Raw genomic sequence first — 72,089 nt, 5'->3', positions numbered from 1 at the left:
AGAAAGGACTGCCTAAATCTTTAAACTTTTCATGTAACTGTTGACTAATTTGTGAGCTAAGAAAGCATTTTAATGTCTAAATATATTATTTACTATGACCTTTATACCTCAATTATCAGTCTTATCAATAGCAATATTGCTATTTACTTTTGCAATTTATTCTAAACTGAGTTGTAATGCTTATATTTTTATCTCAAAAACACCTTATAATAAAATATAATTATTCCATTTACCCTCCTTCTAAACCTATGTGGGTGTATTTTCAGTGCCTAAATAGTGATTTCCATTTTGAATGCCAACGTTTAAGTATTAACAAATATTTATGAAAATATATTGCTTCTTCATGTTGTGTAGAGTCATTGTTCTGAAAAAGAATGAAGTTTTGGTTATAAATAGAATTTTGAAAAGCCTTAAAGTTGGGGTCTATTTGCTACCTATACTATTTAGGTATTGTTATACAGTCAGGAAGTAAAGAAAAGCTTCTTTCAGACTTCTATTTGTCTAAAATATGAAAAGAAAACGTTGGTAATAAGTATAAAAAAACTTACACAAAAGAAAACATGGACCATTTATGGGAATCCCAGTGTATAGAGATTCTGTTTCTTTTCTGTTTTCTTCAAGAATGCGTGCAAATGGAGCTGTAGGCGAATTGCTTACAGCCCAAATATATATAACACAGAGTACAACTTTCACAGAATTTTGCATATAACATAGAGAACAGTTCCTTCATGAAAATATATTGTGCATTCCATTAAATGTGATTCCACTGTATAAAATCCTCTGATTTAATTTTTATTTTCATATATGTTATCTATGAATGAGAAATAAAAAAAATGCAGTGCCTCATGCTATACCAACTTTCTTTAAATATTTAATTTCTATATTGTATTATAGGCACATTAGTTTGATTTGAGAAAGGAGAAAATCAAAAAGCACTGTTTAAATAAATGTATGGCATTACAAACCAGAAACCATTTCTAGACCTTCTGAGCAGACAATATTGACAAGAAGTTTCAATGATAACCTTGCAAGTTATACTTTTGGGAGTACTTTTCGAAATAGTTATTACCTGTGAGGTTGTGGACAAAATACTTTTCAGAAGTTTAGTTTTTCTTGTTATAAAGTGGAGTAGATGAAAAAAACTTGTATATGGCTCAAATGGGAGAATGCATATGAAAATACTTGGCAATTCCAAGGCCTCAAATACAATGACATAAACCCTTTAATTAGTAACACTAAGAAACACTATCATACAATTAATAAGATGACATAGGTAGTTTCTAAAATGGAAAAATTAAACAAGGGTCATTAAAATGTTTGTTTTTTATCAATATTAAGTAAGATTGAACTTAATATTTGAATCCAACACATTGCTATAGGTCTTACTAATTTATCAGATGATTGGTATAAAGTACTATGCATATTAGGTTGTATTCTGTACTTAAAGAAGATAAGACAGGATATTTGAAAGATGTAAAATCAATCCCAAACGTCATAAATTAGACAAAAGTTATCATCAAAGCTGTGGTTGTAATAATAACATGTTTTTACAGTACTTTATGGTTTACAAAACACTAAGACACAAATTGTGTTACAAGTGTTATGTATACTCTTATGACAATTCAAGTTTTAATTCTTTATTCATTTAAAAATACTTATTTCTGGGCACTTGAGATACAGCAGCAAATAAAATATGTAAAGCCCTGTCTTCATGGAACTGGAAGTTCCCAAAATAAAATCAACAGGTTCCCTTTTAATCAACAAAAATAATTATTGTCTGAAACTTAATGCCTCTTTCATACATTTTTTCAAACATACATATATTATATATGTACATGTAGATGCTAGTTTTTTTGTGTTCTATACATGTTATCATATACTGGTTTTATTCACTTAACAAAACATTGTTGACATTCTTTCAAATATTTATATACAAATTTACCTTATCTTTTTTATAACTTGATTATATTCTATTGCAACTATGCCATATTTTATCATCACATTTCTATTTTTTATTTATTATTATTTTTTTAATGGAGTGACATCAATAAATCAGGATACATATATTCAAAGATAACAAGTCCAGGTTATCTTGTCTTTCAATTTGTTGCATACCCATCACCCAAAGTCAGATTGTCCTCTGTCACCTTCTATCTAGTTTTCTTTGTGCCCCTCCCTCTCCCCCTTTCCCTCTCCCTTTCCCCCCTCCCCCCGTACCCACCACACTCTTATCAATGTCTCTTAGTTTCACTTTTATGTCCCACCTACGTATGGAATAATGCAGTTCCTGGTTTTTTTCTGATTTACTTATTTCACTTCGTATAATGTTATCAAGATCCCACCATTTTGCTGTAAATGATCCGATGTCATCATTTCTTATGGCTGAGTAGTATTCCATAGTGTATATGTGCCACATCTTCTTTATCCAGTCATCTATTGACGGGCTTTTTGGTTGTTTCCATGTCCTGGCCACTGCATCACATTTCTTTATGGATAGATTTTAAAGGCACATAAAGTGCTTTCTACTATTGCAACAAAAAACATGGAAATAAATGGAAGTAAATACATTGTTCACATCTCTTTCATAAAGATAACTTTTATTGCTTTAGATAAATTTTCCAATATGGAACTAAAAAAGGATGTGAATTCATAATTTTAAAAATTATTGATGAATTGCATTTCAAAAATGTTGTAAAGGTATATTTAATACCAAATAGTTATGCAATATGTGAGCCATTAATACCTTTAGATAATATATCTAAAGACTAGACAAATAATATTCTTTATTTTCTTATATTATATGATTTTAAAATTGTCTTTAATTTACCTGCAATTACTGTATAAATAGTGTGTAGATAGGTTTATTTTTATTTTCTGCCAATAGGTAACCAGTCATTCTCAAATACTTTAATACTCCACAATTTTCTATATATTTTTAATAATTATGTAAATATTCTTTTTTTCACCTGGTCTATGAGATTTTGATATGATTTTGTTCAATTATTCTCATCCTGTGTCTAGTTAAATGTTAGTCTTTTTTTAAAAAAAATTTTTAATTAATTTTACTAGGGTCACATCAATAAATCAGGGTACATATGTTCAAAGAAAACATGTCCAGGTTATCTTGTCAATCAATTATGTTGCATACCCATCACCCAAAGTCAGATTGTCCTCCGTCACCTTCTATCTAGTTTTCTTTGTGCCCTTCCCATTCCCACTTTTCCTCTCCTTCCCCCTCCCGTAACCACTACACTCTTATCAATGTGTCTTAGTCTCGTTTTTTGTCCCACCTACGTATGGAATAATACAGTTCCTGGTTTTTTCTGATTTACTTATTTCACTTCGTATAATGTTATCAAGATCCCACCATTTTGTTGTAAATGATCTGATGTCATCATTTCTTATGGCTGAGTATTATTCTATAGTGTATATGTGCCACATCTTCTTTATCCAGTCTTCTATTGAAGGGCTTTTTGGTTGTTTCCATGTCTTGGCCACTGTGAACAATGCTGCAATGAACATGGGGCTGCATGTGTCTTTACATATCAATATTTCTGAGTTTTGGGGTATATACTCAGTAGAGGGATTGCTGGGTCATAAGGTAGTTCTATTTTCAGTTTTTTGAGGAACCACCATACTTTCTTCTATAATGGTTGTACTACTTCTAAAACAAATAAAAGATAACACTTTAATGATTGCAATTTCAAGTGTCATGGCCAATAGCAGAGGGAAATTATATTTTAGGTCCAAAGATTACAATACCTATTTTTCAACCACAAAGGAAGTGCTTTCTTTTCACCTTCTTGTTAAACAGCTGGTCTTGGGATTGAGAGGATTCATTTTGAAGTTCATGCAAGTGATACTCCAATGCTAACAGAAGAATATAGAAATATGTCTTAAGAAGCAGAACCATAAGATCTCTCTCTTAATTTCCTACATCTCCTAAAACTTCTAAATATATCTTTTATAAAAACTGAAAAATAATGTTTTCTAAGTAGAAAGACTTGTTTAGCAAGACTTACAAAAATAGAAAAGAAAATATTTCAACTTTGTTGGTAAGTTTCTCACATTGTGTATACAAAAACAGTGATGAAAGTTTTCTTCACATTGTGGTGTCTGCGAAACAGCTACATTGTTCTAAATTCTACTTTCTAGCACTTCTCTTTTATCAACAACAAAAATTAGCAATTGATGGCACTTTTGGCTCTTATGGTGTAGAATATAATGTGTCAGGAAAAATTAGACTCATTTAAAGAAAAGCTTATGGTGAAAATGTATTTTATAAGTACTATTAAAGAGAGAACCAAACAAACCACAGCACTTAACAAGAAAAAGCTTTGCCAAGTAGAATGTCACAGTCAAGTAGTAGAGGCTTATATCTGCATTTGAGAATTTGTTTTAACTGTAAGTACATTGAGCCTATTTTGAGGAAACCTTTAGACAAACTAAATCATATGAATTTTACAATTTAACACATGAATATGCTTCCTCTTATATGGTAGAATGCTAAAATATATTTAATTTTCTACTTTTAGAAGAACAATATGCAAAAATTTGTAAAGCATTTATTTATCCGAGTTCACTTACAGCCACAACTTTTTAAAATATTTGTAAGTATTCTCTATTTTGGCTTAGGATGTTTTAGTGTAACAATATTATGCTATACAGAAAAAGATTCCGGAGAGGGCAGAGTAATTTTTCCCAGAATTCTTTTTTTTTTGTAGGAATTGTTACTCGTAATTTTAAAAAACTACCCTTAGAAGAGACTTTATGAAATTCCTAAGGCTAATATTTTTAAGAAGAAATTTTTTAAAGAACTGTAAGAAAATTTATTTCTCAAAAGGTAAGGCCCTGGCCGGTTGGCTCAGCGGTAGAGCGTCGGCCTAGCGTGCGGAGGACCCGGGTTCGATTCCCGGCCAGGGCACATAGGAGAAGCACCCATTTGCTTCTCCACCCCTCCACCGCGCCTTCCTCTCTGTCTCTCTCTTCCCCTCCCGCAGCCAAGGCTCCATTGGAGCAAAGATGGCCCGGGCGCTGGGGATGGCTCTGTGGCCTCTGCCCCAGGCGCTAGAGTGGCTCTGGTCGCAACATGGCGACACCCAGGAGGGTTGCAACATGGCGACGCCCAGGATGGGCAGAGCGTCGCCCCCTGGTGGGCGTGCCGGGTGGATCCCGGTCGAGCGCATGCGGGAGTCTGTCTGACTGTCTCTCCCTGTTTCCAGCTTCAGAAAAATGCAAAAAAAAAAAAAAAAAAAAAAAGGTAAAAAAATAAGTAAAAGTAAAAATCAAGTTAAAATTCATGGCATCTTTACTTAAATTTTTCCTGCCTGATACCATTACCAAAACAGCCAATTTTTAGACATTGTACAATTTAAATTTTATTTATAACCCAGCTTGTCATCTTCTAGGTTTAGCTCCAAAAAATATTCCTCAGGTATTTCCGTCTGTCTGTACCTGACCTCTACACTTCAGGTAAATTTTGTTTGTTAATTTAGTTCTAAGATTCCTGCAAACCCCATATAAGGTATTTATCTGCCTTGCTTTAACTCTCTAAAATTATATGTCCATCAATATCTTCAGCAACTTAATCTCACTCCTGCCATTTTCTTTATTTCGTCTATTATAGTAGCAGGTAGGAAATAATCGGGTCACCTCTTTATTAAGTATCAGTTTATTCATTTAGTATCATCAGTTGTTGTCAAGATAAGAAGGGTTATACTCAGTTAAATCATAGATTATAATATTTTTATTCTCCCTCTTCCCTTACAAATAGTGGCATTCTCTTTCAGCTATCACCAGCTTCCAGAAAATGACCCCTTCAGCATGGTTTCTGCTCTAATCATATTCTCATTAGTAAATAATCTTTTTTTTTTTTTAACATATACTAGAGCCAGTGAGGGTTGATTCTGGTTTTTGAACACTGCTTCCTTCTGAAAAATTCTTTACTTGGCCAATGCAGATAAGGTTACCAGATGAAATATAAAACAGAGGGTTACAATTTCACATCAGATTAAAAATGAATAAGATTTTAGTCATGAGTAAATCTTATGAAATATATTAGATATGCTTAGACTAAAAATATTCACTGCTTATCTCAGATTCAAATGTAACAGACACCCTCTATTATTATTCACTGTATATGGCAATAATATTTGCAAAGTATCTGTCTTTATAAAAATCTATCATTGCCTGACCTGTGGTGGCGCAGTGGATAAAGCGTCAACCTGGAAATGCTGAGGTTGCCGGTTCAAAACCCTGGGCTTGCTCGGTCAAGGCACATATGGGAGTTGATGCTTCCAGCTCCTCCCCCCTTCTCTCTCTCTGTCTCTCCTCTCTCTCTCTCTCTGTCTCTCCCTCTCCTCTCTAAAATGAATAAATAAATAAAAATAAAAAAAAAATTAAAAAAAAAATCTATCTATCATTAATTTTATGATTTCCTACCACTTAAAATGAGTATAAATAATCACTATACAAATATTCAGGAAGAGGAAACTTTTCTCAGTGAGGGTGAGTTTACCTGTCATCATAATTACCTTTCTTGATATCCCCTTTCCATATTAGCAACTACTTTAATCATAGGTAAAATAAAAGAAGATGGTTAGAGATTAAGGATGGAAAATTGATACAGTTTAAAAAGTTGCAGTGAAATTACCTTCATTAAAAGTGGAGAATGGCAAAATTATACCTATAAAGATGTCTTAAACCTATTGTGAGATTTTTTTTTCTTCTCTAACAACAAAGACTTTAAAGAAGGCAATGGAGATACAGTTAAAACACCATAGTGTGGGGAGGAAATCTTATGGCCAAATAGCAGGACAAAATTTACCCAGGGTCTAACAAATAGTTAAATACAATAGTTTTATTATGGTGGTTTTAGTAATATGAATAAAGAAATAAATCTTCAGTTTTGTAGCAATTTCAAAGTAATTTTTCAATCATACCTACTTAATTACTTTATGTCATTTTACAATAAAGCTATAAAGGGTCATTAAGTCTGTTTTATAGCCTGACCAGGCAGTGGTGCAGTGGATAGAGCGCTGAACTGGGATATGGAAGACTCAGGTTTGAAACCCCAAGGTCTCCAGCTTGAGCGCAGGGTCACTGGCTTGGGCGTGGGATCATAGACATGACCTCATGGTTGCTGGCTTTAGCCCAAGAAAGGTCCCTGACTTGTAGCCCAAGGTTTCTGGTTTGAGCCCAAGGTCACTGGCTTGAGCAAGGGGTCACTTGCTCTACTGTAGCGCCCCCAACCCCCTCCCATCAATGCATACATTAGAAAGCAGTCAATGAACAACTAAAGGAGCTGCATGGAAGGATTGATTTTTCTAATCTCTCTCCATTCCTCCCTATCCGACTCTCTCTCTGTCTCTGTCACACACAAAAAAGAAAAAAGTCAATTTTATAAATTCAGGAAACTGAAAATTACATTAATTCAGAGATTTGCAACCTTTCTCATCTCATGCCACACATAAACTAATTACTAAAATTCTTTGGAACACCAAAAAATATTTTTACTTTTGTGCTAATATAACAAAAAATAGGAATACTTTTGATGCATTAATACCGCACAGCTACTGGGTTGGCTGTTGTCATTTTTTATTTGATATTCTAAAGGGGAAAAGGTTGGTACAAGTATTACATGTTCTAAAAATTCTTACAGAATACCAGTGTGCCTCTTGCTGCACACCAGTATGCTGCAGCATGTTAGGTTAATTGATTTAACCAAGAGAATTGGAAGGACATATCAGGCACAATTTTTAATATAGTATTTTTATTTTGATAACTAATAGGTATGTCTTATTTAGATCACTGTATATCTTATTCCATAGCATTCTTAAGAACTTGCTTGAGGAATTTTCCCTATAATCTCATCAGCCTTTCCATAGTTGTTCCAAATACTGTAAATAATCTCAGTAGACACAGTTTGCTTACCCTTCAAATGCAGTTTTAAGAAAAATTCCTTGGTCCCCTTCTTACAGTGTTTCATACCTACTTAAGCAACCCCTACACAGAAATTCTTTAATAGCCAATTATCTTACTTAGGTTTTGTTTTTTCTACCCAAATATAACATAGATATGTCAAAACACAGTCATAATTTTGTAGTAAATTCTAAACTTAATGGAATTGTAGATAGGAATATTGAAAATATTCTGTGACTAATATAAAAACCCATATACAAAATCATGTTTATTTTAACATTTTGGAACTTGAAATGTATTAGGAAAGAGAAGATGATAAGTAAACCCTACAGAGTCAGGAACACAAATAAAGGGATAAGCTACAGAGGACCAGTACAAAACCATCTCCTGTAACTATACCTAAAAGACCAGAAGATATATTTAAATAAATATATATATGTATATATTTAAATTGTTGTATGTACACTTTGATAAATAAATTAACTATAAGTATGCTTTACACATTTTTTTTTGTTCTTGTACCATGGGCTCAGCTTTTATTTTATAACGTGAGATTATACTAAATGACAGGTAAAATAACCACTGCAGTCATTTTAAAATAGTATCATCACTGAAAGGACACAACTAGCAACTACAAAGATTATCTTTATGGAAAAAAAATCAAACCAGATTAACAGCACGCTATATAGAATAGTGCCTAAATGCAACCACACTCTCTTAGGGTAAATTCTAAAAAATAGGATGAAATGCATAAAGTTAAAAAATATTTACTTTGTACAAGAACAGATAATTACAGTCAAAGGGGAAAAAAATCTTTTTTTTTTCTTTTTAAGATGTGTCCTCCTCTTCTTGAACTCTCTTAGAGTTTAGCTTGTAATCGTTATTTAAAATTATGAAGCATTCTTTCTATTCAATGTAGAACTGAAAGTCCTAGGCAGAGCAATTAAGCAAAAAAACAAAAAACAAAACTAAAATACATCCAATTTGGTAAGGAAGAAGTGAAATTATATCTGTTCACAGATTTAATAATCTTATATGTAGAAAACTCAAAAGATTCCACAAAAACAAATAGCAGAATGAATAAATTCAGCAAAATTGGAAGATGAAAAATCAATATACAAAAGTCTATACCAGGGGTCCCCAAACTAGTGAACAAAAAGCTATATTATATGTTAACTATATTTTATGTATCTGCAAAAGTATAATTTTCAGAAATTTGAAAATATAAGTCATATGCAAACATAAAATGAGCATGGGTCAAAAATTGTATTTAACACTTTAGTTAATGAAAGAACCAGTAATATAGCATGACAGATTCAAAGGAGAACATAAGGAAAAGACACACAAAGATTCAGTAGAAATACTAAAATAAATTTGCTAAAATATGCACAATGAGTTTATCTTATAAAACAATAAAAGATAATGTGTGGGGTTTTTTTCCCCTTGGTGGCTATCAAATATATTTTTACTGACTAAAACCCTTTTGTAAAGCTTACAAGAAAAATTACCTGCATTACTCTCAGTTATCGACAAGATAACCTCTAGCTTTTCAAACTAGGAAGTAACTTAGTGAATGGAAAAATCAAAGTTAAAACTTCTCTTACATTAAATAATCACAGGACGACTTGCTAAAAATGCCCACAACATCCAGAAATTTCTTCTGTTCATTTTTAAGTATAAAATAACTCTTTAAATAGTCATTTGTTTAAATTTTATCACATTATAGTTAGTCATTATAAATAAATCATCTTATTTCATATTTTTGTCAATGCATCTATAATATTGATAATTATTGTGGACTGAATGTTTTTCTCCCCTCAAAATTCATGTTGAAACCCTAATCCCCAATGTAATGGTATTTGGAGGTTGGTCCTTTCGGAGATAATTAGGTTTAGATGATGAGTTCATAAGGGTGGAACCCTCATAGTGAAATTAATGAGCTTTTTTAAGAAGAGAAGGAGGTGCCCTGGCCAATTAGCTCAGTCAGCTAAAAGCATTGTGTAGCCTTGTTAGGATAGCTTGGTTGGTTAGAATATCGTCTTGAAGCATAAAAGTTGCCAGTTTGATCTCCGGGCAGGACACATACAGGAATAGACTGATGATTCTGTCTCTGTCTTTGTCTCTCTCTCTCTCTCATTCTTTCTCTCTAAAAATCGATCAATAAAAAAATTTAAAAAGAAAGAACATCTTGGAGACATGACAAGGTTGTGGGTTCGATCCCTGGTCAGGGCACACACGGGAAGCAACCAATGAATGCATTACTTAGTGGGACAGCAAATGAATGCTTTCCTTTCCTCTTCCCTTTCTCTCCCTTCCTCTCTGTCTCTTAAAAAAAAATCTTTGTTGATTGGAGTTTCTTCTCGAAGTGGGAAACATGGAGTTTGCCAGTTCGATTCCCCAGTCAGTGCATATACAGGAGCAGCTTGATGTTCCTGTCTTTCTCTCTGCCTCTAGAAAGAAAGAAAGAAAGAAAGAAAGAAAGAAAGAAAGAAAGAAAGAAAGAAAGAAAGAAAGAAAGAAAGAAAGAAAGAAAGAAAGGAAGGAAGGAAGGAAGGAAGGAAGGAAGGAAGGAAGGAAGGAAGGGAGGAAAGAGAGAAAGAGAGAGAGAGAAAGGAAAGAAGGAAGGAAGGAAGGAAGGAAGGAAGGAAGGAAGAAAGAAAGAAAGAAAGAAAGAAAGAAAGAAAGAAAGAAAGAAAGAAAGAAAGAAAGAAAGAAAAAAGAGAAAGAGACCAGAATCTTCTTTTGCTTCACTATTAGAAGATACAGCAAAAAGGCTGTCCACACAACAGTAATAGTATTCACTAGATAACAAATTGGCTGGCATCTTGATCTCTGACTTCTCAGCTTCCAGAGTTATGAAAAATAAGTGTTTGCTTTGCAAGCCATCCGGTATATTGGCAATTTTTATTGTAGTTCCAGTTGAGAAAAAAAATAATTCAGTTAAAAATCTGTAAATATAAACATTATTATCTATTTATATTCTTATTATGCAAATATTTTATTTTATCGTAGAGTGTGTGGGAACATGCCTTGAAAATGGTTCACTATTTTGAAAGTAATATTTCACAAAAATAGAAATAAACTAAAAAGAAATTAAAACATATTAAGTTAGATTAGTGAACAAAAAGCTAACAACAGGCTGTCTTATTCTCAGTATTGCTGATACTCTCACTAAAGTAGCTTTTCCTTTTGGTGCAGTTTGTTTCAGATCAGGGTACTGATAGTTTTGTGCTTAACTTCAGACTATAACAAGACATCGTCTAGCCATCCTATTATACTATAGCATACATATAACCATCTTATTACACTCTTGCAGAAAATTGTTAAGCTGGATATTTTTCAAATAAACTTGTGGGTACTGGTAGTGTCCATTAGTTTCCATGACTCCCCACAAAATAGCCTTTATAAAAGTTGCCTACTTTAAAGAAACACATCAAAAAGGGAATTATACTTATGAAAATGTGCAATTAAGATAGTGTTTCTTTTTTAATTTTACTTCATAAATATATTTTGACTTTCATCAAAGAGGACTCACAAAATAAGTGTATTAGGAACAAATGTTTGAGGCTTTCAAATAAAAGGCATTAAGTGACATTAAACACAATACATCCATTACACATGATAAGCCTACTTCACAGAAACAGCTAAAAGTATGAAGTTTGAAAAGAACATTTTTATATCCAGAAAGCAAAAGTTATATATATATATATATATATATATATATATATATATATATATATATATATTGAAAGTACTTAGACACACATTAAAGCATGATTTTTCTCATAGATTTGAAAAGTACCTTAAGGGTACATTTTAAACTCTGTACTTAATATTCTGCTCTAATAGATACACTTCTTAATAATCAATGTTAGTATGCAAGATGAAATAAATATAAAATTTTTCGCATTTAATTTTTGCTAGTTATTTGCAACCACACTCTCTTAGGGTAAATTCTAAAAAATAGGACGAAATGCATAAAGTTAAAAAATATTTACTTTGTACAAGAACAGATAATTACAGTCAAAGGGGAAAAAAAACCTTTTTTTTCTTTTTAAGATGTGTCCTCCTCTTCTTGAACTCTCTTAGAGTTTAGCTTGTAATCGTTATTTAAAATTATGAAGCATTCTTTCTATTCAATGTAGAACTGAAAGTCCTAGGCAGAGCAATTAAGCAAAAAAACAAAAAACAAAACTAAAATACATCCAATTTGGTAAGGAAGAAGTGAAATTATATCTGTTCACTCACAGATTTAATAATCTTATATGTAGAAAACTCAAAAGATTCCACAAAAAAAATAGCAGAATGAATAAATTCAGCAAAATTGGAAGATGAAAAATCAATATACAAAAGTCTATACCAGGGGTCCCCAAACTATGACCCGCGGGCCCCCGCCGCACTTCTGGAAGGAGCACCTCTTTCATTGGTGGTCAGTGAGAGGAGCATAGTTCCCATTGAAATACTGGTCAGTTTGTTGATTTAAATTTACTTGTTCTTTATTTTAAGTATTGTATTTGTTCCCGTTTTGTTTTTTTTTACTTTAAAATAAGATATGTGCAGTGTGCATAGGGATTTGTTCATAGTTGTTTTTTTTATAGTCCGGCCCTCCAACGGTCTGAGGGACAGTGAACTGGCCCCCTGTGTAAAAAGTTTGGGGACCCCTGGTCTATACACTCACACTAAGCTGAATTGTCTGGCTTTGAATTGAAGACTGAAGGCTTTCTTCCAGAAAGGAGTGCTGGCAGAGGCCATTTTTCCTATGCTGAGCCTTTACCCCAAAGTGCCAGCAGACAGACACCAGATCTGACTCTTCCTCAACCTGTCTATCACTGTTCACCTTGCCTGAGTAATTCTTAGACTCTTCTCCACTGAATTTACAAGGCCAACCAAGCTGTTTCCAGTGCCCTCTTTAAAAAACAAAAACAGAAAGCAAACAAGGAAACAAAAATAAAAACCCAGCCTCTCTTGGCTTATGTTTCAGACTTCCCTAAACTCTCTCAGATAAATAGAATATGGCCTCAGCATGCTCCATACATTTTTTTCTTCATACCTCTTGCTAAGTGGCCCTAGGCCTGGTACTAGTGGCATCTGGCTTTAGTTTGCAGCTTGGTCTCTCTGAAGCACCTCTTTTCCCAGAAAAAAAATAGCAGCCACTTACAATTTGTTTTATAACCCATGTTGGGTGGTGCTGGGCACAGCATAAGCTAAAGCTGATCTTGGCTTGCACATCTCGGGAGGCTACAAAACCAGAGCCCTGGGTAGCCAGTTTCAGACCACATTGAAGTACCTCCCAACAACCTTCACCAGCAACACACTCAAAGAGTGGACTCATTGGGCACCAGAGCCCTGCTAAAGTACCCCATAGAGCTGGCCTTTGCACAGCAGTTCTTCCACTGTGTTTGAAGCCAGTCTTCTAAACTGATCAACCTGGGAGTACAGCTCTCCCATTGACATGCCAATAGCAATGAACTCTTACCTACAACAGGAAGGTTCACCTAGTCTGCAGAAGGATATACCTGGAGCACCCAGGTCAGGTGGCTGGGGAGACATGCCACTGGACCCTACAGGGCACCTACCACATAAAACCACTGTACTAAGACTGGAAGATGTAGCAGCTCTATCTAATTCATAAAAACAAACACAAAGAGGCAGCAAAAATGAGGAAACAAAAAACATGCTCTAAATAAAATAACAGCAAAAAAAAAAACTCCATAAAAAGAACTAAACAAAATGGAGATAAACAATCTATTAGATGAAGACTTCAAATCACTGGATATAGAAGGTGGCAAGATGGCGCTGGAGTAGGAAGTCATACCAGCTTCCATCTCCCAGAACCAAAATGGATTACAACCTAATATTAAGAACCATCATCTGGAAAAATCAACTTTGGACTAAACTAAAAGGACTCTTTAACCAAGGAACACTGAAAAAGCCACACTGAGACTAGTAGGAAGAGTAGAAATGTGGAGAGGGCTGCCTAGCTCCTGGGAGAGAACAGCAGCCCAGAGAGACTCACGTGGCAGGAAGTGAGTTTGGCAGAGAGAGGAGGGCCCTGGGCCCAAGGAATAAAGCCCAACCTGCAGCCTCAGAGCCTAGAAGAAGTGTATGGACAGTATTTAGCTGTGAAACATGTCAGGATACTGTTATTGAGAAAGAGACAGATTTCTCGGACCCAGGATTCTTCTTAAAGGAACCATGCAGAAAACCTCTTTCACAACCACTAACCTGAGGCTACTGGGGATGAGGAGAGAAGAGAGGACCAGAGCAGCAGGAAGAGAGTGTAGTCTTGGAGGCACAGGCAGAAACACTTTGAGGAACAGCCACCCTAACAACACCTGGACTGAGTCACTCCCCAAATCTGAAGTGAATATTTGCCCTGGAACCAGAAATACCAGCAAAGGGAAGCAGGACACCAGCCAAACAAGGTCTTCCGCAGCACTCAGAGCAGTGTCACTTAGAAGGAGGGAGACTTAAGGAATACAGTATTGAGTCTAGGGTCTGAGGTGCAGTGCCCTCAATCACACTGCTGAGGGCTAACTGGAGGGTGGGGGGCAGCAGGATATGGAAGCGCAGTACCGTCAGTGGGGGCGGAAGCCAGGCTGGCCACGACTGGGGCCCAGCATTAGCTCAGTCTCATCCAGTAGGGGAAGAAAGAGTGCACAAAAGAAGTCTGACCAACTGCATGCCCATCTGCAATCCTGACTGCAGGGGAAAGGTAAAAGCCTGAGATCTGCAGAGACCCACAACTGAGTGCAGACACAAAGCCCCACCAGGCCCATGGAGCCAGGGCTTGTGGCCTGATGCATGAGTGCAACTCTGCCCATCAGGGCAGGGCGGAAGCTCAGGAACAGGTGGAGACATGTAGCTGAGCACAGGTGCACAGAGCCACCCGGCCCTTCGAGCCAGGGCTTGCGGCCAGAATTGCAACTGCAGCTCCACCAGTGGGGGCAGGGCAAAAGCCCAGGAATAGGTGAAGACCCACAGCTGAGTAAAGGTGCTCACAGCTGCCAGGAGTGCTAAAGCTTACAGCCTGGGGCACAGCACACAGCCTAACCCACATTGGTGGGGCAAAAGTTGAGGCTTATAGGCCCCTGTACGTGAACACAGCCACTCCCATGGAGGAGAGGTAGAAACCGCAGCAACAGCTGCAGCCGGTGGGCGCCGGCAATGCCCATATTCAAATGCCCAAGGAAGCAGCAAAGGGGGTGGTAGGCCTGCAGACAGACCACACTTAGGGAACACAGAGGACACATCCATTGGACTACAGTGGGCACACACTTCTTATATACAGACAAAATGAGAAGGCAGAGAAATGCAACCCAATTGAATCAAGAGAAATCCCCAGAAAAAGACTTGAATGAGTCAGATATAACTAAATTACCAGATGCAGAGTTTAAAATAATGATTGTTAGGATGCTCAAAGATCTTAGAACAACAATAGATGATCATAACGAACAACTAAATAAAGAGATAGCATGTATAAAAAGAGACATTGAAATAATAAAAAAGAATCAGTCAGAAATGACAAATACAATATCAGCAATGAAGACCACAATGGAAGGAATTAAAAGTAGGATGGATAAAGCTGAGGATTGAATCAGCGAGTTAGAGGACAAGATAAACAAAGGCACAGAAGCAGAGCAGAAAAAAGAAAAGAGACACAAAAAGTCTGAGGAAACTCTAAGAGATCTCTGTGACAGCATGAAGAGAAATAACATCCACATCATAGGGGTTCCTGAAGAAGAGAAAGAACAAGGGATAGAGACTTTGTTCAATCATATAGTAGCTGAAAACTTCCCTAATTTGATAAAGGAAAAAGTCACAGAAGTTCAAGAAACACAGAGAATTCTATTAAAGAGAAACACAAAGAAATCTACACCAAGACACACCATAATTAAAATACCAAAGCTAAGTGATAAAGTGAAAAGCTGCTAGAGAATAAAAGGCTATCACATACAGAGGAGTCTCCATAAGGATGACATCTGACTTCTCAACAGAAACACTCAAGGCCAGAAGGGAATGGCAAGAAATAGTCAAAGTAATACAGAACAAGAGCCTACAACCAAGACTACTACTGTTTCTGTTGAGAAGTCAGATGTTATCCTTATGGGGGCTCTTTTGTAGGTGATAGCCTTTTGTTCTCTAGCAGCTTTCCACTTTATCACTTAGCTTTGGTATTTTAATTATGATGTGTCTTGGTGTAGATTTCTTAGCATTTTAACTTTCATGGTGGGCCAATTGTGGCACCATTTGGTTGCTCTGCTACTGCCCACCATGAAAGAAGTAATGCCCACTAGTGGGCGAGAGGGACCAGGTTGACCAACATTGCAAAAGTGGGTCGTTTTTATAAAAAGGTTGGCCATCACAAGCATAAAACTCAAAATTTATGGGACACAGCAAAAGCAGTACTGAGAGGGAAGTTCATAGCATTACAGGCATACCTTAAGAAGTTAGAAAAAGCTCAAATAAACAACTTAACCCTGCATCTAAAAGAACTAGAAAAGAAACAGCAAGTAAAGCCCAGAGGTAGTAGAAGGAAGGAAATAATAAAGATCAGAGCGGAAATAAATGACATAGAGGCTAAAGAAACATACAGAGGATCGATGAAACCAGTAGCTTGTTCTTTGAAAAGGTAAACAATATCAATGAACCTTTTAACCAGACTCACCAAGAAAAAGGAGAGAAGACTCAAATAAATAAAATTAGAAATGAAAGTGGAGAAATAACAACTGACACAACAGAAATACAAAGGATTGTAAGAAAATATTATGAAGAACTGTATGCCAAATGTTAAACAACCTAGATCTAGATAAAATGGATAAATTCCTTGAAATATATAATATTTTAAAAATCAATTGGGAAGAATCAGAAGATCTAAACAGATGGACTACAATAAATGAGATTGAAACAGTTATAAAAAAACTCTCAACTAACAAAAGCCCAAGGCCCAATGGCTTCACAAGTAAATTCTACCAAATATTCAAAGAACTAACTCCTATCCTTCTCAAGCTATTTCAAAAAATTCAAGAGGAAGGAAGATGTCCAAGCTCCTTTTATGAGGTGAGCATAATTCTGATTCCAAAACCAGGAAAAAAAACAACACAAAAGAAGAAAATTATAGGCCAATATCCCTGCTGAATCTTGATGCTAAAATCTTCAATAAAATATTAGCAAACTGGATCCAGCAATATATGAAAAAAATCATACATCATGATCAAGTGGGATTTATTCTGGGGAGGCAAGGCTGGTACCATATCCGCAAATCGATCAATGTGATTCATCACATAAACAAAAGGAAGGAAAAAAATCACATGATAATTTCAATAGATGCAGAAAAAATATTTGATAAAATCCAGCACCCATTCATGATCAAAACTCTCAGCAAAGTGGGAATACAAGGAACATACCTCAACATGATAAAGGCCATCTATGACAAACCCATAGCCAACATCATACTCAATGGGCAAAAATTAAAAGCAATCCCCTTAAGATCAGGAACAAGGCAAGGGTGCCCCCCTTTACCACTCTCATTCAACATAGTCCTGGAAGTCTTAGCCACTGCAATCAGAGAAGAAGAAGAAATAAAAGGCATCCAAATTGGAAAAGAAGAAGTAATACTATCATTATTTGCAGATGATGTGATATTGTATATATAAAATCCTAATGTCTCAGTGAAAAAACAACTGAACCTGATAAATGAATTCAGCAAGGTGGCAGGATATAAAATTAATACTCAGAAATGAGAGGCATTTTTATACACCAACAATGAACTGTCTGAAAGAGAAATTAAGGAAACAATCCCCTTCACTATTGCAACCAAAAAAATAAAGTACCTAGGAGTAAATTTAACCAAGGAGGTTAAACATATGTACTTGAAAAATTATAAAACATTGATAAAAAAATCAAGGAAGATACAAACAAGTGAAAGTATATACCATGTTCATGGTTAAGAAGAATAAACATTATTAAAATGTCTATAATACTCAAAGCAATTTATAAATTCAATGTAATACCAATAAAAATACCAATGACATACTTCAATGATATAGAACACATATTCCATAAATTTAAATGGAACCAAAAATAAAGCACAAAACACAAATAGCCACAGCAGTCTTGAAAAGGAAGAATAAAATGGGAGGTATCACACTTCCTAATATCAAGTTATACTACAAGGCCACTGTACTCAAAATATCTTGGTACTGTCATATGAACAGGGATATAGATCAATGGAACAGAACAAAGAACCCAGAAATAAACCCACAACTTTATGGACAACTGATATCTGACAAAGGAGGTAAGAGCATACAATGGGGTAAAGACAGTGTCTTCTACAAATGGTGTTGGGAAAATTGGACAGCTACCTGCAAAGAAAAAGAAACTAGACCACCAACTTACACCATTCACAAAAATAAACTCAAAATGGATAAAAGACTTAAATGTAAGTTATGAAACCATAAGCATCTTAGAAGAAAACATAGGCAGTAAGCTCTTTGACATCTCTTGCAACAATATATTTGCTGACTTATCTCCCTGGGCAAGTGAAATAAAAACAGGATAACAAATGGGATTATATCAAACTAAAAAGCTTTTGCTTAGCTAAAGTCAATAAGAACAGAATAAAAAGACAAACTACACAGTGGGAGAACATATTCAACAATACATCTGATAGGGTGTTAATAACGAAAATTTATAAAGAACTGGTAAAACTCAACACCAGGAAGATAAAGAATCCAATTAAAAAATGGGCACAAGAAATGAGTGGACTTTTCTCCAAGGAGGACATACAGATGGCCAATCGCCATATAAAAAGATGCTCACCATTACTAATCATTAGATAAATGCAAATTAAAACCACAATGAGATATCATCTCACACCAGTCAGAATGGCGCTCATCAACAAAACAACACAGAATAAGTGCTGGCGAGTATGTGGAGAAAAGGAAACCCTCCTACACTGCTGGTGGGAATGCAGACTGGTGCAGCCACTGTGAAAAACAGTATGGAGATTCCTCAAAAAATTAAAAATGAAACTGCCTTTTGACTCATCTATCCCACTTTTAGGAATATATCCTATAAATACTAAATCACTGATTCCAAAGAAGAAATGCACCCCCATGTTTATTGCAGCATTGTTTACATGAACTACAATCTGGAAACAGCCTGTGTGTCCTTCAGTGGACGAGTGGATTAAAAAGCAGTGGTACATATATACAATGGAATACTATGGGTCTATGAAAAAGAAGGAAATCTTACCTTTTGCGACAACATGGATGGACTTGGAAACTATTATGTTAAGTAAAATAAGCCAGGCAGAAAAAGAAAATATCATATGACCTCACTCATTTGAGGAATCCAATGAACAATGTGAGCTGAGGAATGGAATTGAGACAGAGGAGAGATCAAAGGGACCAGAGGGAAAGAGAACAGAGGGAAAAGGAGATGATAGGATGGAATAAAGTTGAAGGGAAGGGGGGAGGGCACTATGGGGAGGGTGGCAAGGGAGATGTTGAGGGGAATACAGGGGAGGGGGGATGCATTCTGGGCAACACTAGAATCTATGGAAACACAATAAATTAAAATCAATAAAAAAGTAAAAAGAAATAGAGAACAAAAAAATTAAAGAATACAATATCATAAATAAAAACACTGGTTCTAAATATGCTCAGTGAACTAGTGAGCACTTCAAAAAAGAGATAGAAAACATACAAAAGGAGATAGAAAACATAAAAGAGAACCATTTGTAAATAAAAAAATATGAGTGACGTCACGGAAATGGCGCCGTGAGCAGCGCATCCGACAGATCTCCCCAAAATCTCAACAAATTTATCAACTAGAAACAGAAAAATTTATCCTCGGAGCATTCCGGAGTTCCACACACACACTGAAAGCAAAAGGACTGTTGCTGAGGAGAGAGTACACCTGTGGTGAGTCAACCCACACGTGCAGCTGCCCGCCCACACTCGGGGACGGCAGCCTGGGCACTGGCGGCCGCCCCAGCATACCCTGAGAAACTGCGCATGAGCCCCGTGCCGCGGTCCCCGGCCACTGGCGTGCTGAGAAACCGCGCGCGCGCCCCGTGCCATGGTCCCTGGACACCGGAGTGCGGAGAAACCCTGCGTGCGCCCGTGCCGCAGTCCCCGTCCACTGGCGTGCTGAGAAACCGCGCGTGCGCGCCCCATGCCGCGGTCCCCGGCCACTGGCATGCCAAGAAACCGCGCGCGCCCCAAGCCAAGTTCCGGGAGGGGCGCCAAGGCTGTCTTTCCTAGTCAGGAGATTCTCTCCGTGGGCGGGGCACCTCACCCAGCCATTCAAGCTAACAATCAAGCACTGGGGGGAGGGGCGCGCAGACAGCCTGAAATACTTTCTGGAGCACAGCTGCGGATCCAATCACTGAAATTAGCTTAACCCACGAAATCTATGCACCCATGGGGCTCTAATTGATAAGATCTCTCCCAGTTCAGCGATCCAAGACAAGAGGCGGGATATTTTTCAGTGCCTTTCGCTAAAGGGGCAGGGGCAACTTCTGATTGACAGAGCCTCCATATTCAGGGATATACCTAACAAGAGGGAATTGGCAGATATTAAGATCCATAAAGCAAACAGCGACTAGTGCTTCTTCTTCCCAGCCAAAACAGGCTACCAAGTGTGGAAAGCCTGGGTTGAGTGGTCCAACTGAATGATAGGCGCTGAACAGTCACCTTGACAACAATTGACTCCCAGACCCACCTGATTACGCTGGAGGCTCTGACTGCCAGAGCCTTACCCAGAGCCTTTCGCTGAGTGAGGATAGAGTGGGGATTTCCCAGCTCTTTGAGCCTCTTACTCCCCAGACAGAAGCAGTGGCAGCCTCATAGCTGGATCACCAGGCTGTTAATTCAGGAAGGGGAGACTAGAAAAGAGACTCCAGGAAAGCAAACTCTCTCATTGTTGGACTTTGCAAACGCCAACAAGCCTTGACTACCAGCGAGACTAAAGCCAATTATATGACATTGCCATAGAATACCATCAACTGCAAATTCCTACCTAAGAGTGACACAGGGGCAGAACCTGGGGTACAGAGTCACCGACCAGGAAGAGGGGGAGAAAAGAAAAAAGGAAGAAGTTAACCTTTCAAAATCAAGAAAAATCCACAGACTTTATAACTTGTTCCACTAATTCTTTGTTGTTGTTTCTTTCCTCTATCTTATTGCCTTTATTATTATTTCTATTTCTTCCACCTAGGTCCTTTTACTCTCTGCCCATCTTATGCTACCCTTTTCTTGAACTACACTACCCATGAGTGTTACATTTTATTTCTTTTCTTCATCCTAACTCTCCTTTAGGGTTACACTCCAAAACCCTTAACTCTCACTCTCTCCCCTTTTGTTTTTTTTTCCTTTCCTTTTTTTCTTCCTTCGTTTCTCTCTTACTCTTATTTTTTCCTTTCTATTCATTTCTTCTTTTCTCCTTTTACTTTTCCTCCCATTTAAGCCTCAATCACGAACAAATTATTTAATTTGGGACTCAAGTTTTTGTGGGGGTTTTTTTTGTTGTTGTTGTTTTTTTTTTCTTCTTCTGCTTTTGTTCTTGGTTTTCCTCTATTTGTTTGTTTTTGTGGCATTTTGGGCACTTTTTACATTGCTTTTTAACTCACTAGCATGCCTCCCAACCCAAAGTCTCCATTGTATTTAGTCTTCGCTCCACTTAATACAACAGATTTTTACTTATTATTTTTATTTTTTTTAATTATTGTTTTTTCTCTCCTTTTTTCTGTTGCCCTCTCATCCCTCTCATTATATCTCTTAGTCGACCATCACTTACAAGCAAATCATTTTATGCTTGTCTAAGATTTTCTCCCCCCCCCTTTTTTTTTGTATTTAGTAGGTCCCTACTCCATTTTTTGCCCCTTGAACTCTTCACCCCAAATCAGGCCCTCCATTATAGGCAGTTTTTGTTCCATTTAGCATAATATAATTCACAGGTCATCACAATATTTCCCTAAGGAGGTGAGAGGAGGGGAAGAGAAGAAAGAAAAAAGGGGGAAATAATAAATTATTACTTTTTTTGTGGAGTGTTTTCCTTTTTTTTCCTTTATATTTTTTATTAATTCCAATTAACACTATCATCAAGACCACCTTCAGATGCCAATAAGAAAAAGGAAATCGAACATTATGGATACAAAAGACAGAGAGGTAACACAAATAGATGTGGAAAAATCTATGGAGAAAAGATTTAACATATTGGAAGCCTTGGAGCCAAATGACAGAGAATTTAAAATAGAAATCTTAAAAATACTCAGAGATATACAAGAAAACACAGAAAGGCAATTTAGGGAAATCAGAAAACAACTCAACGATCACAAAGAATATATTACCAAGGAAATTGAAACTATAAAAACAAATCAAACAGAAATGAAAAACTCAATTCAAGAGCTGAAAAATGAGGTAACAAGCTTAGCTAATAGAACAGCCCAGATAGAAGACAGGATCAGTGAAATAGAAGACAAGCAACTTGAGGCACAACAGAGAGAAGAAGAAAGAGACTCAAAAATAATAAAAAACGAGAAAGCCCTACAGGAATTGTCTGACTCCATCAGAAAGAATAACATAAGAATAATAGGTATATCAGAGGGAGAAGAGAAAGAAAATGGAATGGAGAATATACTCAAACAAATAATAGATGAGAACTTCCCAAGCCTGTAGAAAGAATTAAAGCCTCAAATTCAAGAAGCAAACAGAACACCAAGTTTTCTTAACCACAACAAACCCACTCCAAGGCACATCATAATGAAGATGAAACAAACCAATGACAAAGAAAAAATTCTCAAGGCAGCCAGGGAAAAGAAGAATACAACATATAAAGGAAGGCCTATTAGATTATCATCAGATTTCTCAGCAGAAACTCTACAAGCTAGAAGAGAGTGGACCCCAATATTTAAAGCCCTGAAAGAGAGGAACTTTCAGCCAAGAATACTATACCCATCAAAGCTATCCTTCAAGTACGAAGGAGATATAAAAATATTCACAAATACAGAAAAGATGAGAGAATTTATCATCAGAAAGCCCCCACTCCAGGAAATACTAAAGGGGGTTTTCCAACCAGATTCAAAGAACAAAAGAAAACAACACCACAAGTAACAGCTCCACCAAGAAAACAATAAAACCAAACTTAAACTGTGACAACAAAAGAAAAAAAAGGGGAGAAAGGATGAAGATTAACGTAGCAAAGGACGATGAAGCGCAGAAATACTCACAAGAAAGGGTACTACAATGAATATGGTAGGTACCCTTTTCATTACTTAATGGTAACCACCCTTGAAAAAACCACCACAAAAACACTTGACTTAAAAAAGGTAGCAACAGAAGAAAGAAGTATGGAATACAAACAAACAAAAACAAACGATAGAAAAACAAAAGAGAAGAATCAAACAACATACAAAACTAACAGAAAGCAATTTATAAAATGGCAGTAGGGAACCCACAAGTGTCAATAATTACACTAAATGTAAATGGATTAAACTTACCAATAAGAAGACACAGAGTAGCAGAATGGATTAAAAAAGAAAATCCAACTGTATGCTGCCTACAAGAAACTCATCTAAGCAACAAGGATAAAAACAAATTCAAAGTGAAAGGCTGGAAAACAATACTCCAAACAAACAACACCCAAAAAAAAGCAGGTGTAGCAATACTCATATCTAATAATGCTGACTACAAGACAGAAAAAGTACTCAGAGACAAAAATGGCCATTTCATAATGATTAAGGGGACACTGAATCAAGAAGACATAACAATCCTTAATATATATGCACCAAACCAAGGAGCACCAAAATATATAAGACAGCTACTTATTGACCTTAAAACAAAAACTAACAAAAATACAATCATACTTGGAGACCTCAATACACCACTGACGGCTCTAGATTGGTCATCCAAACAGAGAATCAATAAAGATATAGTGGCCTTAAACGAAATACTAGAACACCTGTATATGATAGACATCTACAGGACACTTCATCCCAAAGCGACAGAGTATACATTTTTCTCTAGTGTACATGGAACATTCTCAAGAATTGATCATATGTTGGGCCACAAAGACAATATCAGCAAATTTAAAAAAATTGAAATTGTGCCAAGCATATTCTCTGATCATAAAGCCTTGAAACTAGAATTCAACTGTAAAAAAGAGGGGGAAAAACCCACAAAATTGTGGAAACTAAACAACATACTTCTAAAAAATGAATGGGTCAAAGAAGAAATAAGTGCAGAGATCAAAAGATATATACAGACAAATGAAAATGAAAATACGACATATCAGAATCTCTGGGATGCAGCAAAAGCAGTAATAAGAGGAAAGTTCATATCACTTCAGGCCTATATGAACAAGCAAGAGAGAGCCAAAGTAAACCACTTAACTTCACACCTTAAGGAACTAGAAAAAGAAGAACAAAGACAACCCAAAACCAGCCGAAGAAAGGAGATAATAAAAATCAGAGCAGAAATAAACAAAATAGAGAACAGAAAAACTATAGAAAAAATCAATAAAACAAGGAGCTGGTTCTTTGAAAAGATCAACAAAATCGACAAACCCTTGGCAAGACTCACCAAGGAAAAAAGACACAGGACTCAAATAAATAAAATCCAAAATGAAAGAGGAGAGATCACCACAGACATCATAGATATACAAAGAATTATTGTAAAATATTATGAAAAACTACATGCCACCAAATACAATAAAATAGAAGAAATGGATAAATTCCTAGAACTATACAACCTTCCTAGACTGAGTCATGAAGAAGCAGAAAGCCTAAACAGACCAATCAGCAGGGAGGAAATAGAAAAAACTATTAAAAACCTCCCCAAAAATAAAAGTCCAGGCCCAGACGGTTATACTAGTGAATTCTATCAAACATTCAAAGAAGACTTGGTTCCTATTCTACTCAAAGTCTTCCAAAAAATTGAAGAAGAAGCAATACTTCCAAACACATTTTATGAGGCCAACATAACCCTCATACCAAAACCTGGCAAAGATGGCACAAAGAAAGAAAACTACAGACCAATATCTCTAATGAATACAGATGCTAAAATACTAAACAAAATACTGGCAAATCGAATACAACAACATATTAAAAAAATAATACATCATGATCAAGTGGGATTCATCCCAGAATCTCAAGGATGGTTCAACATACGTAAAACAGTTAACGTAATACACCATATCAACAAAACAAAGAACAAAAACCACATGATCTTATCAATAGATGCAGAAAAGGCATTCGATAAAATACAACACAACTTTATGTTTAAGACACTCAACAAAATGTGTATAGAAGGACAATATCTCAACATGATAAAGGCCATATATGATAGACCATCAGCCAACATCATATTAAATGGCAGAAAACTGAGGACTTTCCACCTTAAATCAGGAACACGACAGTGGTGTCCACTCTCTCCACTCTTATTTAACGTATTGCTAGAAGTTCTGGCCAGAGCAATCAGACAAGACAAAGAAATAAAAGGCATCCATATCGGAAAAAAAGAAGTAAAGCTATCACTTTTTGCTGATGATATGATCCTATACATCGAAAACCCAAAGGACTCCACAAAAAGATTACTAGAAACAATAAACCAATACAGTAAGGTCGCAGGATACAAAATTAACATACAGAAGTCCATAGCCTTTCTATATGCCAACAATGAAATATTAGAAAATGAACTCAAAAAAATAATCCCCTTCACGATTGCAACAAAAAAAATAAAATACCTAGGAATAAACATAACAAAGAATGTAAAGGACCTATATAAAGAAAACTACAAGGCATTGCTAAGAGAAATAGAAAAAGACACAATGGGATGGAAAAATATTCCTTGTTCTTGGATAGGAAGAATAAATATAATTAAAATGGCCATATTACCCAAAGTAATATATAAATTTAATGCAATTCCCATCAAAATTCCTATGACATTTTTTAAAGAAATGGAACAAAAAATCATCAGATTTATATGGAACTATAAAAAACCCCGAATAGCCAAAGCAATCCTAAGGAAAAAGAATGAAGCTGGGGGCATTACAATACCTGACTTTAAACTATATTATAGGGCCACAATAATCAAAACTGCATGGTATTGGCAGAAAAATAGACACTCAGACCAATGGAACAGAATAGAAATCCCAGAAATAAAACCACATATATATGGTCAAATAATCTTTGATAAAGGGGCCAACAACACAAAATGGAGAAAAGAAAGCCTCTTCAACAAATGGTGTTGGGAAAACTGGAAAGCCACATGCAAAAGAATGAAACTCGACTACAGCCTGTCCCCGTGTACTAAAATTAATTCAAAATGGATCAAAGACCTAAATATAAGGTCTGAAACAATAAAGTACATAGAAGAAGACATAGGTACTAAACTCATGGTTCTGGGTTTTAAAGAACATTTTATGAACTTGACTCCAATGGCAAGAGAAGTGAAGGCAAAGATAAATGAATGGGACTACATCAGAATTAAAAGTTTTTGCTCAGCAAGAGAAACTGATATCAAAATAAACAGACAGCCAACTATATGGGAACTGATATTTTCAAACGACAGCTCAGATAAGGGCCTAATATCCAAAATTTACAAAGAACTCATAAAACTCAACAACAAACAAACAATCCAATAAAAAAATGGGAAGAGGACATGAACAGACACTTCTCCCAGGAAGAAATACAAATGGCCAACAGATATATGAAAAGATGCTCAGCTTCATTAGTTATTAGAGAAATGCAGATCAAGACTACAATGAGATACCACCTCACCCCTGTTAGATTAGCTATTATCAACAAGACGGGTAATAGCAAATGTTGGAGAGGCTGTGGAGAAAAAGGAACCCTCATACACTGTTGGTGGGAATGTAAAGTAGTACAACCACTATGGAGGAAAGTATGGTGGTTCCTCAAAAAACTGCAAATAGAACTACCTTATGACCCAGCAATCCCTCTACTGGGTATATACCCCAAAACCTCAGAATCATTGATACGTAAAGACACATGTAGCCCCATGTTCATAGCAGCACTGTTCACAGTAGCCAAGACATGGAAACAACCAAAAAGCCCTTCAATAGAAGATTGGATAAAGAATATGTGGCACATATACACTATGGAATACTACTCAGCCATAAGAAATGATGACATTAGATCATTTATAGCAAAATGGTGGGATCTTGATAACATTATACGGAGTGAAATAAGTAAATCAGAAAAAAACAAGAACTACATGATTCCATACATTGGTGGAACATAAAAACGAGACTAAGTCACATGGACAAGAGTGTGGTGGTTACCAGGGGTGGGGGGAGGGAGGACGCAGGAGGGAGGGAGGGAGAGATTTAGGCGGAGGGGGAGGGGCACAGAGAAAACCAGATAGAGGGTGACAGAGGACAATCTGACTCTGGGCAAGAGGTATGCAACATAATTTAATGAGAAGATAACCTAGACATGTTTTCTTTGAATATATGTACCCTGAATTATTAATGTCGTCCCATTAACATTAATAAAAATTTATTAAAATAAATTAATTAATTAAAAAAATAAAATAAAAAAATACACTAACTAAAATGAAGAATACGTTACAGAGAAGCAAGAGTAGGAAAGATGAAGAGGATTAAAAAAAAACAAATCTCACTTCAGATCAAAAGAAACACACTGAAAATAAAGAGATGGAAAATGACACTTCTTAAAAATGGAAGCAAAGAAACAAAAAAGCTATAGTAGCAATACTTACACCAAGCAAAATAGACTTTACAACAAAGCTATATAACAAGAAACAAAGAACTACCAATCAATTTTATTTACGGGCATTTATCTGAGGAAACCCAAAACACTAAATTGAAAAGATATACAGTGTGTCCATAAAGTTATGGTGCACTTTTGACTGGTCACAGGAAAGCAACAAAAGATGATAGAAATGTGAAATCTGCACCAAATAAAAGGAAAACTCTCCCAGTTTCATACCCATTCAGGGCAATTTGATGTGGCTCATGCACAGATTTTTTAGGGCTCCTTAGGTAACTATCCCGTATAGCCTCTACAGACTCATCACTGACTGATGGCCTAACAGAATGGAGTTTCTCCACCAAACTGCCAGTTTCCTTCAACTGCTTCTCTCACCGAGTAATGTTATTCCTATGTGGTGGTGCTGTGTTAAAAATGTGCCTATAATCACGTTGCACTTTGGTCACGGATTCGAATTTAGCGAGCCGCAGAACACACTGAACTTTGTACCGTCCACATCTTAACTGGCATGGCCATGGGCTGCTCTGCTGTATACACGGTGTTACTTCATCATCTGCGCATGTGCATATGCTGCCATATCATTCTACAGAAACTAGGAGGGTTTTTCTTTTATTTGGTGCAGATTTCACATTTCTATCATCTTTTGTTGCTTTCCTGTGACCGGTCAAAAGTGCACCATAACTTTACGGACACACTGTATATAAACCTATGTGTTCATCAGCATTATTTAAAATAATCATGATATGGAAGTGCCTATCAATACATAAATGGAAAATGAAGTACTGCATATATAGAATGAAATATGACTGAGCCATAAAAAAGAATGAAACTTTACAATCTGCAACAACATGGATGGACATAGAGGTTATTATATGAAATAAAATAAGTCAGAGAAAGATAAATGCCAGATAATTTCACTTATACATGGAATCTGCAAAACAAAATAGGCAAACAAGCAGAACAGAGACAGACTCATAGATACAAAGAATAAACTGAGGGTTGCCTCAGGGGAGGGAAATTGAGATGTGGGGTATAAAAGGTAAAAAGATTAAACAATACAAATTGGTAGTTTCAAAACAGGCATGGGGATATAAAGTGCACCATAATATTGTAATAACCATATAAAGTGTCAGATAACTTCTAGATTTATTGGAGTTATGACTTTATAAGTTATATAAATGTCTAATTATGATTTGTACACATGTCACTAATATAATATTGTATGTCACCATTAAAGAAAAAATATTAAAAATTAAAAAGAGATGAAAGAACTGTACATTGAAAACTATAAAATGTTACTGAAAAGTCAAACAAGACACCAATAAATGCAAAGACATTCCCTGTTCATAGATTGGAAGACTTAATATTGTTATAATGCCCATACTACTCAAAGCACTCTACAGAGTCAAAGCAATCTCTATCAAAATCTTAAAGGCATATTTTGGTAGCAATAGAAAAAGTCATCTTAAAACCTATATGGTCTCTCAATGGACCACCAGGTAGACAAAACAATATTGAAAAGAAGAATGTTGTAGGTTTTATGCTTTCTGATTTCCAAACTTACTTCTGTGGAAAAGAAAAATTTTTATTCTACCCTCTTATCATCAGTCAATGTTGGCCTGTGTATTAAACTTCTCAAAACATAAAATAACAGGAGAAAAGACAAAGTTTATTAAATGCATGTGGGTATGTATAAAAGAAGTTTCTTGATCAATAAATAAAGACAATGGTTTATATAACTAACATAATAACAGAAAGGAAGGTTGGGAAAGGGATTCAATGGAAAGATCAAATGGTTTCTTTAGAAAAGACAAATGGGAAATTAAAAAGTTTGAGAAACTCTGTTTATATAGGTGTGCACTACCAGGTTTGGTGGTTAGGGGCCGGGGCAGCCAGCAGCAGTGGCTGGAGCTTTGATGTACACACACTTGGCTTTAAGGGCCAACTGTAAATGCCAGGGTAGTGGCAGGGATCAGTTGTAAACCCATACAGAGTAGTGAGGGCCAAAGTAAGCAGAAAGGTCTTGCGTTAACTGTGGGTGAACTGGCAGCTGTGTGGGCCCTGAATGTTGACTGTTATTACTGTGGGTGCTGGTTTTCATCATGTGCACATATCACTGGAAGACAGTGTTGGGATTTGGGCCAGTATCATACAGGTAAACAGCTGGAGGGACTAGCAGCAAGTGATCCCAATGGTGCAAACCACAAACTTAAGTAAGGGCTAGCATCAGACTCACAAGGGGCTGCATGGACCCTGACAGCTTGCATGAACTTCTATGGATACAATGTCTCCACACGGGTGTGTATAGAACAGTGGAGACTGGTGATGGGCAATGGTTTGGAAGTATGCAGGTGGACAACTGGAAGAAGGTTGGTTGCACATAAACCCATTGGTATAAAACAGTGATAGGCCTAATCCAGGCCCACAGGTTGTAAAGGAAGCCTTGATCACCAGCATACATTTTTTGGCTGAAAGTTCTTGACATGGGTGAGCAAGCACATGAAGTTTTGTGTTAGTCATCAGGATAGTGACATGCAAGTGCCCAACTGGAAGGGCTAACAATGATAACACACATGCAGTGGAAGACAACCACGGGGATCTGGTCTGGAGTTTTCCACTTGCTCCACTGCAGAGAACTGGATTGGCTGTAAATTGACAGCTTGGACTTCGCTACAGGTATGGGAAGGGAGTAGTGGAGAGAACTGGGTACCTTGCATCAGCAAATGCAAATACCTGTGAGAGGAAAAAGAATAAAAATCTGTACAGCATCCACAGCAGCTGGGCTGGTCATTGTTTTCTTCAGTGGTGAAAGCTGCTGAGGTTGTCTGCAAGGCAAGTGAGTAGGAAATGTGGTCACTCCCAGGAAGTGGCTAATACTGATGGACTGTGCTTTTCTTTCTTCTTTCTAGCCACCTCTGTATGTCTCAGCTTTGCCAGTCTCTAAATGAGGTGAATTCAAAGTGGGTCCTTTGTGCAGTGTTCAAAACAACTTGGAAAGTGATCACACATCCTAATTTCCCAATTACAGTGAGAGGAATTCTTTCTTACTTGAGTCCTCTTGATGCTGAGCAATGCTGGCCTGGGGGTGGCAAAATGAAGCTCTCCTCCCTTCCTTTTTTGTGCAATTATTCTCAATATTTTTGTTTCATTGTATTGCTGAAGTTTCTCAGCTAGACTATAGAGCTCTTCTAGAGCTGTTTTTGTTGATAGATAGCTATCTAATGTTTGATATTTGAGGGTGGTTGAAGGATGGTCTACCATCTCTGTGACATCATTCTGTTTTTCTAATGGAATTTTATCATTTTTTTCTGAACTTCTGACATTATGATTATCTCTTTAGATTTTATGGTGATTATTTCTTAAACCCACATATATTTGTCTTGTTCTTAGGACTTGATTAAAAAAGAACAACGTTCAAACAGAAATGTCAGGACGACTTCTTCAATTTGAAATATGAAAAAATATTCATAATGGTGAAGAAAGCACAGCTTATAACATTATATTAACAGGCTTCAGTTCTGAAACTTATTCTGGAGAGAAATAATACTTTAGGAGTAAAAAAGTATCAAAATAAACAGGTTTTATGTAAAAATTCCCTGATTTTTAAAGCATATAACTATCATCTACATTGATCTGAGGGCAATTATTTATTGATATAACTATACTGAATCATAAGGGGTATAGGACTAGTTTTCTACTATATATTTTCATGAGACACACTGAAAAGAACTCAATGATAGCTATAATTATAAAATATGAATGTGTTACAAATTACAAATTAAATAGATTATTTCATAAATGTTATTGCCTCAAGGTCAGTCCCTATTTAAACTTAGGGATAATTGGAGTCTACACAAGATTTTTGAAATATAAGGTTACTAATTCTGACCTAAAGTAATGAAACAATATTGTTTCAATTAATGAAATTGCACAAGAACTTTCCCTTTAGTCATCTAATATCACCCTGCAATTGATAAGAAATAAACTGTTTGGTTTTAATATACTGTACTTCTTTCAATCTATAATCTTATAGTGTCTTAACATAAATGCTGTTTCAAACACTGATGCCAGTAGTTAGTTTTATGGTTTAATATTATATGTTGACCTAATACATCAAAGCCATTTGCAGTTCTTATCAAATCCCTAATGAGTCTGTAGTAGTTTTGATAGCATTGTTTATTGTATATGTAGTTTATTTAGTTTTTTGGTGACAAAAACAGAAAGAGAAAAAGAGAGAGGGACAGACAGAAACAGACAGGAAGAGAGAGAGACGAGAAACATCAATTCTTCTTTGTGGTTTCTTAGTTGTTCATTGATTGCTTTCTCATATGTACCTTGACTGGGGGGCTACAGCAGAGTGAATGACCCCTTGCTTAAGCCAGCAAACTTGGGCTCAAGCCAATGACCCTGGGCTTCAAGAGGGGCTACAGCAGAATGAATGACCCCTTGCTCAAGCCAGCAAACTTGGACTCAAGCCAGTGACCATGAGATCATGTCAATGATCCCATGCTCAAGCCAGTGATTCTGCACTCAAGCTGGTGAGCCCGTGTTCAATCCAGATGAGACCTCACTCAAGCCTTGGGGTCTCGAACCTGGGTCCTCTGCATCCCAGTTGGATGCTCTATCCACTGCGTCATCACCTGTTCAGGCTATATCTGTAGTTTAAAATAACACAAGTAACATATAAAAAATAGCAGTCATTAGGCTGTGATAAAGGAGAAAATATAAAGGTATTTCCTATAAAAAAAAGTGGTACTCTTACTGAGAAAAATATTTTTTCTTAGGTCTAGGGTCAGTCATTTAGGTGATATAATTAAAATTTCAATCAAGTTTTGCTTCTACTGAAAATTTTACAAGGTATAAATTAACAATCAAAGGTGTACACCATGATAATTAAAATATTAGACAATATATGGTCTATATTTTTACAGATTCAACACTAACTATTTCTTATGGAATACAAAATATTTCAAACAAATGCAAATGTATTTTTCTGGGATATTGAAAATATAATGGTGTATTGTTAATAATAATTGAATTATTTCTTCATTGTCCATAACTTGTTCATTTTTCCTGACCTTCCTTTCACTAAATAATAATAATATCAAAATTACTTACTTCAGCACCCTACTCTTTGAGATTTGATTTAACTGGGCTATGGTTATACCAATGGATTTGCTATATTATAAAATTCCATAGTTAATTATAATATGCAACAATATTAATAATCACAGATATGTGTTAAATATTTCTCAAGCTGGCTATGCATGATTTGAACCAAATATGTCTTAATTATCTTGACTCTCCTCTTTCATTGTACTCACCTGGCAAAATCTAAAACCTGATTAATGCTCTCAGAGTTTTTTTTGTTGTTCTTCTCTTTGTTTGTTTACTTTTTTTGTATTTTTTCCAAAGTTAAAAGCAGGGAGGCAGTCAGACAGACTCCTCCATGAACCAGCCCGGGATCAACCTGGCATGCCTACTAGGGGGCGATGCTCTGAGGCCAGAGCCATTCTAGTACCTGAGGCAGAGACCATGGAGCCTTCCTCAGTGCTCAGGCCAACTTTACTCCAATGGAGCCTTGCCTACAGGAGGGGAAGAGAGAGATAGAGAGAAAGGAGAAGGGGAAGGGTGGAGAAGCAAATGGACGCTTCTCCTGTTTGCCCTGAACAGGAATCAAACCCAGATTTTCCCATGCCAGGCCAACGCTCTACCACTGAGCCAACTGGCCAATGCCTTGCTCTCAAAGATTTTAAAAACACAATCATCATAAATGGTGACAGAAAGAGACAAGACTTTGGGGTATTGAATACACAACACAATATACAAATGATGTATTATAAAGTTGTATGTTTGCAACTTATATAATCTTATTAAGCAATAATACCTAAATAAATTTAATTTATAAAAACAAAGTTACAAAATTAAAGCCCTAGAGATTTTGATTCATTTAGTCTGGGATGAAATTAAGTTATCTGTCTGCTTAGGTAGTTCCACTGGTAATGATATGCCATCATTTTTGAGAATCATAGCTCATAGAGGAATAATGTGTAGAATTTGAATAACACTAATGCTTATTGAATTTTGAAATAAGGTTAAATACAGCAGTTTAAGGCTCATTCAGTTCAGCACTTTTCAGTTCAATACTTTTCTATCTGGTATTTAATTATTCTGATAGTCTGTTTTCTGACCTTTTAAAATAAAAATAGTAATAATATCTACCTCACATTATTTTTTTGAATGCTAAGTGAATTTATTCAGAATGGAAATAATTAAGAATAAATTCAATAGGTGGTAAGTTTTATGGACAATGAGAAGAAATATATTTTCCAAGAAGGATTCCTTTTGGTTAATTGGGCTAAGTTAATTACCAGAACAGAGCAGCCATTGCTGGGTAGAGGCCTCTCATAAATGCTGCATTTCAAGCAAAAGTTACAGACTGAAATTTTAAGTGGCTGCATTGTGACTTTCTCTTCTGAGTAGATCCTCATAAAGGAGTTTTTGAAATTGTCTTTCAACCAATAGGTTGAGACTGCCTTGATCAGTTGGAACTGTACAGCTATAGCTTTATTTACATCTTTACAGACCAAGTAGAGCAGCTCTATAATGACCAATCAGAATTTAAAATTCAAACCAATCAAGATAATGTTGTTTGAGCCAATCAAACTGTGTAAATTTGGATTTCTCATTTGCATAAAATTGTACCATACAGGACCACAGCCTGAACTTTTTCTGTAAAACTGGCCTTCTCATTTTCTCAGGCGAGAGAACTTTCAAATTCTGACAGAGGTGGCATATTTTTATTTTGCAAATTATTTATGTAGATAAAGTTTCTTTCTTTTCTGTATCTCAGGTTGGGAACTTTAGCTGTCATTACATAGAGGGCAGAGAAAGTTTTTAACAGTTTCCAATTAACATTGATTACTAATTTTACACTAGAGATAATAATTTTTACTTTGTGGAGTTATTATGATGATTTCATTAATGAATTGTGTGCTTAATAGTGACTGATATATGTTCAACAGATGTTTGTTGTCTTAAGGGAATATTATTGTATCATTCTTTTGTGTGTCATTGGTAACATGATTCATGATATTTTATCTTCAGTATTTGTATTCTAAGGACTCATTTCCACTTAGATCTAAGAAACATCTACCAAACTAAGACCACTGAATGATGCATTGCCACTTAACAACAGTGTAACCAATTGAATCTTATTAATTAGTTCTACATACAGTCACTTCTTTCTTGAATTAAAAAGCATCATGCCTTTTCTAGATTAAGCACAATACTAGAATTAAAACAATGATTCTAAATAAAATATTCATCTCTTCAGGTCACATTAAATACATACTGAAAAAGTCAAAGAATAAAACATTTCTTGGGGCCAAAAGAAAAAGAAGAAGTTTAGGAAAATAGCCTTTTAATGACACATAAATGCATAGATCAACTAAGGTTTCCTGGGGAAATATACTTAGTTCCATTCCTTTTTTATAATCTATTAAAGTTTTCAGACTCAGTAAAGTTATATATTAACATAGATTTTTGTTCCACAGAAATAGAAATGATTTCTATATAATGAAAAGGATTATATTTTATGGCCTGATGGACATTAACCAATTTTTATCTAACCCAAATCTTATTCTAATATTATTTATAAATTTCTAGCTTTTCAAATAGTCTTTGAAATATTTTTAATCTTATACTGGTTCTTTAGTTAATCAATGAGTTAAAGAAAATATTTAATATATGTTCATGGCATATTTGTATGATTCATTTTTTTGCCTTTTTAGAAATTATTCTTTAACCATATTTACTTCTTATAAGTATTTTACTGTTGAGTAATAAATCTGTGAGATTCATCCAGTTTCAGAGGAAGGTATTTCTACTTTTTTTCCCATTAATGGAACCTGAAAACAAAAGGTCCTTCTGTTTTTGTTCAAGTCTTATTCAATAGCTCCACATCCTTCTCTTCAATCAAGTGAATAAATCTGGAGTGTTTCCCCGCTTTTTTTGGCTTTTCATCTTAATATTAACCCTTAAAAATAAACCTAGAACTGGAACTATAGTTTTCTAAAAGGCCAAGATATTTAGCATAATAAGAGATTTTTACAATTATACCCTTCAGGTTACTATGCATTGTGTTTTCTAAGTAAGGTTTCTCTTTTTTTTTTTCTTTGTTTTTCTCAATTAATTTAACAGACACTGTCTTTGAATTAAAAAGGAAGGAAAGAGGAAATACTGACATACCAACCATTGTTTTCAAACATTATATCATTTAATGTTTAACATAACCTTTTAAAATCAGCACTGATACCCACATTTTGGGGATGGGAACACTGAGTCTTTGCAAAAGCAACATAATACAGTAGATAAATAGTTTTTCTGTCTCAAAAGATCTGATTTGGTCCTGAAATTAATTATGGCTAGGTCATGGGTTAGAGGTAGGGAGAATAATATTTTAGAAAACTATGGCAGGGTGACCACAAAATTGAAAGAAGATGCTATTAGGGACAAAAGAATTGTTTAAGAAAGATAACAGTGAAGTAGTGAGAGGAAGATACAGATTTAGGAAACTTTAAAGACTTCAACATGACTAGATGAACTACCAAAGAATAAGTGATTATAAATTTCCCTTTGAGAGATGGCTAAATTTGCTAACTGATCTGTGTGCAAACTAATCTAAAGTCCTGCTATGCAAAGGGTGAGCTGGGCCTACAGTATTAACATCACTTGAGATCTTGTTAAAAATGAAAATTTCAAAGATTCATCCTAGGACTATTATAATGGTTTAAAATAAGTTCACAGAGTCATTGACACTCCCTAGTCCTACTTTTATATATGGGCTAATTTGGTGACATGTTTCTAACAAATAAACTGAAATCAGAAGTGATGGTGTATGACTTTAGAGACTAAGTCACAAGAGGCTATAATTTTCTTTTTGCTTTCCTTTGGATTACTTGCTCGGAGGAATGCCCGCTGACCCATCATGAGGGCATTTAAACAACCAATGAAAAAGCTCACTTAGCAAAATACTGAGAATTTATCCCAACAATCATGTAAGTGAAACATCTTGTAAGCATATTCTCTAGTCCAGTGATTCTTTAAAAGACCACAGCTCCAGCTAACAGCTTGACTGCATCCTCATGAGGGACACAAATGATCAACCAAACTATTCTTGAATTCTTGACCTACAGAAATCATGTCAGATAATAAATACTTGCTGCTTTAACCTGCTAAATTTTAAGTTAACTTTTTATGTAGTACTAGATAATATTCACACTGAATTTTAATTTTTATAAGTGGTGACTTCCAAATTTTTTAATGCGTTCTTCATATGATTCTGATACATGCCAAAGTTTAAAAAACACTCATTGAATGCAGACATAATAAAGTCCATTTTCAATAATTTATATCATTCAAAGAATGTCTGTGCCAAGCACGAGGGGAAATTAATTACACATGTTAGAAATGGCAGTGACTATAAATATACTGTTCACAAGAATTAGGAGATATTTTATTGCTTCATATTCATTTTGAAATATCATCTAATTTTTGTGAGCAGTATACTTCCAGAAAAAAACAGAGCCTTTGCTATCAGACATTGAGTGTTTTCTACTTTCAGTGATACAGTAATCCCTAATGTAAATTGAAAAAATAATGCTGAAATATTTCAGCATCCATACTCTAAATAGAATATTATATCTCACACTGTAAATATAAATGCTATAAAGTATATAATATACTATAAATATAAGCTCCAAATGTGACAATATCTATGTATCTATCTCTGTATCTTACTGTCATCTATGTATCTATTATCTATCTAGCTATCTAGCTATCAATCATCTATCTGTCTATCTATTGTCATTGACTATTTCTATTTCATTAGAAAATGGAAATATTTAATATTTAAAAATCATAAAAAGTATAAATTATAGCATAAAGCTTCATGAATGTAACTGCATTAAATAGTAAGAAATTCAAAAAACAAAATCACCATAAACAAGAAAAATTAAAACCATAGAGTAGGAGAAACTATTTGTAAACCATATAACAACAAAAACAATGACTAAAGAGAATACACTAAAATGTTTTACAAATTCACAATGAAAAAATAACACAGTAGTAAAAAAATGCACAATACCATAAAAGAAAAAATAGAAATAAAAACCACAAATAATGAATAAACATATAGTAGTCATGGAAATAAAAAAAATTAAAAACTACATAACAGTTCACATTCACCAGACAGATAAAGTCTGGTAATAGCAAGTATTGTTGAAGAAATGGGGCAATGAAAACTATTAATTATTTCTAATGGGATTATAAATAAAATAATTTGAAAATGTCTTGTAAAAAATATCTATGAATTTAATCCAAAAATAATAATTGTGGGCTATAAACATTTGCAAATGGTCACAAAAGAACATGTACAAAAGTGTTCATGTTGTGCTATTTTTATTAATGTGAAAGTAGAAACCACTTAACTCTCCATCAATCAGAGACTGAGTAAACAATAACTTATTCTTACAGTAAAATAAAATACAAATTTTGCAATGAATAAATTATAGTTATATGTATTAATGCAGATAAATAATATTTTGAGTGAAAATTTGATTGCATAAGAATAATTACTGATATTTATTGATTGCCTTCCATTTCCAGACACTTTTTTAACGACTTTACTTAAAAAAAAAACAACTCATTGACTCCTTAAAACTGTAAGGTTAACACTATTATTAAGCCTAATTACATATGGCAGAATGGTCACATAATTTAAGTAAATTATGCAAAGTTATAAAAATAGTAAGCTCTGAATCAGAGATATATGAGACGATATATGTTTTCTCTATGTAATATATAATATATTACCTCTAATTATATATAATGCTAAAACATACATATAATATAAATAATTTATATAATCTTTAAAATATGGTAAACAATTGCCAGCTATTTATAGTGTCTGGTATAAATTTAACATATATATCAAAATATACCTGTGAATGACACATACCAGCCTCAAGATCATGGTTTTATTATAAAAGAAGGAAGTGCGCAGTGTAAATGTTTATGGAAGGCTTTGAAAGTGTCTTTATTAATTTTTTTAAGGAGAAATTTAAGCAAAAATGGCAAAATCTATTTGAATATGTGAAGTGGTTATAGGAATGATTGTTTTATTATTTTCTCTACTTTTCTGTATGTTTTAAATTTGAGGGAGAAGAGTGAGCCTTCCAGGTTCTTGGAGAACAGTCACTTGTTACATACTGGGATCTTCCATAAAATCATGATCAGGTTTCTCAGCAACAACTTCATTGTCCAGAAAAGAGTAGAATGACACATGATATGTTCAAAGTCCTGAAAGAAAAACAAGGCCAAACAAAAATACTATATTTAGCCAAATTTCCTTCAAAAAAAAAAGGAGAAATAATTTTCCAAATAAACAAAAGTTGAGAGAGTTCATCCTTACTAGACCTACATTACAAGAAGTACTACAGTTAGTCCTAAAAATTGAAAAAAAAAGATGCTAGATAGTAATACAAAAACATACAAAATATAAAACTTGATGGTAAAGGTAAATATATATATATATATATATATATATATATAAAAACACAGAATACCAAAGTACAGTACCTGTGGGACATAAAGTAATTTTAAGTTTTGTATTGAATTTAAATGACAAAGTATAAAAATAACTATATAAAACTATATGAACGGATATATAATATATAAATATGTACGTTGTGATATTAAAAGAAAGGTAACAAAATGTAAAAATAGTTTTTATATCTGATTGGATTTGAGTTATTAGATTAAAATATATTGTTATAACTATAAGATGTTTTATGTAAGTCCCATGATAATCAAAAAGAAATATCTATAGAAAAGATACAAAAAATGATATAGAAATTAAAGCATTTCAACACAAAAAAATTAATGAAACACAAAGGAAAGAAGCAAGAGAAGAAAAGAGGGATAAAATAATTATGAAATTTTCAGAAAAAGTTAAAAACTGGCAATAATAAGTATTTTTATCAGTAATTATGTTTTAATTATAAGTGGATTACATTTTCAAATAAAAAGGAATAGGATGTCTGAATAGATAGAATTATATGCCCCACATCCCTGCAGTTTCACTTTTCACAGTTTTAGTTTCCTGGCATTAACCATGGTCTGAAATTATTAAATATAAAATTCCAGAAATAAGCAATTTGTATGTTTTAAAGTTTTCATCATTTTGAGTAAAAAAATAAAATCTTGATCTGTTCGTCCTTGTCCTGACTGGGATGTGGTTAATCCCTTTATCCAGCATATCCACTATACATATGCTATTGGCTTGTTTGTTTCTTAGTAGCCATTTCAGTTATCAGATTGGTTATCAGGAAAAGAAAAATAGACACATTCACATAATTTTTATTATAGCATATTTTTATAACTGTTCTATTTTATTATTAGCTACTGTTATTAGTCCCTTATTGTGCTTAAATCACAAATTAAATATTATCATAGGTATGCATGTATAAGAAAAGCATAGCATATATAAGGTTTGGTATTACCTGTGGTATCATGCATTTATTGGGGATCTTGGGACATATTTACCACAAATATGAGGGGTAATATATAAAAGATTCAATTCTATACAGTCTACAAGACATTAACCTTAGATATAAAGATATACATAGCCCAAAAATGAAGGAATAGAAAAAGATATTTCATGAGAATGGTAAACAAAAGAGAGCAGGGATGGCCATAATTATATCAGAAAAGCTACTCTTTAAGACAAAGTTGTCACAAGAGATAAAGAATGATATTATAAAATGATAAATAGAATAATTCACCAGTAGGGCATAAAAATTATAAACTGCACCTAACATCCAAGCACCCAAATATATTAACCAAACATTGACAAAAACAAAGGGAAAACTAGATAGTTAAAAAATTAATAAGAAAATGCATCCATTTTAATAATAGGTAGAACAACCAGATAAAAACTTAATAGAAAACAGAGGAGTTGGACAAGATTATAATACAACTAGAACTAACAGATATATGCAAAATAATCCACTCAATATTAGCTGAATACCCATCTTCCAAAATGAACATGAAGTATTTTCCAGAATCGATCATATCTTGAGCCACAAAATTAGCCTTAACCAATTTAAGAAAATTGAGATCATATTAAATGTTTTCTGATGTCAATGGATTCAGACTAGAAATCAATATCAGTAATGAAACAAAAATCACAATATGTGAAAATTAACATACTTTTGAAAAACTAGTGATACAAAGAAGTAAGAGGGAATATTAGAAAATGTATTGAACCAACCAAAAATAAAAATATCCCATATCAAAACTTATGAAATGCCACAAAATAATTAAGAGGAAAGTTTGCAGTTGTAAATACAATAAAAAAGAAAGATCTCAAGTCAACAACCTTAATACCACCTCAAGGGACTAAAACAAGAACAAACTAAGCCAAAAGAAGAAAAAATAAAAAAAAATTACAAAGATAAGAGAAGAATAAAAAGAAATAGAGGACAAAAATATCCCCAATAAAAATAAAAATTGTTTTTGAAAAAAATCAACAAAATTGACAAAACCTTAGCCAGTACAACTCTGACAAGAAAAAAAAAGACCCCAATGACTAAAATCAGAAATGAAAGTAGAGACATTATAACTGTTGACAAAAAAATTAAAAGGACCATAAGAGACTACTATCAACAATTATACACCAACAAATTGGATAAAATAGGAAAATAGAGCAATTACTAGAAACAAAACCACCTACCAACAATGAATCATAAAGAAATCAATAACACAGGTAAATTGCCTAGAATATTGAACATTTAATCAAAGAACTCCCAACAAAAAAAAACTGAGGATCAGATTGTTTCTCTTCAGAATTCTAGTAAACAATATAAAAAATTAATGCCAATCTTTCTAAAATTCCTTTAAAAGTTGATTATGAGGGAATTCTTTCAAACTGTGATCAGCATTATGTTATCAAGGCCAGAGAAAAATAGTATGAGAAAAAACAACTAAAGATTAATATTTTTGATGAATACTGATTAATAAAATCTTCAACTAAATACTAGCAAACTGAATTCATCAGTGTATTAAGGGACTATAAACCATGACCATGTGGAATATATCTCTAGGATGCAAAGATTGTTCATCATATAAAAAGTAACCACTTGCTAGAAGTTCTGGCCAGAGCAATCAGACAAGACAAAGAAATAAAAGGCATCCATATCGGAAAAGAAGAAGTAAAGCTATCACTTTTTGCTGATGATATGATCCTATACATCGAGAACCCGAAGGACTCCACAAAAAGATTATTAGAAACAATAAACCAATACAGTAAGGTCGCAGGATACAAAATTAACATACAAAAGTCCATAGCCTTTCTATATGCCAACAATGAAATATTAGAAAACGAACTCAAAAGAATAATCCCCTTCACGATTGCAACAAAAAAAATAAAATACCTAGGAATAAACATAACAAAGAACGTAAAGGACCTATATAATGAAAATTACAAAGCATTGTTAAGGGAAATCGAAAAAGATACAATGAGATGGAAAAATATTCCTTGTTCTTGGATAGGAAGAATAAATATAATCAAAATGGCCATATTACCCAAAGCAATATACAAATTTAATGCAATTCCCATCAAAATCCCTATGAGATTTTTTAAAGAAATGGAACAAAAAAATCATCAGATTTATATGGAACTATAAAAAACCCCGAATAGCCAAAACAATCCTAAGGAAAAAGAATGAAGCTGGGGGCATTACAATACCTGACTTTAAACTATATTATAGAGCCACGATAATCAAAACAGCATGGTATTGGCAAAAAAATAGACACTCAGACCAATGGAACAGAATAGAAAGCCCAGAAATAAAACCACATATATATGGTCAAATAATCTTTGATAAAGGGGCCAACAACACACAATGGAGAAAAGAAAGCCTCTTCAACAAATGGTGTTGGGAAAACTGGAAAGCCACATGCAAAAGAATGAAACTCGACTACAGCCTGTCCCCGTGTACTAAAATTAATTCAAAATGGATCAAAGACCTAAATATAAGGTCTGAAACAATAAAGTACATAGAAGAAGACATAGGTACTAAAATCATGGACCTGGGTTTTAAAGAACATTTTATGAACTTGACTCCAATGGCAAGAGAAGTGAAGGCAAAGATAAATGAATGGGACTACATCAGAATTAAAAGTTTTTGCTCAGCAAGAGAAACTGATATCAAAATAAACAGACAGCCAACTATATGGGAACTGATATTTTCAAACGACAGCTCAGATAAAGGCCTAATATCCAAAATTTACAAAGAACTCATAAAACTCAACAACAAACAAACAAACAATCCAACAAAAAAATGGGAAGAGGACATGAACAGACACTTCTCCCAGGAAGAGATACAAATGGCCAACAGATATATGAAAAGATGCTCAGCTTCATTAGTTATTAGAGAAATGCAAATCAAAACTACAATGAGATACCACCTCACTCCTGTTAGATTAGCTATTATCAACAAGACGGGTAATAGCAAATGTTGGAGAGGCTGTGGAGAAAAAGGAACCCTCATTCACTGTTGGTGGGACTGTAAAGTAGTACAACCATTATGGAGGAAAGTATGGTGGTTCCTCAAAAAACTGCAAATAGAACTACCTTATGACCCAGCAATCCCTCTACTGGGTATATACCCCAAAACCTCAGAAACATTGATACGTGAAGACACATGTAGCCCCATGTTCATTGCAGCACTGTTCACAGTGGCCAAGACATGGAAACAACCAAAAAGCCCTTCAATAGAAGACTGGATAAAGAAGATGTGGCACATATACACTATGGAATACTACTCAGCCATAAGAAATGATGACATCAGATCATTTACAGCAAAATGGTGGGATCTTGATAACATTATAAGGAGTGAAATAAGTAAATCAGAAAAAAACAAGAACTACATGATTCCATACATTGGTGGAACATAAAAATGAGACTAAGAGACATGGACAAGAGTGTGGTGGTTACCAAGGGTGGGGGAGGAGGGACGACATGGGAGGGAGGGAGGGAGGGAGGGAGTTAGGGGGAGGGGGAGGGGCACAGAGAACTAGATAGAGGGTGACGGAGGACAATCTGACTTTGGGCGAGGGGTTTGCAAAATAATTTGATGACAAAATAACCTAGACATGTTTTCTTTGAATATATGTACCCTGATTTATTAATGTCATCCCATTACCATTAATAAAAATTTATTAAAAAAAAAAAAAAGTAACCACTACAATACACTAACATAAAAGCACAAAGAATAAAAAACAGTCATGTTTATCTCACTTAATACACCAGTAACAGTTAACAAAATTGAACACATTTTCATGATAAAGACACTCAACAAACTAGAACTAGAATGAGGTTACCCTAACATAATGAAGCTTATACATGAAAAGTCTATAGGTAATATCCTTGATGGTGGAAAATTTAAAGTGTAGTTATAGCAGAGGGAAAAGGGTTATGGGGTAAGTGGAGGTGGGCAAAGGGAAACAAATGGGGACAAAAAGATATTTTCTTTTGAGTGATGGACTCACAATACAGTGTACTGATAATGTTGTGTTAAACTGTACACTTGAAACCTGTATGATTGACTTTGTGAATCAATGTCACCCCAATAAGCTCAATATAAAATTAAAGAATAAAGTATTTTTTTCAAAATCTTTAATGAAACAAGCATGCTCACTTTTGCAGTTACTATTCACCATAGTACTAGACGTTCTACTCAAAGCAATTAAGCAAGGAAACAACACAACCAAATTGGAATGGAAGGACAAATTAACCTGTTTTTATATGATTCTGTCTTAAGTGTAGAAAACCACAAAAATTCCACAAACTGTTAGAAATAACTAAGTTAATTCAGAAAAATTACAGGATATAAAATCAGTAATGAAAAAAATCAGTTGAATTTCTATGTACTAATAATGAACAATCAGAAACCAAGTTAAGAAAACAAACTCCTTTTACAATAACATGAAAAATAATAAAATACTTAGAAATAAAAAAGAAAGTGAAAGATATACACTGAAAACAACAAAACATTACTGAAAGATATTAAATTAGACACACAGGTGGAAAGATATTCTGTGTTTATAAATATAAAAATTAATATTATTATAATGTTCATTTTACACTTGATCTGGTTCAATATCATTCTCCTCAAAATCCTAATGATGTTTTTGCAGAAATAATTTTTAAAACTGTCCTAAAATTCATATAGAATCTCAAAAGACCCAGAGTAGCCAAAATAATTTTAAGAGAGAAAGACACTTTATGCTTTCTGATTTCAAAACATATTACCAAGCTACAGTATTCTAAACAGTAAGGGACTGGCATAAAAAAAAAAGTAATCACATAGAATCTAAAATTCTCAACAAAATATTAGCAAACCAGATACAGCAATACATTGAAAAAATCATACACAATGACCAAATGGGATCTATTCTGAGAAGCAAGGCTAGTACAATATTCATAAATCAATAAATGTGCTTCATCACATAAACAAAATGAAGGATAAAAATTACATAATTGTGTCAATAAATGCAAAAAATATATAAAATCCAGCATTTATTCAACTAAAATTTTCAGCAAAGTGGGAATCCAGGGAAATACCTCAACATAATAAAAGCCATACACAACACACCAATAACCAACACTGAGGAGAATGCTCCACCCAAGAAAGATTATGACTGAGGTATTGGGAATAATTCAGCACTTGGGCGTGTGTGTGTGTGTGTGTGTGTGTGTGTGTGTGTGTGTCAGAGACAAAGAGAGAGTCAGAGAGAGGGACAAATATGGTAGACAGGAAGGGAGAGTGATGAGAAGCATCGGATCTTCATTGAAGCAACTTAGTTGTTCATTGATTGCTTTCTCATATGTGCCTTGACTGGGAGGCTACAGCAGACTTAGTCTTAGTGACCCTTTGCTCAAGCTAGCAATATTTAGGATCAAGCCAGTGACCATGGGGTCATGTCTATGACCCCGTGCTCAAACCAGCAACCCTGCTCTCAAGCTGGTTAGCAAGCACTCAAGCCAGATGAGTCCACGCTCAAGCTGGTGACCTCGAGGCTTCGAACCTGGGTCCTCTGCATCCCAGTCTGATGCTCTATTCACTGCACCAATGTCTGGTCAGGCAGTACTAGGGTATTGGTGGCTATTTCCCTACCGTGTCTCTCCCCAGGTCCACCAATCTCAGACTATCCTCCCACGTTTCTAGTCCTCTCAGTCCTCTCTCCACCGTATTCCAGAGTAAGTGGCTGTGAATGAGATATTCCCTGTTGACCCTTTAAGAGATTGTCTGTGTCTCTGAGAACTCCTCTCTCTTTCTGACAGACAAAAATCTCACCTCTTTTCACTGCCAAATGCAATGTGGGCACATCTTCTAAGCTCTGAGGCTCTAGTTGGGGTGCCCGGTCTAGGGTTTAGGACCCACATCTCTCAGGATTAATCTCCCTTACAGTTGAGAACCTCATCACTGCTCGTGGTAATGGGGCAGCCTTTTTTGTGTCTCTGACCTTCTTACCAGTCTTGATGTGGTTTCTTCTGTAATTCCTTAGTTATGAGACTCCCCTTCTTTTAGTTTTTAGTTGGTTTTTAAATTTAGTAATAACTCCAGCTTGGTCGTGAGAGAAGTCAATTGGAAGGTCCATCTTGGATCCTCCAATGTATTTTTAAATGTTATTTTTTTCTTCTCTATATTTTTATTTTTTGTTTATTGGTTTGGTATTTCATTTGAAGTTTTGTGTTTTTAATGTACTGTTTTGAAATTTTAATAATATAATTTATTTTTTTTTAATTTTATTCATTTCAGAGAGGAAAGAGAGAAGAGGGAGGAGCAAGAAGCATCAACTCCAATATGTGCCTTGACCAGGCAAGCCCATGGTTTTGAACCAGCAACCTCAGCATTCTAGGTCGACACTTTATCCAATGCACCACCACAGGTCAGGCGATATAATTCCTGATATGTCCAATTTGAGGCAAATATTATTTCCAAAATATTTTGTTGCTTTTCATGTACAGTATTAAGAAAATTTTACCAAAACTTGGAAAAAAAAGACAAAATGGAGTATAAAACATCTTCGTCAGTGTCATACTGAAACATTGTTTAATAAGGTTATCCAAGAATTTTTTAATTCCCTTGGATCATAACTTTGTGTCTTTTTTTTGCCACTTTCTATTTTAATAGATTTAAAATACTGTAAAGTTATGTTAAACTGTAGATTCCTGTACTGTAGATAAGATATCCTTAATGGTTATTACTTTATTATCTTTTTGGATATTACTTAGTTTTGTATCTATTGTAAATTTTAATTCTTAGTATCTTTTTGTTATGCCTATAAGTACTCTGTTCCTGAAATGATCTTGGAATAAATTTAACATTTTCATGGGTTTTTTTACTAATAAATTAACATATTTTTAGCATGTGTTCATTACATATTTGCATGAATCATGTTTTTACCTTTTCTGAGCATTATATTTTTATAATAGACATTTACTTCTTAACTTCTCAAAGAGTATTTCTCCTTTCTGATTATTCAACTGCTCTTGGTGAATTGATCTGTTTTTTAAAGATGAGATAATCAGGTAGATACTTTATTCTAGTCATTATTGTTGTCTTTGCTAGGTTCCTTTCCTTTTCTTCTTTCTTTCCTTCCTGAATTCTTCCCTTCTAAGCTCTCTTCTTCCCTATCACAATGTCTTATTTTTTTATTTTATATTTTATTTACTCATTTTTTAGAGAGAAAGGAGAGAAAGAGAGTAGTGGGGAGGAGCAGGAAGCATCAATTCCCATATGTGCCTTGACCAGGCAAGCCCAGGGTTTCAAACCAGTGACCTCAGCTTTTCCAGGCTAATGCTTTATGCAATGTGCCACCACAGGTCAGACCACTATTTCTTTTTTTCTTTGTATACTTAACTCTTTCAAACTATTTTGAATTTATTTATTTATTTTTATTTATTTATTTTTATTTTTTTCTCAATCTGGAAACAGGGAAAGACAGTCAGACAGACTCCTGCATGCGCCCCACCGGGATCCACCCAGCACGCCCACCAGGGGCGATGCTCTGCCCACCAGGGGGTTATGCTCTGCCCCTCCAGGGCATCGCTCTGCCGCGACCAGAGCCACTCTAGCACCTGGGGCAGAGGCCAAGGAGCCATCCCCAGCGCTCGGGCCATCTTTGCTCCAATGGAGCCTTGGCTGCGGGAGGGGAAGAGAGAGACAGACAGGAAGGAGGGGGGGTGGAGAAGCAAATGGGCGCTTCTCCTATATGCCCTGGCTGGGAATCGAACCCGGGTCCCCCGCACACCAGGCCAACGCTCTACCGCTGAGCCAACCGGCCAGGGCTGAATTTATTTTTTTAATGATTATATTAGACTTTCTCCAGAGAAGTATGAAAGGCATTACAGTTACATTGTATACTTGTAAAGGTTTCATTCAGTTTCATTTATTCTCATATTTCTGTGAATTGTAATATTATAATTTTAAAAGTGAATAATAACCTTTTTTTGTTTGAAGTTCTCAATATGAAATATATTTTCAGAAGGAAAAAATATCTTAATTTAGTATGACTATTTGTGCTCATTGCTCACATTGTTGGTCAACCAGAATTGTTGGTTTAATCCTTGTGTGGTCCATTTAATTTAACTGTACCATGACCACGAACCATACTAGACATTTGAAAAATAATTCAGAAATACATACTGTTATAACACAGCATTATATAGAGCATCAAGAAAGCAAATCCTAGAGGGAAGGGGGAGAGCATTAAGGGGAGGGGGGTCAGGGGGGTGTTGAGGGGAACACGGGAGGGATGTATTCGGTGGGACACTTGAATCTATGTAAACACAATAAATTAAAATCAATAAAAAATACATACTGTTAAAAAATACATACTGTTAATCACAAGGGATAGTGTTTAAAGTTTGGTGACAAAAATAGCACAGACCCATCAAAATAGCTGGGGGAAGAAACTGTTACTGATGGCTTTTCTCATAGTCAGTTAGTATTGGCTTTCATATAAAAAATAACATAGGTCGCTGAAATCTTAAGAATGCATAGATATTTCCAACAAAAATGTCAATGGTTCTTTAAAACATAGTTAGATAAAAGGAAAATTTAAGCCTGTGAATGTTAATCAAATCATTAAATCTAATTTATTTTCACTGGGGTTTTTTTCCATTTTTATTTTTTAATTACAGTTGACATTTAGTATTATATTTGCTTCAGGTGTCAAATACGTTAGGTGTTAATAAAACTTATTAAATCATCTGCCTGATTAGTCTTGCACTCACCTGACACTATATGTAGTTATTAAAATATTATTGATTATATTGTTTAAGCTGTACTTTATGTCTGAGTGATTATTTTGTATTTGCCAATTTGTACTTCTTAATCCCTTCACATTTTTTTTTACCCAACACCCCCTGAGTTCCCTCCCATCTGCCAATCATCAGTTTGCTCTCTCTATATATGAGCTTGATTTTGTTCTGTTTACTCCTTTATCTTTTTATACTATATATAAAAAAGAAAAATTTATGGTATTTTTCTTTCTCTGTCTGAATTATAGTAACACCTTCTAAATTCATTTATGTTGTTGCAAATGGTAAGATATCATTCTTTTTATGACCGAGTAATATTTCATTGTATATTTGTATCCTTTTCTTATATATATTCATCTTTTGATTGAAACATTTAATCCATTTACATGTGAAGTAAGTATTGATAGATATGCAGTTATTTTTATTTTATTGTTTCCTGATTATTTCTTTTATTTATTTATTTTTTAATTTAAGTGAAAGGAGGGATGATAGAGAAACAGACTCCCTCATATACCCTGGCTGAGATTCACCCAGTAACCCCCACCTGGGGCTGATGTTCTGCCCACCTGGGGCCCAGGGTCAGGACAAAATTATTTTTAGCACCCGAAGTGGAGACTCCACAGAGCCATCCTCAGTGCCCAGGGCCAATGTGCTTGAATCAATCAAGCCATGGCTCCAGAAGGGGAAGAGGGAGAGAGGTAAAAGCAGGAGGGGAGGAAAAGCAGATGGTCACTTTTCCTGTGTGCTCTGACCAGGAATCGAACTTAGGACTTCCACACACTGGGTCAACGCTATACCACTGAGCTAACTGGCCAAGGCTTTTTGATTGTCTTTTTAGTTCTCTGTTATTCTTTTGGTTTTCTCTTGTATGTTGATGACTTTCTTTAGTGTTGTGTTTGGATCCCTTTCTCTTCATTTCTTTTGTAGAGTTTTGGTTTGTGTTTATCATGTGCTTCATATATATCAAGTCATGTTCATAGCAGATTATTTTAAGTTAATAGTTACATAAATTCAAATATATTCTAAGATAGCTACCATTTTATTCACCCCTCCATGTTTCTGTTTTTGTAATTTTTTTTTATTTCTGGTATGTGTGTGTGTTGTGTGTTGCTAAATTTATTGTAGTAATTGCACATGATTTTCATAATTTTCCTTTTTAAACTTTGTATTAGCTTTAGTGTTAGCTGATTAACTGATTTTATTATTTGCCTTGGTCAATGAGATTTTTGTGTTTGTGACAGAGACAGAGAGAGGGGCAGATAGGGACAGAGAGACAGGAAGGGAGAGAGATGAGAAGCATCTCTCACACCTGTCATAATGACTATCATCAATATATCCACAAACAACACATGTTGGTGACAATGTGAGGAAAAGGGAAACTTCATGCACTTTTGGTAAGAATGTAGATTAGTGCAGTCATTTTGAAAAGCAGTTAGGAGTTACTTTAAAAATTAAAAATGAACTGCCTCATCACCCAGCAATTTCACTTCTGGGAATATATCCAAAGAAACCCAAAACACTAATTTGAAAGAATATATGCACCTTTATGTTCATTGCAGCATAATTACAATAGCCATGATTGGGAAGCTGCCCAAGTTCCCATTAGCAGATGAGTGGATTAAAAAGCTGTGGTACAGCCTGACTGGGCAGTGATGCAGTGGAAAGAGCGTCAGACTGGGATGCAGATAACCGAGGTTCAAGACCCCGAGGTCGCCAGCTTGAGTGCGGGCTCATCTGGTTTGAGCAAAGCTCACCAGCTTGGACTCAAGGTCGCTGGCTCGAACAAGGGGTTACTCAGTCTACTGAAGGCCCATGGTCAAAGCACATATGAGAAAGAAACCAATGAACAACTAAGGTGTCACAACAAAAAACTAATGATTGATGTTCCTCATCTCTCTCCGTCCCTGTCTGTCCTTATCTATCCCTCTCTCTCCTACTCTCTCTCTGTCTCTGTACAAAAAAAAAGCTGTTGTACATTTTTACAGTATAATACTACAAGGTCATAAAAAATGTGCAGAGGACCTGAATAGACATTTCTCCATAACAATTATAAATGTTGTATTGCTATGTTGTACACCTTAAACAATCATATCCTTCCCTTTTGCAATAGCATGGTGAGATCATGTTAAGTGAAATAAGTCAGTTAGAGATAGATAAGTACCTCATGATTTCATTTATAGGTACAATCTAACAAACAAAATAAACTAACAAACAAAATAGAAACAGACTCATATATACAGAGAACAGATTGATATCTGGAGGAGGGGAAGCTGGTTGGGGGTGGGTGAATAAGATGAAGTGATTAAGCCAAAAAAACAACAACTCATATATACAGACAACATTATGGTGATTACAAGAGAAAGAAGGGAGTTAGGAAAAGTGAAGGCAATAAATGAGAGATAAGTGGTGACAGAAGGAGACTTAATTAAGGGTGGTGAACACATCATGCAATATACAGATGATCTATTATAAAATTATACACCTGAAACCTGTATAATTTTATTAACCAATGTCACTCTAATAAATGCAATTAGAAATAATTGGAAAAAATAATAAGATAAAATAAAAACAAAAACAAACTCATATATACAGAGACAAACTGGTATTTACCAGAGGGGTGGGGTACAGTGGGTTGGGGATCTAAGGAAGAAGATTAAGAAGTATACACAATTTATAATTCTTTCATTTGTTTTGCCTTTCAAGAAATGGTTTTAATTTTATTTAGAAAATTACATTTAAAAGGGTAACATTAATCAGTAAGAGTACATAGGTTTCAGGTAAACATCTGTATAGCACTTCAACTATTGATTATGTTGTGTACCCACCACACAAAGTCAAATCATTTTCCTTCACCTTATATATGTCCCTCTTTTAAACTCTGCCCCCACTCCCTACTCCACATCCCCCTACCCTTGGTGACTACTTCACTTTTATCTATGTCCATGAGTCTCAGTTTTATATCCAATTTATGAGTGTAATCATATAGTTCTTGGATTTTTCTGATTTCTGATTTACTTATTTCATTCAATATAATATTCACAAGGCCCATCTGTGTTGTTGTAAAAGACAGTATGTCATCCTTTTTTATGGCTGAATAGTATTCCACTGTATACATGTACAACATCTTCTCCAATCTTCTATCAAGGGACACTTTAGTTGTTTCCATGTCTTAGACACTGTGAATAATGCTGTGATAAATATGAGGGTACATGTATCTTTATGTACCATATTTTCAAGTTTTTTGAATAGATATGCAGTAGAGAGATTGCTGGGTCGTATAGTAATTCTATTCTTAAATTTTTGAGGAAACATCATATTTGCTTTGATAATGTTTGCACTGGTTTATCTAAATCTTTAGAAAAATTTAAATAAGTTTCACATCAAAATGAGTTTTAAAAGAGAAATATAATTTTTTCCTAATGAAATAGAATGAGAAAGACATTAAAATATTCAGAATATATCCATGCTGTTAAGATACTTAGACATTGAGTATATCAAGAAAATAGCAAATGTAAGTCCAAAAGCAATCAATGAACAACTAAGGTGCTGCAACTACGAATTCATTGTTTTCATCTCTCTCCCTTCCTGTCTGTCTCTGTCCCTCTCTCAAAATAAAGAAAAAAAGATGAATGAAAGAAAGAGAATCTACAAGAAAGATTATAAGAATTTCAATCAGTTCACCCCTACAAGAATGAAAGATAATATATTATAGTATATTCTTGAACTTTTTTAAGTGAAAGGAAAGGTGATAGAGAGACTGACTCTTGCATGCACCCCAACCCAGGATCCCACAAACCACATCTGGGGCAAATGCTTGCAATGAAGCTATTTTTAGCACCTGATGAGGAAGCTCCACAGAACCATCCTCAGGGCCAGGGACTGACACACTCAAATCAAATGAGCAATGACTGAGGTAGAGGAAGAGAAAGAGAGAGGTGAGCAAGGGAGAGGGGAAGAGAAGCAGATGGTTACTTTTCCTATGTACCTTGACTAGGAATCAAACCTGGGACTTCCACATGCCAGGTCAATGCTCTACCACTGAGCAAACCAGTCAGGGCTTAATTTTTTTTTCAAGTAGCAAAATAAATAAATTATTTATTCTTTCTTATGGCAGACTCTGAAGAAAAAGAAAAAAAATCATGCAACTGTAATTATCTCTGTTGACACTGAAACAAAATACTGTCCATTACCAGCCATCTAATACTGACTCTGATGCTTATGAATACAGATAAAATTTGATAAACTCTAATAAAGTACAGTTACTTTAGCTACCTCTTTTCTTCATGTACTTCTACTTTATGTGAAAACCAGAAACAGTAAGTACTAGCAGAAGATTGCAGTGTATACTAAAAAATGTGAGAATCTGAGACATATATACTACCTCAATCTTCATACCTCTGGTATCTACTTTCCCTCTTCTCCCAGATTTTGAAGGTAATGCTTAGAACTGAAATAGAAAATGTTTCAAATTTACTGTTATTCTAAATGCCAAAGTGGCAATGTTTCAATATAGAATGGGTAAGGAAAAAGAAAGGTACACATATTAAAAAAAAAAAGTAAAAATCAAGCTTTTAGCTCTGAGATACTTATTTGCATTGCATCCTGCAAAGATTAGCATACATAAAGAGAAATTCAGGGAAAATCTTACTTTTGTTTTATTAAACCGTATATTTTTCTTGAAAAGTTAGAGTATGCTAAATATTATTGACTTTTAGATAATATGTACAACTATGTGACTATTAAAATCTAATATAATGAAATTTGATATCAAACATGAGAAAATTCTGTTATAACACAACTAACAATTGTGAAGTTGAAAGATGGTATTAGAGTAAGGTTCCAAATGTAATTATATTTTCCACATGGTTGGCCAGGAAATTTTCTTTGTAACAGCTTTTCAAAGAAATTTTTGGCAGTCTCGAATTCTATGAGTCAAAACTAAAATTTAAGTCTTACAAAGTTCACCTAAAACTTATATACTTTCTGGCACTACACATATAATCTCCCATAAATCTGGGGTTAGTAAAGGATATAAGGCAATTTAAGAACAAATGAAATAATCAGCAGTTTCTGATGTCATCCTGACTACAATTCCAGAGTGAAAGGTCATTGTAAACATTAAGAATTAGACAACATATTTAAAAAGCCAAGGGAAAATACAATTGCAAACTTATGAATGACATTTTAGACAAAGATTTACTACCATAGGATATATGTTGGGGAACTAGCCTTTGATTGCCTGTTCCCTGAAATAACAAAGCTGGTTACAAAAGAACAATGGGAGTGCAGGGAATTGTTGACAGTGGAAACAAAACAGTATCATGAGATTTTCCAGTCTATGGTGTAATGTTATGTAATGATAGAATTTCTCACCATTCTTTCATTGAACCAAACACATCTGTGACAGAAAGCAGATAGTAAATGGATATGCTGAAATGATGACTAAGAGTTTTCTTTGGGGATATAACTCTTAGTTGAGAATTTTTATTTTTTTACAAGTGGAGCTATGTGTGTTTATAATAAGTTACCAGGAATTCAAATTTTAAAACTTAAGCTCTTAAGTGGCTTATGTAAATTTACATAAAAATAAATGTAGAAATGATAAATATTTATATTAATTAATTCATTCATTTATTCAACAATATGTAATAAGTGCCTAGTATGTACCAGAAACTGTGTTACATGTGGGTGGACAGTCATAGAAAAATATAAATTCCCTTCTCAAAGAGTTTATAACTTAGAATATTTTATAAAAATTCTTATATAATTCTAGTAGAAATTTGAACAGATAGTGTTCAGGGATGTAGACTGGTGACAGGATGTTGCACACTAAACTATTTCAGCACAGTTGATTATTCACACATTTAACATAGAATCCAGAGTTTGATATACCATTGATAACAAATTTCTTCTATAAGGGAATAATCAGTCAAATGCAATGGACTTCTAGGAAGGGAATCCAGCAAGTTCAATGAGATTTATAAATTAAATCAGAATGTCATTATATTAATATATAAAAATATAACTGCTGTGCATTCTTTTGAATCCATGAAGAGCACTTTTTCATATGGGTAAATCATGAGCAGGAAGCAAATCGGAAAAAAGGGTATTTTGTGAATTTAAGCTCAGAAAAGCTATCAGCTTAAGTTAGCAGGATGCATACAATTGCAATGGTGAAAATGTACCTTCAGTGTATTTAATAATCCTACTTTACAGTACAGAGTAAATACATTTTGACTTTCTGTGTTACAGAAGAGATCCACAAATTAGTGGTTTTTATTACTGTCTTTCAAAATGTAGTGATTCTTTCTGTTTATAAATAAATATGTCCAGACACCTCAAAAGAGTTTGTAATGTTTTAGCGTTTCTTCAGCTCGCTCAACACATGGGTCCATGAGATGAAATGTGTGGAATAATAAAAAAATAACTATTCAAACTAAAGGTCCTTGTGACATCTTTTCATGCATTTCTTTATTAAGCTTCTTTTATTTGAGATAGTCATATATTAATTTGCAGAAATAAGCAATAATGCAGGGATTCACAGTATCTATTCCCCAGTTATGCTAAAAGGAACATTTTGCAAAACTATAAGACAACTGGATATCGGCATCGATACAAGCAAGGTACAAAACAGTTTTGCCACAAAGTACCAAAGTATTAATTTGGTAAATTAATGGCATATCTATACTTACAGTTGCAAAATACATTTTGATGATATACTGCTAATCTAACTTACTGTGGGCCACTTTTCTCAGTGTCAAACGGAAACATATAAATGACGTCTCACATCTCAGAGATGACATTGTAGGCAAAACACTTTTTATGAGCTCACCTTCCATAAAGCTAAGTGAAAAAGCATTGAGATGATCTACAATCACACTCTTCATTCATATACCATTTTCCACAGGATTAGTTCTGTGGCAGTTTTAGTCCATGGGGATAAGAGTGACTCTGAAACAGTGTTTGAAACTGCAGAGAGGACTGTTGCAAAAGAGTCTTCTTTGGGCTTCTTATGCTCCGGTGGAATGACAAGCTCCAACTGCTCTTTAACCAGGCCATTTATTAGGATTAAGTTCACAATATAACCTTTCCTCCACAAACTTCCAAAGAGTATGCTTGTACACTGCTTGACAGATAAGTAGTGACGTTCTCAATTCTGTTTCCAACAGTGATGCAAACTCTCTGTGTGTAACCTTTAGTAGCATATTGCATTGCCCTGGGAATCTTGAGAGTAAAGAAAATCCATGTAAAAATACAAATGTTCATGCTGCTTACTGTGTCATGAGTAATAAATTCTGCTCTTTTTCTTCCAGGAGTTGTATATGTTCTGCCACCATTCATGAAATATTGAATAGTTATAGGTTAATAGCAGCTTGTAAATAAAGTAAAATCAAACCTGAGGCCTGACAGAGAGTATATCAGAAGCAGTTGGGGCCTTATAAAACTTTATATTTCTTTTGAGTACCCCATTTATATCACTACCACCATAATTAACATGAAAATCACTGTCACAGTGGGTGGTTAATCACTATTTCTGATTGATGAGAGTTAAATCTCTCAGATGTGCTGAGCTTCAAAAAGGGTTAGGATCCACTCAGCTGCCAATTTGGCTTTTGTCCTTTTACCATTTCTTTCATTGGTAAACTACTCTCTTTCTTCTCCTCATTTTAATTATAAAATCCTGTGTTTTCATATAAATGGCCTTGGATATTTTAAAAACGGAAATAAAAATTGCTTAACCTAAAAGCCACAATGAAAAATAACAAATAGAAGAAAAGATGTATACACTACCAAAAGAAGTTCAAAAGTGGAAGAAAAAATCTGATAACAATTAGAAAACATGATTCATAAAACATATAGAAGGCTATTTAGATTCTGAAAGATGAAGAAAATATTGAGAAACACAAAATGGAGTGAATAATATTTTGGGTGAAGAAATTTGCTTGAACAAAGTCATGGTAATGGAAGTATGTGAAACATGTTCAGGTTGTCAAGTAGATTCATTTTATTAGCATATACCTTCATGAGGACATGGAAGGAAAAGTTAGGAAATATTGGCCGATGCAAGATCTAGAAGGACAAAAAGTATCTTCCATGTTTCATCCTATCACTAGCTAAAGACTGCCTGGAGAAATTATATTTTGCCTTCAAAGTTAGAGCTCTGCAAGTAAGTAGTAGAAATTTGTGGTGGGCTGTGGATTACAACACCAAGGACCCTTTTGGTATATATTTGCAAATGCTAAACTGTACTATGGAATGATAGAGACTTTTATCTCTTCCTTAGCTCTGATAAGTATATTATTATTTTTTATAATAATTCCAAATTAGGTATTAAGATACTCATTTCAAAGTGAAGAAAACAGAGATTCTTGCCTCAAATCCCACAGCTTTTAAAAAGAGAAGCTGAGATTTGAATACAGATTTTTTTTTAATTCTTACATACCTGAACATTATTCTGAGGGTCATAAATAACCACTGAAAGATTTTGAGTGAGGCACAAATGTATATATGTTTTTTAGGTAATAGATTGCTGGTGATACTATGCTGGGCCAATTGGAAAGGTCAAAACCTGTACTTGGAATTACAGGTAAGAGATTATTATAGTATGTCAAGGGTGACATAATAACAATATGTTATCCAGTATAGTAGCAGAATGAGTGCTTAATATACAGTGTGATTAAACTGTGTGAAATATGTGTGCAAAGAAATAAAAACTGTCAGAGAACATATAAAATATTTAAGATGTAGAGATGAGAGGATTTTGAAGATTTTCTCTTTTTTGTCTTTTAAAAAGTACTTAAATTAGATAGGTTTTAAATATATTGTGATTTTTTCAGTATTTTTCAATAACACTGGGGAACAAAATTTTTGTTGCATCCACAAAAACACTTGTTCTTACCTAATTCGAGTGTGCTGATCTCAAATGTGACATTACTTATTCTCTGTAAGCTACAGTTTTTTTGAAACTCAATATTTTATGTTTTCATCTTATTGTAAAATTTTCAACATTTAGTTTAAAATAATGAAGTAGAATGTCTTCTTGGGCATCATCTTTATGAAAATATAATAATTTATATAATGCAGTAAATACACTAATACACTAAAAGATTTGATTGCATCAGAATTTGTCTACAGTTTCAAAATGGAACATATTAAGACACTTATTTTAACCATAAAATTTCCTCAGAACTTATTTAAATTCTGTTCAGGCAAAAATTTGCGTTTGTAGCTCTTGCGTTTGTGTACTTGTTGAAGACAATCTCGTTTGATGTTCCAGCAGTAATCTGCTCACCTAACAGATCCAAGATTTTCGGGAAACTTATCAAGATTCAGGAAGTGAATCTTAACACTCATGTTACATCCAATGTCGTGGAAAGCTAACAGCATCCTTTGAACCAGAAGTTCCTAGTTTTCTGCTTTTTTGTTGCCAAGGAAGTTCTTTGTAACTTCCATCAAAGACTGACATGCTGCTTTCTCCTCCTTATTTATCTTCCTGGCAAATTCTTTGACACGTATGAGGGTTCGAATTTGAGGTACATCAAATACACCTGCTTTTATCTTCTAGAAAGACAAGGCAAAAAAAGCAAAAATAATATGTTGAAAGCATTCACTTTCTCTGTTCAAAGCCTGAACAAACTGCTTCATTAAGCCAAGTTTGATGCAAAGTGGGGGGAAAATGATCCTGTCTTGGTTAACTACAGGTTTATTCACAATATTTTGCATCCCTACTTCCAGAACTTCACACTTCAGCCACTCCTTTTGTGTCCAGTGTTTCTCACGAGCTCGGCTGTCCCACAAACACAGAAAGCAAGGATATTTCATGAAACCTCTCTGTTGTCCTAGGAGGAAATTTACCATGTTAAGATCCACAGAAATGATCCAGTTATGCTCCTCATACTTCAGTAAGTTGAGGACAATTTTTCTGTCCTTATAATCTTCTTGCAGATGAGTTGAATAACTAATTGGAACTGCTGAAAATAGGCAATATATGCACATGTTACAATGATGAAATATTGCGCCTTTGATGTTGAAGTGTGTAACAGCCACATATATAACAGAAGGTGTCAGGACTATTCTTACATTTACACCTACTCGAAGAAGCCATGATTAAATCTTAAAACAAAATAAGAGTGTGTTTTTGTCAGATAATAATTTTTTACACTTAAAAACAACTACAATTATGTAAAAGTGATGTTTGTAAAACATTAATTGCCCTGTGGTTATGTTCAATCCAAGAGTCATTGCCCTTTAACTCCAATTTAAAAACCAATGCATGCCATTAACTGTAACAAAAAGAAATTAAAATTGCATAAAAACTAGAGCATGCACCAAAAAATGGATTTCAGATTTGGAATCAGCAATACAGAAGTATATAGAAACAGTTCTAAAACCTCATACAACAGAAAATGAAAAAAATTGTTCCCCAGTGTAATGCTTTGTTGTTTTCAGTATACAGGTCTTTCACATCCTTTGTTAAGTTTATTCCTAAGTATTTTATTTTTTTTGTTGCAATTGTAAAAAGAATTGTTATTTTTAATTCATTTTCAAAAGTTTCAATGTAGGCATAGAGAAAGCAATAGCCTTTTGTATAGTGATTTTGTATCCCGAATTTTACTGTATTGGTTTATTGTTTTTAATAGTTTTTGGTGGAGACTTTGAAGTTTTATAAATATGGAATCATGTCATCTGCAAAAAGTTTACTTCTTTCCCAATATAAATTATTTCTATTTCTTTCTCTTGCCTAAATGCTCTGGCTATAACTTCCAGAACTATGTTGAATAACAGTGGAGAGAATGGGCAGCCTTGTCTTGTTCCAGATTTTAGACAAAAAGCTTTCATTTTTTTCACCACTTAGTATATTAGCTGATGGTTTGTCATACATGGCCCTTACATTGAGGTATTTTCCTTCCATAACCATTTTATTGAGTGTTTTAAATGTAAAGGATGTTGATTCTTACTAAATACCTTTTCTGCATCTATTGATAGGACCATTTGCTTCTCCACCCACCCTTCCTCTCTGTCTCTCTCTTTTCCTCCTGCAGCCAAGGCTCCATTGGAGCAAAGATGGCCAGGGCGCTGGGGATGGCTCTGTGGCCTCTGCCTCAGGCGCTAGAGTGGCTCTGGTCGCAACATGGCGACGCCCAGGGTGGGCAGAGCGTCACCCCTGGTGGGCGTGCTGGGTGGATCCCGGTCGGGCGCATGCGGGAGTCTGTCTGACTGTCTCTCCCTGTTTCCAGCTCAGAAAAAATGAAAAAAAAAAAAAAGAATAGAATTACTATATGACCCAACAATGTCTCTACAGGGTATCTACCCAAAAACCTTGAAAACATTGATACGGGAAGACCAATGAACTCAATGTTCATCACAGCATTATTCAAAGTGTCTAACACATGAAAACAATCAAAGTGTCCTTTAATAGAGGTATGGATAAAGAAGGTATAGTACTTATGTACAATGGAATACAACACAATCATAAATGATGAAATACCACCATTTACAACAACATAGATGGACCTTTGGATCAATATACTGAGTGAAATAAGTGAATCAGAAAAAGGTAAAAAATGTATGATTTCACACATAAGTGGGATACAAAATGAGACTCATGGGCAATAAAATTGAAGTGGTAACCAAGGGAAGGGGGATGTCTGAGAGGGTTGGGGGGAAGGGAGTAAAGAGAGACAAATACAAGGTGATGAAAAATGATTTGACTTTGGGTGATGGGTATACAACATAATCAACAGTTCAAAAGCTAAAGCAACATTTACCTGAAGCCTATGTACTTTTTTTATGAAAGCTAATAATTTATTGTGCTTTTATTATAATGAAATAATTAGAGATACATAGGTGAACAATATAATATTGACGCAACATAAATGCATTATAATACTAAATAAATTAAACTATACATCTATTACAAGCCTATTTAATTTTTTTCAATTCATTAATTTTAATGGGGTGATATTGATTAATTAGGGTACTTAGATTCAGAAAAAACATCTCCAGGTTATTTTGACATTTGATTATGTTGTATATCCATCACCCAAAGTCAAATTGTCTTCCATCGTCACCTTCTATCTGGTTTTCTTTGTGCCCCTCCCTTCCCCCACCCCCTCTCTCTCCTCCCTCCCCCTCCCCCTGGTAACCACCGCACTCTTGTCCATGTCCCTGAGTCTCATTTCTGTGTCCCACCTATGTATGGAATCATATAGTTTTTAGTTTTTTTCTGATTTACTGATTTCTCTCAGTATAATGTTATCAAGATCCATCTATGTTGTTGTAAATCACTGGTCCCCAAACTTTTTTGGGCCATGAACCGGTTTAGTGTCAGAAAATATTTTCACAGACTGGCCTTTAGGGTGAGATGGATAAATGTATCACGTGACCGAGACAAGCGTCAAGAGTGAGTCTTAGACAGATTTAACAGAAGGAATCTGGTCATTTTTTAAAAATAAAACATCATTCAGACTTAAATATAAATAAAACGGAAATAATGTAAGTTATTTATTCTTTCTCTGCAGACTGATACCAAATGCCCCATGGATTGGAACCAGTCCGTGACCCGGGGGTTGGGGACTACTGTTGTAAATGATCCTATATCATCTTTTCTTCTGGCTGAGTAGTATTCTATAGTATATATGTACCAGTCTTCTTTATCCAATCATCTATGACGGGCTTTTTGATTGTTTCTATGTCGTGGCCACTGTGAACAATGCTGCAATGAACATGGTGTTGCATATGTCTTTACCTACCAGCGTTTTTGAGTTTTGGGGGTTTATACCCAGTAGGGATTGCTGGGTTATATGGTAGTTCTATTTTTAATTTTTTTGAGAAACCACCATACTTTCTTCTATAATGGTTATACTACTTTACATTCCCACCAACAGTGGATGAAGGTTCCTTTTTCTCCACAGCCTCTCCAACTCTTGTTATTACCTGTCTTGTTGATAATAGCTAATCTGACAGGTGTGAGGTGGTATCTCATTGTAGTTTTTTTAAAAAAATTTTTTTTACAGGGACGGGGGGGGGGTAGACAGGGACAGACAGGCAGGAATGGACAGAGATGAGAAGCATCAATCATTATTTTTTTGTTGCAACACCTTAGTTGTTAATTGATTGCTTTCTCATATGTGCCTTGACCACAGGCCTTCAGCAGACCGAGTAACCCTTTGCTCAAGCCAGTGACCTTGGGTTCAAGCTGATGAGCCTTGCTCAAACCAGATGAGCCTGCGCTCAAGCTGGCAACCTCAGGGTCTCGAACCTGGGTCTTCCGCATCCCTGTCCGATGTTCTATCCACTGTGCCACCACCTGGTCAAGCCTCATTGTAGTTTTGATTTGCATTTCTCTAATAGCTAATGAAGATGAGCTTCTTTTCATATATCTGTTGGCCATTTGTATTTCTTCCTGGGAGAAGTGTCTGTTCATGTCCTCTTCCCACTTTTTTTATTGGATTGTTTGCTTGAATGTTGTTGAGTTTTATGAATTCTTTGGATATTAGGCCCTTATCTGAGCTGTTGTTTGAAAATATCATCTCCCATTTAGTTGGCTGTCTGTTTTGTTGTCAGCTTCTCTTGCTATGCAAAAGCTTCTTAGTCTGATGTAGTCCCATTCATTTATCTTTACCTTCACTTCCCTTGCCTTTGGAGTCAAATTCATAAAGGGCTCTTTATAACCAAGGTCCATGAGTTTAGTACCTATGTTTTCTTCTATGTAATTTATTATCTCAGGTCTTATATTTAGGTCTTTGATCCATTTTGAATTAATTTTAGTACAAGGGGACAAACTGTAGTTGAGTTGCCTTCTTTTGCATGTGGCTTTCCAATTTTCCCAGCACCATTTATTGAAGAGGCTTTCTTTTCTCCATTGTGTGTTGTTGGCCCTTTTATCAAAGATTATTTGACCATATGTATGAGGCTTTATTTCTGGGCTCTCTATTCTGTTCCATTGGTCTGAGTGTCTATTTTTCTGCCAATACTGTGCTGTTTTGATTATCGTGGCTCTATAATATAATTTGAAATCAGGTATTGTAATGCCTCCAGTTTCATTTTTTTTTCTTACGATTACTTTGGCTATTCGGGGTTTTTTTTGTAGTTCCATATAACATGATGATTTTTTGTTCCATTTCTTTGAAAATTGACATTGGAATTTAATGGGAATTGCATTAAATTTGTGTATCACTTTGGGTAATATTGTCATTTTGACTATATTTATTCTCCCTATCCAAGAATAAGGAATATTTTTCCATTTCATTGTACCGTTTTTGATTTCCCTTAACAATGCTTTGTAGTTTTCATTATATAGGTCCTTTACATTCTTTGTCTGATTTCAGGCTTTCGCCCCACCCTTGCAGGAGGAGCCCGCTTGTGGGACAGCTGCAAACCTTGGCTCCACAGGCTGGGTGGGACTGCATGCCCATGCTCAGTAGCGGGACTCCACCTGTTCTGGGCTTTTGGCTGCACCTCCACGGGAGGAGCTGGTTCCCAAGTCAGGCCACAAGCCTAGGTTCTGTGGGCAGGGCAGGGCTGTGCTCCTGTGCCCTTGCTCAAGGGCAGGTCTCCACCCCTTTTGGGGCTCCTGCCCTTCACTCACAGGCTGGATTGCAGGCAGCCTGCAGCTGGGCTTGACAACTTTTGCACATCTCCTCTTCCCCAGCCATGTAAGACTGAGTTCACACCTGGGCCTCAGTGGTGGCCAGCCAGCTTTCGCCCTTGCTGACAGAACTACATTTCCATGTCCCTCCGCCACCTGCCCTTGGGCGAGCCCTCAGCCGTGTGGGTGAAGGTGCTACAGCTCAGACCCTAAGACTCACTACTGTTGTCCTGAAAACTCCCTCCTTCTTAGCGACTCTGCTCTGAGTGCTGCAGGAGAGCTTGTTTGGCTGGTGTCCTACTTCCCTTTGCTGGTTTTGCTGTTTCCAGGGGAAATATTCATTTCAGATTTGGGAAGTGACTCAGCCCAGGGGTTAGGGTGGCTGTCTGTCAAAATGTTTCTCCCTATGCCTCCTAGATTACACTCTCTTCCCACTGCTCCAGTACTGTCCTCTCTCCCCGTCCCCTGGAGCCCTGGGTGAGTGGTTGTGAGAGAGGTTTTTTGTGCTGTCTCTTTAAGAAGAATCCTGGGTCTGCGAAACCAGTCTCTTTCTCACAAACAGTATCCTGACTTGTTTCCAGCTAAATACTGTCCATACACCTCTTCTAGGCTCTGGGGCTGCAGGCTGGGGTTTTGTTCCTGGGGCTCAGGACCCTCCCCTCTCTGCTAAACTCATTTCCTGCCATGCAAGTCTCTCCCGACTTCCATTCGCTCTGGGGAGCTGGGCAGCCCTCTCCGCGTTTCTGCTTTTCCTACCAGTCTCAGTGTGCCTTCTTCAGTGTTCCTTGGTTGAATAGTCCTCTTAGTTTAGTCCAAAGTTTTTTTTCCAGATGATGGTTCTTAAAATTAGTTTGTAATCCACTTTAGTTCTGGGAGGTGGAAGTTGGTACATTCGCCTACTCCATCATCATCTTGTCTCCCCGGCTGTGGAACTCTTGAGTAGAGATTTGCAGGTGCTGTTTTGCTATGGCTTTGGCATAAGCTAGGCCTCAGTCCTGTTGGTAGGCAGGGCTTGTTAGCATTTGCAGGCTCTGACAATGGGAGAGTCAGTTTTCCTGGTGCCTCTCCCCAAATCTCTCCTTCCTGAGCCAACAGCCTGGAAACCCAGCTGTGAAGTTACCCCAGCTACTGCTCACAGAGCAAGAAACTCTAAAAGCTGCCAAGTCCCTCCTCCAGGTCTGCTCCAAGCACAGTTCTGGGTAAGGCTTTGTAAACCAGAGCCACTGGTGTAAGCATGCAGGGCAGTGAACTGACTCTTGATCAGGCTCCTTTCTAAGGTTCCCTGGGTATGTCTAGTTTGCCTCAGCACTCTGTGGGTCTGATCTCCACAGGCATGTCCCTTGTACCTTGTTTGGTAGCCTGCAACAAGCTGCTTGTGCACCCCGCCCAGAGCCCAGCCCCACCCCTACCACTTCCGCAGGCCTGCTCTGCATTAATGTCCTTTGTAACCTATATTGGCTATTGGAGGTGCCCCGCCCAGACAGGTCCAGGCCCAGGGAATCCGGCCCTTGCACATTTCTTGTACTGTTGATTGGGGAGCCGGGATTACAGAGAAACTCTGGCTACAGCCCATGCAGAAGTTCACTGCTGACAGTCTCCAGCCCTGCCCCTCTGTCTGCGAATGTGCGCATCTATGCCAGAGGCGCCAGGTAAAGCTACTCACACACTGTCCACAATCGCAGAACGGGAGTGAACAAAGCCCAAAGTCACTCTGGTGTCAGTCTCTGTAGGCAACCCATTCAGCCACCTCTGCCGGGGTCTGCCACTTGTGTTAGCTCCATGTCCGCAATCTCAGGCTGAGCCACGGGCACCCTAGATCCTCAGCTTGAATGTCTGCCCTAGCCAGCTTCTGTCTGCCCTAGCCAGCTTCTTTCCTCTCCCTTAGCCCTACCTTCCTCTTAATTCCAAGTGAAAGCAGCCTTTGCTCAGGTCAGTGAGGAAAGCAGAGTAATCCATTCTCTATCTTATTTCCTTCAGAGTGGATTATATATTCAGCCACCTTTTCTTCCATCCGTACCTTTGTTTGATGTATGTGTATTTCAGATGCTTCTGAGATCATTTTTCTGTCTTTAGTTGTTGAATTTCTTGAAATTTCAGGGGGAATATATCAGGAGCACCCCTCACAGCACCATTTCTCTGATGTCACTCAAACCCATGTACTTTTATTGATCCATATCACCTTGTTAGTTTAATTTTATAAATAAAAGTAAGTTAATAAATAAATATATTGTTAACAGCCTACACTTTTGGAGTTTAGTTGAGTGAGTCAAAAGTGTTAAGTGGGTGTTAGTCTTTACTGATAACTATAAAGTGTTGGCATTAAAATATGATTGATGAATCCAGCAAATGTAATCTTAAAGAGATATGAACTTTGAAGAGGTAATGAAAATGATAAGAGTTGAATTCAAATATTTGATGATCCTTAGGTAGATAACAGAATACATTTAATTTCCTTCTGTTTCAGAGGAAAGCACTAAGACCAAAGAGAATTTGTATCACTGCAGGTGTGGGTTCATAATAAGGAAGTATTATATAAAGTATAATTGCTGTATACCAAATATGAACATGACTCAAAATGGATCACACACATAAATTAAATTGCTAAAATTATAAAAGTCTTAGAAGAAAACACAGGAGTACCTCTGGAATATATGTGACCTCTGGAACGGACAATTTTTTAAGTATAACATCCAAAATAGAAGTAACAACAACAACAAAAATAGGTAAATTGGACTTCATCAAAATTAAAAACTCTGTGCCGCAAACAATGGCATCTACAATGTGAAAAGACAGAGTATGGGAACATATTTGCAAATCATATGTGTTATCAGAAACTTGTATGAGAATGTATTAAAGAAATATTACAGCTAAACAATTACATTTTAAAATGAGCAAAAGTTTTGAATAGATATTTCTTCTAGAAGGTATATGATTGGTGAATAAGTACATGAAACCAAGCTCAATGTGATGTCCATCAAAATAATGCAAATCAAAACTATAGTGAGATACCACACTTCATTGACTAGAATTTCTATAATATTAATAAAAGATATACAATAAAAATGTTGAGAAATTAGAATCCTAATGCAATCCTGTTGGTACTGTAGAAGATGTAGCTACTTTGGAAACTGTTTGGCTGTTCCTCAAAAGTATAAAAATGATTACTTTGTAATTATACTCTTGGATATGTTCCCAAGGGAACTGACAACATATGTCCCACAAAACTTATACATAAATGTTTGTGGGTATTATACATAATAATTAAAAAGTGGGAAAAGACCAATTATAAATAAATTTATAAATGGGTAAATAAAATGTAGTATAACCACAAAATGGATTATTATTAAAAAGTAAAAAGGAATAAAGTATTTGTACATGGTATAACATGCATGAACCTTGAAAACATGCTAAATGGAAGAAATGAGACAAAAAAGCCCACATACTGCATGGTTCTATTAATATGAAATGCCCTAATTAGGCAACTTTGTAGGGATAGAAAGTAGATGAGTGATTGCTTAGGACTGGAGAGAAAACGAAAAAAAGGAATGAATGCTAACAAGTTTCTTTTTTGAGGTGATAAAAATGTTCTAAAATTAGATAGCAGTGATGATTGCACAGCTCTTGAGTATTCTAAATATCACTGAAATACATATTTTAAAAGAGGAAATGTTTTGGTATATGAATTATATATCAATAAGCTGTTATCAAATTATATATTGTATGGTGACAAGTCATGATCAGCCTCCCCCAATCAATGTTGTAAGTTTGCAAATGGATGCTGAGTCACCAAGGTTACTGTGGAAAAGATTGCTATACTGAGATAGAGGTTGTACTATATATCCTTTAATCAATATTTCACTTTCAAGGTATAGGATCTTATAATTCTAAGAGAAAACAGCTGCTCAAAAACAATGGCTGTGAAAATATTATATTCAAAATGAATTCAACTTTGAATAACCTCTCTACAACAGTAGTTGCAACACATGGATACAACAGTAGTTACAACACAGTTCATGGATAGCATAAAAATCAAAAGCAGGAGAATTCATGAAAATTTATATTTGGAGCTCCCTCTCTTGAGCCTCTGATCTTAGTAGGTGTGGATAAAATCCAGTTAGATGTATTTTTAGAAGTTCCCTAAGTGATTCTGTTGCATAGCTGGGTGTGAAGAACATTACCTTCAAAAACTGAGTGTTTTTAGAAGTTTGCATATGATTGTATGTGTTTGGAATTTGTGAATTATGCATTACTATTCAGATTTCATGGGAATGAGCATGTAATAAATTCTAAATTGCTGCTGAGCTTTTAAATCTTAACTCTGGACAAATATGAAGCAATATATTCAATTGATTAGAGAAGTCCCAACTCACTACTAAATCACAATATTTAAGCAGCCTGAGTGAAATCATTTAAAAAATATATATGTGTAATTTCCTGAATCCTTTAAAATCTTTAATAAGAATAAATATACTTTTGGGGTTGGAAAATTCCAAATTGAAGAACAAACTTTCAGATTATATTTCCTCTATGGAAGTGTAGATTTATATTTGTTTATTTTTTTAATTTAATTTAATTTATTGGGAAGAGATTGAGCTAAAAGGAAAAAGTGAGAAAGAGAAAAAGCTCATGAACAAGAACAACACTGGGATGGTTACTAGGGTAATGAGAAGTGGAAGAGGGTATGGGGGGATTATTTGTTTTAAAACAAATTTGTACCCTGACCTGTGGTGGCACCATGGATAAAGCATCGACCTGGAATGCTGAAGTCGCCAGTTTGAAACCCTGGACTTGACTGGTCAAGGCACATATGGGAGTTGATGCTTCCTGCTCCTCCCCCTGTTCTATCTCTTTTTTTTTCTCTCTCTCTCTCTAATAAAAATAAATAAAAATCTAAACAAATTTGTATTATTCATTTCAAAATTTGTCTCTAATTTAAAAATAGTAAGTACTCTTTGATAAAACATGTTAGTGCCACATTTCAAACTTCTAACTGTAACGCCTTTGACAGGCATGTAAAATATATCAGACAATTGTAAGTTCTGACTGAACATGTTGTTGTAAAGATATACATTACATACAAAGCAAGTATTCAATTTTATCTTATAGAAGAGGCAAGTGAAGGAACTGTTAAACATTCTACAAAATAAAATGTTTTGAGGTAATAAAATGGATAGCATATACTTTATTAACGAATATATGTAATATTATATTATGGTTGATTATATCTGTCTTCCCAAGATACAGGTTTTTGGAGGGCAGGGACTATCTTCCATAAGATTATAATAATTATTCAGATAGTAAAGATATATGGCATTGGGGATGCTATATATTTTGCAATTGAAAACGTTTGAATTTTAATTACTATAATATCTCTTGCTTAATATTGAGGGACAATCTGGCTCTCCAGAAAAAAATATATAGTTAAGGTATAGACAAAACCAACACCAGAATTTTAAAGCTTTGTGATGTTTTGCAATATGATTATGACTTTTCATGAAATCGTTATTATATTTTTTCTCTGAGAATTTTCTTTGCTTTTTTTTAAAAAAAAACATTGTTTTTTTGCTCAGTTACAATTGACATACTATATTAGTTTCAGCTGTACACTCTAGTGATTAGGCATTATATATTATGCTTTAAGTTTCTTATCTTCAGTTACTGTCAGCTTTACTTCACTTGGACCACCCACAACTACTCTCATTATTAAGACACACTCTCCTCCAAGATACAAAGTTCTGACATTTTCTTTGCACCCCATACTCATATCTAATTTTTCCACTTCTACTGAGATTTAATTGCCTTGTTTTTTGATAAAATATTTAGCTCCCTCACACATTTTTTAAATGAATTTCTATCATCTGCCTTCGTACGAACATGGTCAATTATTTCAGTCATTCTCTTGTTTACATCCTCCTTATATTTTACTGTTGTCCATGAACTGCCATTGCTCAACTTTGGGTGAACTCCCACTTTATTTTCTTCATTCTCACTTCTGAACAGTGAAACATGGCTACAAAAGTTTATGAAATAATACTAATTGTATCATCTAACCTTAGCCGAACCATCTTTGTTGCTTGGCAATCCTTTTATTTATCAGTGTTGACTTATTACATTTCACAAAGCAGATGTTCAAATATTTTCCAACCTCTGTGCTTTGGGACAAAATTCTAACCGAGCCATCTGGCTAGAGCAATAGAACTCACTTTGAAATGTCTGTCTGGCATTGATATATGAATGCCTTGTCAGTGCAAGATTGGTGGTTGTTGGTATTTACCAAGTATGGTAATATACCTTTGGGATTATGCAAGACGATTTTAGGTGTTACACCGACACAGGTTTTTTTAAAAGTTATTTATTTGAATGTGTGTTAGAAATAGTGAAACTAATCCATCAAACTGGTGATATCACAGTTTTTGAGACTTCTATAATACTTAGCTAAATTCTCTCCACGTCATCCAAAGCAAGATGCTCTATGTTAAGTAAATATGTGTTTTGTCTACAGATGTGACAAATATTGTGATTCTAATTCACAATATGATTAAAGTTTTTGAGAAACAAATGTATAGTGGAATGTGCAAGGGCTTTGAGCCATAAAAATCTAAGTTTAACTCCAACATTAAACACAGAATAGCTGTTAGACCTTGAACAAGTGCCTTAACTTCTCAAAAGCTGTGTTTTCTCATCCATAAAATGGAGATCATAAAATGTATCTTGAAGGACAGCTGTGGGAATCAGAAATAATATATTCTCTACTGAAATGCTTAACACAGTATTCTCCTCACAATAGATACTAAACCATTGAAGTTATTTTTAAAAATAATTTTATACAAACATTTTTCAGAAAAGAGATTTTTTAAACATGTGCATTTTTCTTTTAGCAAGACAAACATCTTGGTTTTAATATGAACTCTATTTGAATAGGATTAGATGTGGAGAATAATAACCACTTAAAACGAAATATCTCTCCTTTTTATTCAGCATATTATTTTCTTTGAATTCAATGAATAGCATAGTGCTATTCTATGCCACAAAATAATTTATTAATTTAAGATTAAGACATAGTGATTACAATCTTGACTTCCTTTCTTGATGATACAAGAAAATTGCTTACTTGTTGAGCAGTATCATTAAAACTGCTTGTTTTTCTCCATAATTTGTGTTTTCTAGAGTTTACACTTTTATCCAGAACTCTCAAATTTCTTCTATTGCTTATGTAAACATGGCTACATCTTATAATGTATTTCTACATTTTATACTGATTACTCAAAAATGCTTAATAAACTTCAGTCTGTATGAAAATCAATTCTGAATGTTAGACAGAAGTGTTTTTTTATACACACTGTGAATGAATGAATGAATATTTAAATACCTTTCTTGAGCTCCATGGCTATGACATAGTGTTTTATTATTTGTTGATAACATTTGTTACTCACTGCATACTTGACTAATAATTAGTTTAGCATTAATAATGGAGTGAACTTCTTTCTCAAAATTGTATTATACGGCTATTTGGCATAAGAAAAATCTGCAAAAAAATCTTATTATAGTACTTGAAAGATGTGTTTTGACTGCTAATTTTGAAGTATGATGTGGAATATGGTAGCTTCATGAATTTTCTTTAAATGATTTTACTAATCTCTCCAAGTACTATACTACTCAGATCAGAGAAATTACACAAAAAGGAGTTTGAGTATATTTCTATTGAAAAAATATCTTCTCTACTTAGATATTTGTTGGCATTATTATATATATTTTTTATTTTTTTATTTTTTTAATAAATTTTTATTAATGGTAATGGGATGACATTAATAAATCAGGGTACATATATTCAAAGAAAACATGTCTAGGTTATTTTGTCATCAAATTATGTTGCAAACCCCTTGCCCAAAGTCAGATTGTCCTTCGTCACCCTCTATCTAGTTCTCTGTGCCCCTCCCCCTCCCCCTAACTCTCTCCCTCCCTCCCTCCCATGTCCTCCCTCCCCCCCCACCCTTGGTAACCACCACACTCTTGTCCATGTCTCTTAGTCTCATTTTTATGTTCCACCAATGTATGGAATCATGTAGTTCTTGTTTTTTTCTGATTTACTTATTTCACTCCTTATAATGTTATCAAGATCCCACCATTTTGCTGTAAATGATCTGATGTCATCATTTCTTATGGCTGAGTAGTATTCTATAGTGTATATGTGCCACATCTTCTTTATCCAGTCTTCTATTGAAGGGCTTTTTGGTTGTTTCCATGTCTTGGCCACTGTGAACAGTGCTGCAATGAACATGGGGCTACATGTGTCTTCACGTATCAATGTTTCTGAGGTTTTGGGATATATACCCAGTAGAGGGATTGCTGGGTCATAAGGTAGTTCTATTTGCAGTTTTTTGAGGAACCACCATACTTTCCTCCATAATGGTTGTACTACTTTACAG

This window comes from Saccopteryx bilineata, chromosome X (genome assembly GCF_036850765.1).
Source record: "Saccopteryx bilineata isolate mSacBil1 chromosome X, mSacBil1_pri_phased_curated, whole genome shotgun sequence".
Classification (NCBI taxonomy): domain Eukaryota; kingdom Metazoa; phylum Chordata; class Mammalia; order Chiroptera; family Emballonuridae; genus Saccopteryx; species Saccopteryx bilineata.
The sequence above is the reverse complement of the archived record's forward strand: the minus strand, read 5'-3'. Positions refer to the sequence as shown.